Raw genomic sequence first — 72,089 nt, forward strand, 5'->3', positions numbered from 1 at the left:
ATTATTATTTCGCAAATACGAGCGTGAATGGACTGAGTATGCCTCTTTATTATTAAAAACATGTTACTTATGAGGTAGCGTAATTCGGCATGACCAATTTGTGTGGGTCTTGAGCTTTTCATAATTTACTAAAACTGATATATTTTTATTATTATGTTTGTAAAACTGTGTAGTTTCTGCAGCAACATCTGACATGACCGGTTGCTAACAACGCTTCGGCTGAATGAAGTGTCCGATAATTGGCTTGTAAAATTTGCGCATGCCCAATTACGGACACCCTCTGGCCTTCATATATAAACAGTTGCCAGCCAGCCGGTAGCTGGTATGTCAATTAACATGTTGCACTATGTTAGGTGTATTTTAGCTTATTTTAGCTTAGTTGAGAACGCATATAGGGTTTGATGTTAAGTTTAAGTTATATTATAATGTTATGATTAAAATAGTTGATGCGCCTACAATGTATAGGCCTACATTGTACCTAAATGTGGTTTGCGGTGGGGAAAATGCCACCGTGAAGTATCAGACAATGTCCAAATATAACCCACAATCATGAAGGAATAGACACAAACTTAACTGCATTGGGTTGAGTTGAAAAAATAGATGTGTGCCGTTAGTTTTGCGGGTGTCCGGTAACTGGCTGCGTAGTGTCCGATAACTGGCATAGGCGTCCGATAACTGGCAAGATGCCTCAATGTGGTTTTCAATCCATATATCTATAATGGCTTGTCTCATCAATTCAAATTTTATGTTACATTTAGGGCTGTCTTTGGTCATTACGTGGATGTTCTATAGTTGGGAAAATATTCTTCAGTTTTTTAAATATTGAGCAAATTGCTTAAGTGTCCGATAATTGGTAGTCCTACCCTACTTCCAGTGCAATGTACCCAGCAAACACAAAGCGTTTTGTAGAAAACATTTAAATGCTAGATTTATATAAAGGGTATAAACGTTATAATAACATTTACAAAACATTTTGCAAACAGCGGACAGACCTTTCAAGTAGGGTCTGTGGTGTCAGGTGGTGTTGCGTTTTTAGCAAATGACTCTAAAAATCACCAAAATCTGCAAATAGATTTCCCAAAAATAAAAATCCGAGTTGGTAGGGCCTGTAGACATGGTAGAACAAGGTATTTTTGTTGGCAACATATTTGGCAAAAAAAAGTGTTTGTCAAAAATATTTTACAACATGATGACATTTTAAAAATGTTGTTTTATTTTTTTTCATATAAAACAACATTTTGAACCAGTTTTCATGACCTCTAAATTCAAAAACAAGTTTCATTATGTTTTAAATTGTCCCTCCTCCTCTACTGAACTCCTCTTTCTCTGTAATGTCTTTCTGACTTGCTTCTAATCTGGCTCGGACTCTCTGTCTGTACTGTTGACCACTTATTTCTATCTTCTACTCTGATATGCCTTGCAAATTTAGTTGCCCATATTATATCCTCTGCATGTTGTTCTTTGCTCTTCTTCAAGACGGAATCCTTGACATTAACATCAAACGTTTCTTTGTGTTCCATTTTACTTGTCATAGATGGAGCATATTGCAGGCATGAGAATTTTCCTTATATAAAAGGAATTCCTTTTTTTTGGCCCAAATTTCTGTGTTTTTATTTCTTTTTAGCCTGTTTTGAGTATTTTTGCCATATTTTACGCACTTTTTCCTTTTTATCCAGAATTTCCCTTTTTTTTCATTTTCATTGAAATGTATTCTGCTGCCTGGTATTGTGTTTGGCTTTCATCTTCACAAATTTTCTTTCTCCCGAGATATTGCTGCTTAGCTCAAGCATGACTTGGAATCTTGGATTTGGGTTCCAAAAGAGGTCTCCGTGAAGTTGATTATGGAGCTGTCTTTTCATCACATCAAGAATACCCTCAAGTAGCATCTTCATAGTGGCCTCATTGTTGTTCTCTTCGAATTGTGCTCCATTTAGAAAAGAGTGATGAGACAACACCACCAAAACAATCACATTTCTCTTGTCCTGTGAGGCTATCCCATGGATCTGTAATCCATGGTGCCACGTCAACAATAATAATGATATAAATCATAATAATAATGATTAATAATAATAATTAATAATATTAATAATAATAATAATATTATTAATGCAAAACATTTATAGAGCTCAGTATATTTTATAGAGCTCAGTATATCAAAGATTCCAAAGTATTTTACTAAGAATAATAATCTCATACAATGTTAGTGCCATCAGGACACTGCAAAATGGAATTGTTTTGTTATATTTCTCATGGGCTGCTTTGTAAAGGGTGTTCATCTCATCCTGGCAAACCACATTCAATCCAAGGACCTGATATGTAGTTATTAATGAGTCCTAAACAATGTGGTTGTTGCTGGCAATCGCCACCTTGCAGGACATTGAGCACAGCTAGCACTGCTAGATTTGATGATTTGTGGATTTTGTTGAAGAAATGTACAATACATGGCGAGTAGATGTAGGCATATGAAGCAGTTTTGTATAGCTCATTGAATTTGTTGCCTACCCATTGCATATACATAGTTTTTTCCATAGAGATGTCACTTTGAGATGGGAAATCCTTGTAATCTAAAGTAGCTTGATAAGTCCTGTCCTACGTTGATACTCTTGTTTGTCAATGAGCTGCAGCAAGGCTTGAGTTATACTTTCACCATGATGAGTGTATGGCATGTGAGCATACTTTTCTGAGTCTATCTTCATTTTCAACCAGCACCTTGTTACTTGTCTTTTGGAATGAATCCAATGGATTCATTGTCCTTTCAGTTGCTCTAGATAATTGATGGTCCATGACTTTATTAGCAATATGCCTGTCTGACATACATGACATAGACCTTCTTAAACATCTTGCTCTCTCCATCTGCTGTCAATGTATCAATACTTTCTAAACTCTGTGTAATTGTTTCCACATACTGTAGTCTGTTGCTATCCCTAAAGGTTGATTTTTAAACGTAATAAGAAGGTTCCACTGTTAGTTGCCACCTCCACTTCTGTAACATAGCAACCCCTACAGTCTTTAATGGTGCCATCCTATTTTACAGCGAGATTATCGTCCCCTTTTAGTGCATTCAACAACTTTCTTAAGGACAGTGTGGTGCCTCCATTTTACTTGCAGTTGATCTGAAGGGCATTGCACCAGTTAATTCCAAACCTGCCACTGTTTCCACTACCAATTTCTCAACTTCTGAGCATCTGTGTTCAGAAACATTTGCATTCTGCATTTTGCAACAGCATTGATGCTGCCTTGATTCTGGGATTGACACATTTCCTGTCCACTTTTGTTGGCATACCTTCCTTTTGCTCTTAAATAAAAGAGTTTTACTGTAGGGCATCTTTTGCAATGCCAGAGAATCACCTGGTATCTTTGCCTATTTTTTTTACAATGGAGTTGCATGATTTTGTTTTAAAATTTGCATTAATATTTGTAATGCATTGAGGGACAGTTTTGGGACACTTTGCTCTCTTGACCTATTGGAAAATTGTTTTCTGTGTGTACAAAATATTAAAAATGTTTAATTAGAATTAAAAAAATGAAAAAACATGGTTATATCATAAATTATCTGAAATAATTTTAATGATAATAACATTATTACAATAATAAATGAATGAATAACAATTAAAGCAATTTCGTTGACAGGTCATAGTTCAACCCGTACCAAAACTGCCAACCCAGGCGGCGGATGACATGATCGAGCCGGCAACTCGTGAAACCGCCCGGCCGTATGGCATTTTCCATATACTCGGTTAGTTTTGTGGGGTTCATTATCGAACCCCAATGGTTTTAGCTTGTATTTATATTATTTATCAACATAGGCCTATTTGTTTTTGATATTTCAAGCGTTTTAAAATTTCAAAATAATCCCATTCAATTACACGGTTGACGATGAAAATTTACTGAATTTACCTGTGCCAACCCGGTCCCACAATGCTGTAGCAATTTGTCACTTATTGTTGCCACATACATGTAGTCTGTAGCTATCCCTGAAGGTTGATTTTTAAACCTCTGTAGCTATCCCTGAAGGTTGATTTTTAAACCTCTTTAGAATGTTACTCTATTAATTGCCACCTCCACTTCTGTAACATGGCAATCCCTATGGTCTGTGGTGCCAACCTATTTTACAGTGAAAGTATCTTCCCCTTTAGTGCATGCAACCACTTTCTTAAGGGCTAGTACCTTCATTTCACTTGCAATCCTCCCTTGGGTAGATCTGGAGGGCATTTCACCAGTTAATTCTGAGCCTGTCACTCTCCACTACCAGTTTCAGAATCATTTGCATCCTGCAACAGCATTGATGCTGGGATTGACACATTTCTTGTTATATCCACTTTTGTTGGAATATTTTGGGATTCATCCATACCTTCCTGTTTCTCAATCAGTTCATTCTCCAGGGTTGAAATCTGCACAATTCCAGCTTTCAAAGAGTTGACAGTTTGCCGTAGGGCATCTTTTGCAATGCCAGAGATTCCAGAGAATCACCTGGTATCTTTGCCTTTTTTACATCGTAGTTAAAAGATTTTTTTACAAGGATTTGCATGATTTTGTTTCTTACAGGAAGAGGAGATCCCGCCTCGGTCATTTTATCCTTGCATACAATGTAGCACAATGGATGTTGTTGCCTTGAAATCGTCTCTGGATCTGTATGGTTTTCCTTGACATGCTATAATTTGCCCTAAAGAAGCTCACTCGGTTTTTTAATATCTGATTCTCTTTTTCCAAAAAGTAATTCTCCTCTTGAAACCAGATATCTCAATTCGATTAAAATGTTCTGACCAAAACATGTTTAGATTTTGTGTTTGCTGGGTATACATAATAATTGAATGTACATTGTAATGATTTTATAAAGTAAATTTACTGCAGTTGTAAGCCAGGACATAATATTTGTGAGGAAATTTGTGGTAATCTATGATCCATACCAATTTTGGATCATCCAATTTTTGATTTATCTCTCACTCACTCCAACTTGGTAAAACCATATATGTTGGCTTCCTGAATTATGTGGTTGAGAATTAAATTAAATTAAATTTAATTTAAAATCTCATTCATGTACAAAATACTTGTTCAACATCAAACAAAAACTAAATAAATGTGTTTTTAAGATTATATGCTCTATACAGAGAAGATATCTTACACTTCCCACAATGCATTTCTTCCATTTAGATTTTCTGCACAGGTTTGCTATCTAGTGCAACATAGCGGGTTGACAGTGCAAAAAAGTACTTCAATGAACAGAGTCCATCCAAATCTTGCAAAATATGATATTTCTTGACTATCAACCCATGTTTCATGTTTAGCCAGTCTATTCTCAACATGCAAACAAAGGAAACCTGGACAAAGTAATAGGAGTGTCATTTTGCTGTAATGAGCAAAGGATTATGGGAAGGGTAAGATATCTTCTCTGTGCTCTACCTGTAAAAGGAGAATGACAGGCCAAAGTTATATCAAACTATCTATAAGATTATATTATGAAACTTGCATTCACTATGTTATAAAGCAAAATAATAGTTACAATTGAAGATGCCAGTTCTAAAAGGGGGTTAAGTAACAACATCGTGAAAATGGAAAGTCTGTTTGTACTACAAGGGGGTTATATCTACACTCTCTGTGCAAATTTCATAGTGAAATAATATGGTACAGCATTGAAACTGCATGGACAAAACCAGTTCCTTGCATTGAAACGGCCCTAAAAACTTTCGTTGTCATTTATCTTCAAATGCACTCAATGTGACTTAACCCCCTTTTAGAGCTAGCGTCTTCAAGTAGTAGTGAATATGGAAGTTTGCCAGACATTCAAAGTGTGAATTTTAAGTTGAACAATTTCTTTTCACAAAAGACTACTGTTTCAACTGATAAGTACCTTAGTTTCATTTTATTAACCTGTCAAAAAAAGGTAATACCAAGCCAGATGAATAATGCATATTATATGTGACCCCCTCCCAAAAAATAATTGTTAAGTCTCAAGGTGGTAGTTTTGAGACCTCCTGACTACCAAGTTGATGTTTATTTAACACGCATATATCTGCACAAGCCAGTAGTATGACCTTTGTGAATGCCCCATCTTGCCTGTTCATAAAGGACATATACTGCTGGCTTGCAGAATGTATGCTGCATGAACAAAGGCACACTACTGGCTTGAACAGGTGTGCATTAGATAAAGAACAACTCAGCAGCCAGGAGGTCTCAAAACGACCAACTTGCAACTTTACCCTTATTTTGAGTGACATCTATGTGTGGACATTATTGTTCTGAATCTCTATATTCAGTCAAGTTTTCAAAAAAATTATGAAGTGCCTGTATCTTAGTTTCTGAAACCCTTGTCAGATACATTGTAGTTTAGTTTGGGTTAACTAGGCTTTTGGACTGACATTTATGTGAACCCAACAGATTTACAGGCATTTCAAATTGCAATTGTATCATATGCCTTGAGTGAAGAATGCCATGAGGTTTAGCATCATTATTCAATTGGTTAACCTTTTGCATGCATACATGCTCTGTAGTGTTTACTCAGAGGCTGTATTTTGCAGTGAAAAGTAGATTTGAAATACACAAATTGCAGTATATAGTCAATTTGAGGAATTTTGTAGCCAAATTCGGACCAATTTAAGGGGGGGGGGGGGTGCTTCACATGATGCACCCAATTTCTAGAGAGTATACAATGGTGCATGGGTCATTCATGATGACATTGAGTTGGCAATTTTTGAAGAAAAAAAAAGGTTACAAATTACAAAGCAGCCTTTGACTGCTCCTCCATAAACTTAATTTTGTAATTTGATTATGGAAATAAATCTGTAATTTGATATGTAAATAAAGTCTATTGATTGGTTGATTAAAACCTGTAACAACATCATTGTTTGTGTGTGAAAATAAAGAACAAGGAAAATATTAGCCACTCCACACAATCAAGTGAACAATTTTACTGCCAGCCTTTGGGTCAAGAGAAAGGAAATCTCAACTACCACTGCAGCTGGAAGCAGTGTGATTTATTGGTATGATTGGTACTATGTACATGGAATGATCAAATTTGAAAAACTACAATCACCGAAAAAATAGTTGGCACACTTGCTCAAAACAATTGAAATCCACACCACACCATACTATGAAGGCAAGTGAAACAAGTTTGTCATGTATATTTGAAGCACAGCACAGACTCCACCCTGTATCCAGCATCTTTCAATGTTGGAGTGTCTCGCAGACCTGTTAACAACATGGCTGTGTCCAACGTTGAATGGGAGAGCAGGGAAGGGGAGAGATTTACCAAAAGACAGTCAAAGTATGCCAATATTTTTCCATGATTGTAGTAAGATTTTGCAAAGTCCCTAGACGTAGTAAAGGAGTACAAGTTGCATACAATAACCATAACATATGCAGTTGTCTGCATAAATATGGTATTTTGATTCCGTACATCTGAAAAATGGAGATACTGTATGCAAAAAGAATGTGGGGCTTCGGACTGATTTACCCAATATGTGATTGTGCTCAACTGCCTGTTGACATGGTACATTGCATTCACCGTCAATGATATGCTAATCCATTGGGCTATTCCGGTTGAAATCCATACACCCCCTATGGAAGACATGACCTTAATCTCCCACACACTCCCCGGGGATAAGGTCATGTCTTCCATAGGGGGTGAATGGATTTCAACTGGAATAGTCCATTGAGAAAAGGGCCAAACAGGCATAGTGTGTATACATATAGACCACTTGGCATCCGACGTCATTGCCCGGCAGTATGTTCGCGCATTATGGCAATTTCCATTGTTCTTTGCCCTGCAGTGTGCGTACGCATCGTAGTCTGCTAAGGGCACGTGCATTTTAAATCGCCTACATTTCATATAGTACAGGAAAGCCATCGAACAGTGTAGCGCCTCGTTCGAAAGCATATCGATGGACGAGTCCTCGCCTTTGTTTATAAACAGTGATGTCAAGTGGTCTATAGCCACAGTCATTCAGAAACATCACAATTTTAAGAGTAAATAAAAGATTCATGACAACATATTCATCTCTTAAGTTTTTTTTTAAATTACAAAGGATACAAAGTCATGTTAGAATGTTTTCTTTTAAGAATATGCCACTTGTTCCCTGATAAGTATATTTGTTGAAAAAAGTGAGATTACTCAATTCATATTGAAATGGATTTTCACAGTTGAAGTATCCACTATTTTTTAATTTATTTTTCATGATTATGATTTCTCAGAACTTGCCAGGTTGGCTATAATTTTAATTGTTTTTAATAATAGTTCATTCATGCATACAGATTTCTATGAAACCTTCGTAACAATTCTTTATTATAGTAGTAATTAAGTAGTAAAAATTATAGTACTTTACAATATAGTTGTTAAAGCTCAAATTAGCTTTTTAATACTTCTAAGCAATATAGCACCATTAAATGCCACCTCTGCCAGCAATTTTGTTTTGATAAAAAAATATGATTTATCAAACATTGGCACACTATTAAATAGTGATAAAGTGAATTACTTCCTGTGTGCAAACAATAATTTGAATATAGATCCATGCATCATACATGCAGGGGTCGCATTCTTGCGCATCCTGGGACCCTCTACTTTTTGTTTTGGATGGTTTGGACCCCTTAAGGGATCCAAAATGAGCGTTTATTGCGTTTCAACAGTATTTTTTGTGGGACATGAGAGCACCTCAGACCTATCGAATTGCATTTTGAATACGAAGCATGTCTTTCTGATATCAAATAATTTTCATTTTTTTTAAATCACAATATAATACAAATTTTATGACAAATTATAAAAAATTGATATTTTTCAAATTTTTAATATATAACAGTCCTCGAAGTAAATTATATAAATCTAATGATATATTCTTAAAGTGTATGTTGCAGGGAGGAAAAGCCGACGGTCAATTGAAAATTTTTACCTTTCATATTGAAGATATGGATTTTTTTCCCAAAAAGACCTAATTTTTGTTGGTGTTTTGGGAAAAAATCCATATCTTCTATACTGAAAGGTCAAAATTTTCAATTGATCGTCGGCTTTTCATCCCACCTACATACACTTTAAGTATAAATTATCAGATTTATAAAGTTTACTTCAAGTACTGATAAATATCAAAAATATCAATTTTTAATGATTTTTTTATAAAATGTGTATTAAATTGCTAATTTCAAAAAATCAAAATTATTTGATATCAGAATGACATTCTTCGTATTCAGAATGCAATTCGATATGTCTGATGTGCTCTAATGTCCCAAAATAAATACTGTCCAAACGTTCATACCCCAGCCCTTAAGGGCAAGAAAAAAAAATTTGAGCTTGCACTATCGCTGTATATAGGGGTATCAGCCACTAATAAATTATAACCAATGTGACATGATCTAATGCAATCAAACAAAAGTCAGCAATAATTAAATTGAGATAAAGGCAATTAAATAGCAAAAGTACACTAAAAACATAAGAAAATAAACTTCACTTTGAAACATCAGTAACAAAGTACAAGTACTGAGCAAGTTGGAAATGGTAATAACACATGTTATTAACCCATATTTCTTTCTACATTGCTAATTTTATCGAAATTACACAATTTTGTTTGATTCTCTGTAATTTTCGATACTAAAAATTGGGCTACTTAAAAAAAAGACCCATTAAATAGTTACTTGGTGATGATTTTATGGCATCGTGGTACTGAGAAGTTTTTGCAAAACTCTTGGTAATTTGCCATGAAAGTGTTACATGTGGTGTGTGATCAAGCAAAATCAGTCGGATATATTGATTTTCAAATATAGCCAAACAAAGACAATAATTTCTTTTGTTGAATACATGTATTGTTTTGGAAACACTTGGAATTGAATATGCCCAACTTCAGACTGATTTTGCTTGATTACACCGCTATATGACTATATGCCAACTGGACCACAGTTTTAAGTCCTGAACCATAATCAAAATGATCATCACACTAAGTCCACCTCTTTAACAATCATTCTAAAAAGAACAGGTCCAATTACAGAATAGCAACAGCTACATATGAGTAAAATGTCATCGTGGACAAGATGCCTGTCTACCGCCATCTACAGGTAGATGTGTACCAGTTGTAAATGATGCTGCATCAGATGCTAGATATGCTATAGCATTAGCCACTTCTTCTGGTTGTCCTGCTCGTCCCAGGGGGTGTGATGCTCCACAATTATCAATGCGCTATATTTGTAAGAGACAAATTACAGATAAGCTATTTTGATCATTCAGAAGAATGTTGTATTGTGGGTAATACCAGGACATCAAATTAATGAGTTAATATGTATGAATGAATTGCTACTCATCTGTAATTCATGTGATGAGACTCATCCAAATCTCAGTTACAACATTGGCACTACTATAAAATATTAACCAGGTTCAACCAATACTTGCCATTATGCATGTGCTGTGAAGTCATCAACATGATCAATACCAAACAGTATGCAAAACACAAGTACAAACCCTTTTTTAAAAAGTGCAAAGTCCCGTGCAAAGTTCTCCCCATTGAAATAATGTGTGAGTTCCATGATGTTTAGCCCCTATGATATACCCACAATCATAGGCGTAAATCCCGGGGGATGGGGGATAAATTCCCCCAATATTTTGCCAGGGGGAATGGTCCATACAATCATCCCCCTCCAATGTTGATGCCTGTATGTGGGTTTCTGCCCAAAATAACCTCATATTTGGCCATTTTAAACTTATTATGTCGCCAAAAGGTGCTGGATTCACTATACTTCAAGAATTCTTTTCCAACCCCATCCTCCCCCAATGTCAAAAAGAAATCTACGCCACTGCCCACAATGCATAATACAAGTGCTGTAAGAGGAATTATATCTCACCTTTTGGTAATTTTCTTCATCCATACCAGCTCTCATATGAATACCCGTATCTGTTGTACCGGGACTGAAAGTAAAATGAAATAAAAACACACAAACAAATTTTGATTGTCGAAAGTATTGACAGTCGGAAAATTCATAGACATCCGACATGTTGGTACGCTCAATGGTAGTATCGATACACAAACGATATGGAACATATGCTTAGATTATCCCAAATTACCATCTCCCAATTCCAAGCTGAGCCATCATGTCATCTCAACCCCGAAGATGCCCCAAACGACTTTGCACAGTCGTTTTGTTATGTAGGGGCCTATTCTGTTGTACAATAAACATTGAAGAAATGTACATTGCATCTTGAAAATGTGTTGATATATTCGATACTGTATTGACATGTCGCATAATTTGCTTCCGATATATCGACTTAAAAAAACTGTATCGATAACAGGCCTAATAATAATGCTGTGGATCTAGAAATGCCCCTTTAAGTAGAGAAATTACAGATGTGTAGAATTTCTTCTATTGTCTTCATAATATATGGCGTCCAGTTAGCAGGTAATGTTAGCACATCTACATGTATGACAGTAACAATAGACAAATGTGTCAAAACTTGATTTTTTTTAAACGATACTCCCGATGAGCAAATCACTGAATGGTCCTTTAAACCAAATTTGTCACATACATGCAGCCATACTTTTGTTCACAGATCCAGCCATACATACATCCACAGATGGAAAATTGATTACTTATTAATTGCCTACCTTCCATTAAACAATAATATCACGTACATCAACAAACAAAATAAACATATACAGAAAACTTACTTGACTGAATTCACCCTTACACCATGTGGAGCCAATTCTAAAACATACAGAAAGTAGAAAACAAAAATCTCACATCTTACAATTTATGTGTGCATGTTTATTAATATAAAGCAGAGGTCCTCAATTAGATTTTCTGAAGTGCCACATGATTAAATTTTGCAGAGCTGAAGTGCCACTGACAAAATAGAGCGAAGTATTAAAGCATAGCGTCTTACAGCGTGGGGTCCATATGGGCCTGCTTAAGGGCCCAGTGGGGTCCGGGGGGCAGCACGGCCCTGGAAGCTCCTGATTTTTAGGCTTTTACACAGATGTCCCACCTGAACAACTATACAATTTTGTATCAAAAAGGGGTATATTTGTAATGTGTGTTCACTTCAGAATCTATTCAACTTCTTGCAACTTTAGTTCAACTTCATTGAAGTTCACATACTCACCCAAGGCAGCAGTTCTTGTAAAAGAGTCTAGAGCAGCTTTGGACATACAATAAATAGCCACATTGCCAAACTGTATGGAGAAAAATGTAATAGATACATACGTATTGTATGGGTATAGTTTTAAGTTAAAATTTCAAATGTTGATACCTATTGGCAAAATTAAGACTGAGCACCTACATCAAGGAAAATAATGTTGATATACTCTGGCATACTAAATACAAATCACCACCCCTCTCTCTAATTCAATGTTTATGAAAGCACTTGACATTGTGCTCTCCATGCATCCCAACATTGATTGAGGGGAGAGTGAAAGGTTTGAACAGGTTAGATTATATTAATCTCACTGAACTGGCAGATTGGCAATGAAAAGTTCCAAAATATTGTCAAAGTGTACCAATTATTTGACATTAGGGTTAGGAGGGGAGCGTGGCTGAGCGATCCAAGAGTTGGACTGTGAATCCAAGGGTCATGGGTTCGAATCAGAGGTCCACTTGAGCTCGGCTGGCTCTTTGTGTCCTTGAGCAAGGCACTTCACTCTACTTGCTTAGTGCTTCGGAGGGCATTGTAAGCCGTCGGTCCCGTGTACATGTATTTCTGACATTAATGCAGTGTGCACGTTAAAGGCTATTCGAAAAGAGCAGGGGATCATCCCGGTACTGTTGACTGTACTTAAAAAATACACTCATCTACTCTAGGTTCCAGAGTAAAAATAAGTACAGCTTGTCTGTACGCAGTGCGCTAATACTCATACATATGAGGCCAGCACTAATAAGAAAGAAGAAGGAGTTAGGGGGCAATGGGTATATCTATAGCTATTCCTCTTGCCTATTTCTAATTAGACACAAAATGAATATTATTTGATAATTAAATTTCCAACAAATACAATAGTGTTTTTAAAATGGTGTTTGAAAAACTACAATGGATGGATGGAGGGAAATCTAGTGTTTTTCCCTAAATTTAACCAATAAATATTGTTTTTTCAATTTCTGCCACCTGAAGCAAAAGCATCTGGCAGATTTTCTGTACTTAAATACAGCCCTTACACTTAAAGTTATGCAAAATTCAAGGATTCCTCTTTTTCCATGCTTGCATTATGAGGCAAACACACTTTAAATTAGTGGTATATTTTTCTGACACTAGTTAAAATAAGGAATAAAATAAAAAGCAAAATTCCTTTTTAAAAATATATATGCTACTAACCATCCTGTGTGTATTATTTTGTACAAGGTCAGATGGCACACACTTGATGTCACACACATACTATGTGAAGGCTACACCTAAAAGGAATTTTTCATTTTACTCTAGTACTTACCGCTCTTAATCCGGCAACACTGGATACGTTGACAATGCATCCTTTAGTTTTAATGAGATGAGGTATGACAAGGGATGTGATATGAAAAATAGCTCTGTAAACAATGAAAACATTCAATGATTAAATTTACAATAATGCTCAATAAAAAGATCATGATGTTCATCACATTCCTAGCGGAACCTAATACCTATTATAGATTTATATCTTCCGCTCTTCTCCAGTGTGCCTCTGTGGCTCAATTGGCTAGAGCGTCATGCTAGTATTACGAAGGTCTCCGGTTTGAATCTGGACAGATGCACAGGGGTTTTTTTGCAACGTTCATGTGCACTGGCTGCTGTGAGGAAAGATTAAAATTTGTTCATCCGATCAAACCAGAGAACTAAGTATGGTGATTTACAAACAGCCTGGTTGCCTTCCGATGGGTAAAGGGTAAAAGCCTGGATAGTGAGACATTTTGTCCTCAGTGTCAGGGAATGTGGATTTAACAAGGCGATATATAATATTTATTTATTTATTATTTATTTATTATGCTTCATCACTGGCTCATATACAATTACAAAGATAAATATATTATATAAATATTGCACATACTAATAATCAAGACAAAGTAAAGAATAAAATGCCAGCGAAAAGAATGGGACAAACAGGTGCAAAATCACCTCTAGGACCATCCCACCTTTCGATTTTTGAAAACAAATTATTGGGGAAAAAACCCATCACAGCCCCATCCCAAATTAAATAAGCCTGCAATTCGAGCACCTGCAGTAAGAGCTCCAAGAGCATGTTTTCAAAGAACAAACATTTTGAGTAAAATGAGAATTCAAAAATTCAACCACCCTGGATTTGAAGGAAGAAAAGGAACCGGCTGTCCTTTTAGACAAAGGCAGCTGATTCCAAAGCTGCACAATGCGGTTAAAATAAAAAGTCATGTGCGCTTCGGTTTTGCAACGTTGAATTTTGAGTTTAAATGAATCAGAAGATAATCTAGTGGTGGGATGGTCCTTCCCATTCCCTTGGCTGAATTTAACATAATTATTGACATTAATATCATAGTGACCCTCCTCCCTACATCTGTAAAAAAACCAAGAGATCACTTTAATATTAATTTTCATTCATTCCCACCCAATTTCAAATCAATTTTTTTGCCCCCCTAGCTATTATTTGTGCTTACATCTCTCCTAATAAAAATCATGGAATTCCACTGCACCAGCCACTATCAATACACCCCATTCACATTTTGCTAACCTCCTTTCTGATTGGCTACTTATGCTGAATTTGTCTCCACATACCTGACATTTACGTTCATCATTTTGTCATACTCCTCCATGCTTGTCTTGTGGATAGGTGTGCTCAACATATAGATGCCTGCACTAGTTATCTGTGGAAATGGTCATAATAAGGTTTTAATTAAGCTTTCGCCAGTCCATCAATGAGTGAACAAGGAATAGTGTTACATTCCGAAAGCTCTCAGGTGAGCAAATTAAAGCTTTGAGTAATGAGTTAGTTTGCTTATTATCCTCTTTTACATTACATTAACCCTAATGCACATCTGAAAAACCAATAGAAAAACTGGTTTTTAAGCCTCACACCTAACTGCTTTTGTGGGCACAGGTGTTTCTGAGAAGAAAAGAAGATAAAGAGCAAAGCTGTAATCCTATCTGCCTGGTTTTGAACCACCGACCCCTTGAGTGTGGAGCACCCTGCCTGTGATAGCGACCCACATGTGACAAACTTGGCCAGCCAACCTTTTTGTGAATATATATGTCATCGGCTTCTTGCTTACTCTGCTGCTTTTGCTTCTGCTTCATACTGTGTAAACACTCCCGGCTAGAGGTTATCATGCAAAGGTCAATGTGATTTGACAGCCTAAATCTTGAAGTGAGCTCTTTTGACAAGTTCATAAATGTTCAGATCATTCAATTTAGACAGTAGATAGCATCACATTATCCATTGTGCTATCTACAGTAGATAGCATCACATTATCCATTGTGCTATCTACAGTAGATAGCATCACATTATGCATTGTGCTATCTACAGTACATAGCATCACATTATCCATTGTGCTATCTACAGTAGATAGCATCACATTATCCATTGTGCTATCTACAGTAGATAGCATCACATTATGTATTGTGCTATCTACAGTACATAGCATCACATTATCCATTGTGCTATCTACAGTAGATAGCATCACATTATCCATTGTGCTATCTACAGTAGATAGCATCACATTATGCATTGTGCTATCTACAGTAGATAGCATCACATTATGCACTGTGCTATCTACAGTACATAGCATCACATTATGTATTGTGCTATCTTCAGTAGATAGCATCACATTATGCATTGTACTATCTACAGTAGATAGCATCACATTATGCATTGTGAGCACTATCTACAGTAGATAGCATCACATTATGTATTGTGCTATCTACAGTAGATAGCATCACATTAACCATTGTGCTATCTACAGTAGATAGCATCACATTAAGCATTGTTCTATCTACAGTAGATAGCATCACATTATGCATTGTGCTATCTGCAGTAGATAGCATCACATTATGCATTGTGCTATCTACAGTAAATAGCATCACATTATGCATTGTGCTATCTACAGTAGATAGCATCACATTATGCATTGTACTATCTACAGTAGATAGCATCGCATTATGCATTGTGAGCACTATCTACAGTAGATAGCATCACATTATGCACTGTGCTATCTACAGTAGATAGCATCACACTATCCATTGTGCTATCTACAGTAGATAGCATCACATTATGCATTGTGCTATCTGCAGTAGATAGCATCACATTATACATTGTGCTATCTACAGTAGATAGCATCACATTATCCATTGTGCTATCTACAGTAGATAGCATCACATTATGTATTGTGCTATCTACAGTACATAGCATCACATTATCCATTGTGCTATCTACAGTAGATAGCATCAAATTATCCATTGTGCTATCTACAGTAGATAGCATCACATTATGCATTGTGCTATCTACAGTAGATAGCATCACATTATGCACTGTGCTATCTACAGTACATAGCATCACATTATGTATTGTGCTATCTACAGTAGATAGCATCACATTATGCATTGTACTATCTACAGTAGATAGCATCACATTATGCATTGTGAGCACTATCTACAGTAGATAGCATCACATTATGTATTGTGCTATCTACAGTAGATAGCATCACATTAAGCATTGTGCTATCTACAGTAGATAGCATCACATTAAGCATTGTTCTATCTACAGTAGATAGCATCACATTATGCATTGTGCTATCTGCAGTAGATAGCATCACATTATGCATTGTGCTATCTACAGTAAATAGCATCACATTATGCATTGTGCTATCTACAGTAGATAGCATCACATTATGCATTGTACTATCTACAGTAGATAGCATCACATTATGCATTGTGAGCACTATCTACAGTAGATAGCATCACATTATGCACTGTGCTATCTACAGTAGATAGCATCACACTATCCATTGTGCTATCTACAGTAGATAGCATCACATTATGCATTGTGCTATCTGCAGTAGATAGCATCACATTATACATTGTGCTATCTACAGTAAATAGCATCACATTATGCATTGTGCTATCTACAGTAGATAGCATCACATTATGCATTGTACTATCTACAGTAGATAGCATCACATTATGCATTGTGAGCACTATCTACAGTAGATAGCATCACATTATGCACTGTGCTATCTACAGTAGATAGCATCACATTATCCATTGTGCTATCTACAGTAGATAGCATCACATTATGCATTGTGCTATCTGCAGTAGATAGCATCACATTATGCATTGTGCTATCTACAGTAGATAGCATCACATTATGCATTGTGCTATCTACAGTAGATAGCATCACATTATACATTGTGCTATCTACAGTAGATAACATCACATTATACATTGTGCTATCTACAGTAGATAGCATCACATTATGCACTGTGCTATCTACAGTAGATAGCATCACATTATGCATTGTGCTATCTACAGTAAATAGCATCACATTATGCATTGTGCTATCTACAGTAGATAGCATCACATTATACATTGTGATATCTACAGTAGATAGCATCACATTATGCATTGTGCTATCTACAGTAGATAGCATCACATTATGCATTGTGCTATCTACAGTAGATAGCATCACATTATGCATTGTGCTATCTACAGTAGATAGCATCACATTATGCATTGTGCTATCTACAGTAGATAGCATCACATTATGCATTGTGCAATCTACAGTAGATAGCATCACATTATGCATTGTGCTATCTAGAGTAGATAGCATCACATTATGCATTGTGCCATCTACAGTAGATAGTATCACATTAAGCATTGTGCTATCTACAGTAGATAGCATCACATTATGCATTGTGCTATCTACAGTAGATAGCATCACATTATACATTGTGATATCTACAGTAGATAGCATCACATTATGCATTGTGCTATCTACAGTAGATAGCATCACATTATACATTGTGCTATCTACAGTAAATAGCATCACATTATGCATTGTGCTATCTATAGTAGATAGCATCACATTATGCATTGTGAGCACTATCTACAGCAGATAGCATCACATTATGCACTGTACTATCTACAGTAGATAGCATCACATTATGCATTGTGCTATCTACAGTAGATAGCATCACATTATGCATTGTGCTATCTACAGTAGATAGCATCACATTATGCATTGTGCTATCTACAGTAGATAGCATCACATTATCCATTGTGCTATCTACAGTAGATAGCATCACATTATGCATTGTGCTATCTACAGTAGATAGCATCACATTATCCATTGTGCTATCTACAGTAGATAGCATCACATTATGCATTGTGCTATCTACAGTAGATAGCATCACATTATACATTGTGCTATCTACAGTAGATAGCATCACATTATGCATTGTGCTATCTACAGTAGATAGCATCACATTATACATTGTGCTATCTACAGTAGATAGCATCACATTAAGCATTGATCTATCTACAGTAGATAGCATCACATTATGCATTGTGCTATCTACAGTAGATAGCATCACATTATGCATTGCGCTATCTACAGTAGATAGCATCACGTTATGCATTGTGCTATCTACAGTAGATAGCATCACATTATACATTGTGCTATCTACAGTAGATAGCATCACATTATACATTGTGTATCTACAGTAGATAGCATCACATTATGCATTGTGCTATCTACAGTAGATAGCATCACATATGCATTGTGCTATCTACAGTAAATAGCATCACATTATACATTGTGTATCTACAGTAGATAGCATCACATTATACATTGTGCTATCTACAGTAGATAGCATCACATTATACATTGTGTATCTACAGTAGATAGCATCACATTATGCATTGTGCTATCTACAGTAGATAGCATCACATTATGCATTGTGCTATCTACAGTAGATAGCATCACATTATGCATTGTGCTATCTACAGTAGATAGCATCACATTATACATTGTGTATCTACAGTAGACAGCATCACATTATACATTGTGCTATCTACAGTAGATAGCATCACATTATACATTGTGTATCTACAGTAGATAGCATCACATTATGCATTGTGCTATCTACAGTAGATAGCATCACATTATGCATTGCGCTATCTACAGTAGATAGCATCACATTACGCATTGTGTTATCTACAGTAAATAGCATCACATTATGCATTGTGCTATCTACAGTAGATAGCATCACATTATGCATTGTGCTATCTACAGTAGATAGCATCACATTATGCATTGTGTTATCTGCAGTAGATAGCATCACATTATGCATTGTGAGCACTATCTACAGTAGATAGCATCACATTATGCATTGTGCTATCTACAGTAGATAGCACCACATTATGCATTGTGCTATCTACAGTAGATAGCATCACATTATGCATTGCGCTATCTACAGTAGATAGCATCACATTATGCATTGTGCTATCTACAGTAGATAGTATCACATTATGCTATCTACAGTATATAGCATCACATTATGCATTGTGCTATCTACAGTAGATAGCATCACATTACGCATTATGCTATCTACAGTATATAGCATCACATTATGCATTATGCTATCTACAGTATATAGCATCACAGTATGCATTGTGCTATCTACAGTAGATAGCATCACATTATGCATTGTGTTATCTACAGTAGATAGCATCACATTACGCACTATGCATCCTGGCATTTAACAGTCAATACTTTTTTTTAAATGTTGATAAAACAACTGCATTTGTTTTCCTTCAACAATCTTTATCTTTGAAACAAAATGTTGAAAGTAAATCACTCGCATACATTTATAAGCTACAGAAGATGTTTTTAGGGAAGGAAAGGATATTCATGTTCTCTATCAATTTTTCACAAAATTGTAATTCTCTCTTTCATACTGTACATACCAATATATCAATCCTGCTATAATGTTTGATAGTCTTGTCCACAATGGTCTCATTGTCCTCTTCCTTTGTTACATCTCCAGTTATTAGTAGAACCTACGTACAGTTAAGAGGAAGTATCATAAAATAAAATTGTCAAAATATATATGTCACAGTGTAAAAAGAAAGATCAAGGCATACCAACTTGATGTGGGGAAACAAGTAGATGCACTATGCAGGGAACGACAAATGTTAGCAAATGTTGGCACAGAATTTTATTTGTAAAATGTCTGATGGCCATGATCGTTAATATTAATAATAAAGCCCTAAGACTATATCTGTGGGTAAAAAGATTGGTGTGTCTTTCAAAGCTGATTGAAAAGAAGATATGGATTTGGGGATGTCAGAGACAAATAAGAGGGGTCCTGGGTCCTATTAGTCATCTATTAGTAGAGTATCATTTCGTCGGTCGCAACACATAGTGGCGTATGTGAAGGACAAAATACGTCTCTGAGCAAAACATTTTTGAAGGATATGCTACTAGTAACAGAGTCGATACTCCTCCACTGTTATCTCTCAGTGGCCCGATTCCATTTGAAATTGAAGTTTAAGGTTCAAACTATGAAACTGTATCTTTAATAGTTAACAAGGAATAACTATTATAGGATAATAGCTAGCTCTAAAACCTATACGCCACTATGTGAAACGGAAAATTTGGAAAATCGCTCTACAACACTATGTGTTGCGACCGACAATTTGTAAATGTAATATTAATAGAGGCCTGAGTAAAATCTGTTTTGGAGTACATAGCCTACCTTAGCACCATGTTTCTCACATTCATTTCCAACCTTGTTCAAGTTACTTTCATTACGCCCTGTTAAGGCAAGATGAGCTCCCAGTTTGGCAAACAAGACTGCTGTGGCAGCACCTATACCAAGACTAGCTCCTAAAAAATAATTAAATGCATATAATTTTTATCCACATATACAATGTGTGATTTAGTTGGGATGAATTTTCGGACCCTAAAAAAAATCCTGATAAAAATAACTCCATGGTTTTAGTAACTTCCATGAACAACATTTGATCAGTTTTAAGGTCTGATATTTCTTTATACAATTTATTATGACCGTAAGTGCAGTGTCAAGTTCATCATGGAATCATGTGTTAATCTGAACTGTGCTAGGCTTGTCCACATTACTTATTCAAAAAGGCCTCCTCCTGTATAATCCTCAAAGGAAAATACAAAAATGTGAAGTTTGGACACAAAAACTTGAGGATGAAGGCAGAAAGTCTTGGTACTTTATCCTTGATACAAAAGTTATCATATTGGTAGTTAGATTTCATCAAATAAGATCGTTAATCGTTTTGTGTAAAACGGATCGCCAAGGTGAAAAATGATGCATTTAAAATATAAATTTGATTTTTTGCATAGTATTAGTAAGTCATTGTAAGGCTTCAAGTCAATGATGGCCCCGATGATGGCTGCAGACAAGGTTCCCGCTAGCCTTCAAAAACTCTGTGTCCGATCGGATGCACAACTGTAAAACCTGGTCGGGAAATGTGCGTCCCACAAAATTTTTGTGCGTCGTACATGTTAATGTGTTGGGCAACAGGGAATACAATTTTACAAAGCCCCTGATTGCCGGTATTGCATCGCATTACATCGCAGTTTGATGCAAATATTTGACTATTTCCTTTCAGATTCCTGATGAGATTTTAAAGATTTATGTAAATATTATTGTCAATAACAAATTATGTGAATGAAAACTTGCTGACAATGTACGATAGTAATCTGTCGATAGTTTAGAAAGTTGTGTTTTTGCTTTCATGTTTGAGCAAAAGCTTATCACGTCTCGCTGCCGTAAGAATTTTCATTCATTGACTGGTTGACCGGTGACCCGGAAGTGTTGAAAAATGGGAGTGGTTAAATGTGAAAGGTCAATAAGGCGCGTGAAAGTCGATTCCGAGTTTATCGTCCCCCGCCCGCGTCACTTTTTGGACACCAAAAACACCAGCGTCAAATTTTCAAAAATGGCAAAATAATTCATTATTTTCAAAGTATCAGTGTTTTCACCAGTTTTAGCAATTGGAAACATATATTTTTGTTTGTAAAACATATAAATTTATAACTTGGAACCAAAACCAGGCTCTTTTCTAACTTTTCTAGTCCCTACCCCGGGGTACTCAGTACAAATGACCATACGGGGACGTACACGCAAACATGGGTAGCATTTTCAGCCTTCTGGTATATCAATGACCCCTTTTTCAAAGCCTATTTTGGTATATGAATGGGTCCTTTTTCAAAATTTTCTCAATTTTTTCGGAAAACAGCCCAATTTTTCCTTAAGGGCGTACTACACCCATATATTGGTTTGATTGGTCTAAAAATAATTTTTCATATATAGCTAGGCAATATATGCACGAATCATGTGAAATAAAAAAAATATGAAAAAACATCGTGAAAGAGTGTCCTTTTTCACCCATTTGTCTTAAAGTTGACTGGTTGGTAAGGACGCTTATACGATCCACGTAGTCTTCTTCACAACCGGGTTCTGCCGTTTCTAACATTCATCGATATTCACATACAGTGCGTATTAGACTCGCTACGGTCCAAAATACGACCTGCCTACTAGGGCTGACACGTCAATTTGTATTACCAATTGGAAATACACAGGTCAGACATTTGAGAATAATTCTTTAAGATTTGGTAAAAAAATTGGTGGCTGCCTCATTATGCTACCTAATCAAAAATTTTGTTGAAATAAAATTAAGGATCGAATGCGTTTAGTGTCAAAAAGGCAAAATTACCGTCAAACTTTAATGAATTCTGCACCCTTGCGAAGCCCTCGGGCGGGGCACAGTTAAATCGGGAATAAAAATATCCGACCTTTGCGATCAATAACAACAAATTACAACATTGGACCATGTTTGGACATACTGTAGGCAAAAAAACATTATTGCCAAATAATATAGAATAGAACATTTGACATCAACTTGACAAACTAATGAAGAAAATGTGCTCCATAAACATTAAGTAAGTGCGCAAAACAATTCCTATTCAAATGCGTGTATAAAACTAAACAAGGCCGGACGGCTACAAGTTCTCGTGTTGCCAGATTCAAACATGAGCATGTATGCCTAGCACCTTCTCTTGGTAAAATCCCTGATAAAATCAAGAAATGTATGTTGTGCCTCTTCCCTCCCGTGAAGTGGCGTGTGGGTAGAGGTCCGGCGTAGCTAGGAATTTTTAAGGGAGGGGGGGCAAAGGAGTGAAAGGGAAACCCTCATTCAAGGGGGAATTTGTGACTGAAACAAAATAGGCTCAAAAGTACAAAAAGACCCTAGTAAAATTCTTCAGGCGACCGCATCCAAGGGGGGCGGACTTCCCACAGGGGTGGGGGTAGCTTCCCCATTTCCCCTTATGTATGGACCTCACGGCACTGGACGTATGAGAAATTTGCTCAATTCCGCAATTTAAGACATTTTAACAATTCCGCAATTTTAGACATTTTAAATGGTAGGCCCTAATAAAGTGAGTAGAGAAAGTGAACATCTATATAAATAAAAGGAAGGTTTCCCATCTTGTGCGCGAGTGTTCTCCGAATTGCCTAGACTTTCAGCTTTGATTTAGTGGTATATTGATCGGCTACATATTGCCATTTTTCCATCGGACATTCGTTTTTGCAAAAATTGATGGTAACTAAGAGAATAACATAAAAAACTGTCGTGTTGCTATGCAAAATCGCATGCAGTGGCATTGTGGGTAATAAGGACAGTGTGAACCGCGTAATAATATTTCCATTAAAAACCATACGCAGAGCAACATTGCCCTGTTTTCTGCCAACTGCGAGGTGGCCAAGAAATGATTCAGGCTATCTAGATGCGCAACATCGCGTTTTAACAATGATCTTACGAGCTTTTAGCCCCTCACGCAGAGTTACGCACCCCATTTTCCGCCACTGCACTGAAGTTGGCAGCCAAGAGATTAAGGCTACGTCGCGTGAATTTTATTATTTATTCTAGGCCTATGAATCGTCGTTTAGTTTTACAGCCAAATTCATACAGGAGATTGAGGAATATACGGGGAACGCATAGTTGCACTTTATTTGGTTGAAAACTGTCAAGACCAAGAATTGGCCTCAAAATCAGTGAAAATATGGTTAAAACCGGGTTTTTTCCGGGATTTTTGTTGTCAAAACTCAGTGGTAGCGCGTGCCGTAACTAACTGGCAGCAACGCGTTGGCGTTAGTACGTCAGCGTACTGAGCAATGTGACGCGCACGTACGGGGTGCATAATATGTACAGACCAACTTTCCGTGCCAGAGAAATAGAAAAGAAAAGAAAGGAAGACAAAACTGAAAAGGTAGGCCTATGGATGGGTCGGGTTGTGGATTATATGCATGGTACTGGATTCGGTTAAGAGATTACCCGCCAAGATGATAAAAAATCGTGAGGATACGAGAGGAAAGAAGGAAGCTAAAGATAAATAAATAAACAAATAAACAAACAAACAAACAAACAAACAAACAAACAAACAAACAAATAAATAAATAAATAAATAACTCATGTAAAAAAACTAAAATAATGAGAATAGAATTAAATAGATAAAATTCAAACGGGAAATCACAAGCTAAGCAGGAAATATGAAAAATGGGAATAAAATGTAGAAAAAAGCCAAAACTAAAAGGAGAAATGTAAGAAATGGTAGATTTACAAAATAATGCATGGGAACGGGGCTCAATAAATGAATAACATGGAAACGGAAATCACAAGCTAAGCAGCATGGGAACAAAATAGACTATGAAAAAGAAACTGAAGAGAAAGAAAGGAGCTAAATGAATTTAAAAAAAAAAAAAAAAAAAAGAAGGTACGGGTAGGCCTATTATACGGGTTATGGTTACAGTAACTAAATGAAACGGGAGCAAACTAAAGAGGGAAAGAAAGAAACTAATCAGGAAAATTAAGGGGAAAAAAGAAGTTAAAATTAGAAACTAATCAGGAAAAATAAGAAAAATAAATAACAACTGAAGGAAACGGGAAATCACAAGCTAAGCAGCTAATAAAAATGAAGCTATAAAGGGAAACGAATAAGAAAGGATAGATTTAGAAAATAATGGGAATGGGGTTAGGCCTAGATAGATAAATAACATGGAAACGGAAAATCACAAGCTAAATAGCATTTTGTTTTAATGGAAACAAACTAGGCCCGTGCAGGAGAAACTGAAAAGAAAATGGAAATGCAAGAAGGGACAGGTTTAGAAAAATAAAATTTACCTTTCAATGATTCTACCTTTTCAGTAATTCCTCCTGTTTTAGTGATCGCTCCCATTTACTCATCCCGCTAGTATTAAATAATAGTAGACCTATTATACCCCGGGTATATTAATACTTGGCTTTTGCAATAATATACTCGCCTACGTGCCAAAACTTGCGGCTTGCCCCTTCTCGGCCTGCCTAAAACTGAATACCGGCTGCCATGTAGGTGTAGGGGGATAATGTTTTGGTATGTCGATAGAGGGGTTGGCATGTCAAAGTGGGGAGGGCAAAGATTTGTTGGCATGGGGAAAGCAATTCACCGCCCCAGATGGCGAGTTGCGATAATATAAACTGAATCAGCGGTGTAAAGCACGAGTATAGGCCTACAATTCCGCAATTTAATAGGCCTAATAGGCGTACATTTTAACACAGGAAACACGGAAAAATAAAAGTTAGCCCGGGGTCATAACACTACTAAAATATTCAATAAGCATGATAAGGGGCTCACCGTTTCCAAATGGTGTAGGCCTACCAACTGAAATTTCTTACCTCTTGCATTCCCCTTCCCTCGGGCCATATTCGCCTTTGTTGTCCCTGTTTGTTGTTATAGTATTAGTGGTTTAGCCAAACGCCGAGTACTAAAGACATAATCTCATCCCGAGAAAAAAATCATCAGACATTTTACACGAATCTGATTACTAGCTAAGCCTATGATAGGCCACCTACATCAATTGGCCTACTGCTGATAGGATCCTATGCCTAATATTACATTTCAAAAATACCAAATGACAATTAAAATGACTTACCGCAGGGTATCCTTTACTTTTAGACATTATAAACAATTTTAATTTTTCACTGACTTTGCTGGGATTACTGGATAGGCCTTTAAAATTGTATAGATGGGAATGTCTAAATGCGAAGCGTATATGGCCTACGTGGCGTGCGGGATAACGTGCAGGAAATTTTTCATGATTTTGACTGCGTAATACTGTAGGCATAGGCCTACCCGTGACGTGATTTCCAAAAGTGCGTGTTATTCAAAAATCAGTCGTGTCCCATTTAATGTGCACCAAATATCGCTTTCCCCCCTTCGATCTACCCAATTTTCCCAAATTCCTTTCCGCCGGCCCGTCTTGGCTTGTCCATTTTTTTTCCTACTCCATGGCTCCGTATTGGGATTGCCCCATATACGCCGGAATAAGAGCTTTAAAATACCTAAATATATACATGCATAAAACACGGCAACTCATAACGCAATGGATTGTGGGTGATGTAGTCAATCAAAATTCGCGTGTCAAAATTCGGATACCGTGGCGAGTGCAGAATTCTATGGAATATATTTGCTTTTTTTTTGCCTTGGATAGCAACAATGATAGGTAAGACACAACAAATATTAATCCACTTAAAATATTATATCACTGTATCAATTTTGGAGTTCCTAGTTGAAATGGATTAGAAAATAACGACAAAATAGTTACCAAAATCGGCAAATCTAAGCTTACGAGTCTTATTGAATATGAGCTAATATGGTGGGTATAAGTGACGAGAAATGCAATTTTTTTCAACATTGCTGTAGTATGGTTGTGGTAACCTGTTACCTATGGCTTAATTAAGTTTCAGTGAAATAATGTCGCTAGTTACAAATACAAAATATAGCTCAACATTGAAAATAGAAGCATTTTAACCAGTTCGTTTTTGATAGATGTGTGAGTACTGAAAATCACCAAGTTCATGAAGCCATCAGGAACCACTTTACATATCAACATTATTTCTCTAATGTGTTGGCAACACGTATCCAAAATTTTAACGAAATCCGTTGATAGCAAGCTTTCCAAAATGAAGTGAATTTAAAGCATGAGTGATGTACCTCCTTTTGGCTTCTATCTTCAAAAGCATGTAAGCTACATTCATACCGATGTCACCAATATAACGAGAAGATTTGCCCCTTCATTTTGCATACCACTTTGTCCATTTTTTTTTTCTCATTTCTTCACAAAATGCAAAAAAACGCAAAAAAAATGCAATGGGTGTACATGTAGTACCCCCTTAATCTAGCCCAAATTTTCAACATTTTCCCAAAATTTTGGGAAAATTAGTAAAAACTAAGACAATTTTGGGTAAATTCGGCCGAAAATTTTGACTTTTGGTATAGCAATGGGTCCAAATTTCTTGAAAAATTGGTATATTTATGGGTCTACTTCCAAAATCTCAGCGGCACGTTCCTACCAAAACCAAACTTGAGTACCCCCCCCCCCCCCTGGGTCCCTACCCATATAAAAACATGTTTATAAATAACATACATGTATGAGTCGTGTGGCTTTAAATCAACACGCACTTTAGGTCAATAATGAAATCTGATGAAATAATGAAAAATGAAAAAGTCACCTCACCAACCTGGGAAAAAAAAGGGACAACTCGGAATTGACTTTCATGGGCCTAACTTGTGTGCTGATTGGCTGATTGGTCCATTATGCTACTAAAATATTAATTTATACACAATGGAGCATGGGAGGTTTAAAACTTTTCATGTTTTTATGATGATGAAGTTACGAAATAGAATCATTGCAAACACCAATTTGGTAAGCTTATAATCATTCATTTATGGGCTGAATCAACTTGCGTCCGACTCGCAACAGGTTGATGAAATTTGTTGAACATTGCGTCTAGCAATACAAAAATGCATCTGGAAGTAAGAATTCGCGTCCAGCGGGAGCCTTGGCTGCAGATCTAGAAAAAATGCAAAATTTGAAGAGACATTTGCCAATTGTTACGGTAACTTTCTTACCGGTACTTATTAAAAGTTATCACCTTTTTAAACAAAATAATTTCCATGTTTCTACCTAAAATGTTTTGTATAAAAAAATCGCAATTGTCATGGTGTTTTGGCTTTCTTCACTCAAGGGCTTTAATTTGATATATAAAATGATGCAGTTTGATGGCAAATTTGAATTCACCTTTCATGCCTTTCATACCTATTTTAAGCTTACTCATAATGCAAGTCTTTTTTAAGTGTCACACCACAAGTTTCTTGCAGGAACAGTGTGAATTTGCTTATAATTTGAAACTAATTATGCCTACTTTGTGTGTTTCACTAAAACAACAACTTACCAGTGATTAGTGCCACTTTGTCTTTCAGGTTAAAATTGCTCATGGAGGCTGCCATCTTTTTCGTTTTCAATTGAAATTCCTCCTTTTGTATAGGAGCACCTCTTCCTTCGCCCGGGCCGATCCTTGCACCCCGAGCTGGCATGTTTGTTTCATGCAAGATGTATTATTTAAGTTTAAAATTTGGAATTGAAATTAGTCAAGGAATCTAAATAAAAACACCGATTTGGGGTGAAAACGCACATTTTGGAGAAATCACAAAAACCGTTAAAAAACAATTTTGTAAACACATAAAAAAAGTTCAAATTTGGCTTTCTTCATTTTTTGGAATAGGCCTACATGAAAAGAGATGTAGGCCTATTCCACAAGTTAACATGGTTAATGAAGAATGCGGCTGGAAATTTGATTAATTATGGGTATATTACTCAGAAAATAAAAATTGCAAATGAGTAACATTTAGGGCCTAATAATGACTTGGGCAGTTTTGTTATGAGGGTGTCGACACTGACGATAATTTGTATTACGGTATAGGCCCCCTATATATCGCAAATTTAAAAAAATCAAAATTGTTTGATGCAGAAAGCCATTCCTCGTATTAAAAATGCAATTCTACGTGTCTGATGTGCTCTTAGGCATGCAGGTCCCACAACAAATACGTGAAAACGCTATCCGAGTCCTTAAAGATTTCAAAATATTATGAAAACTTGAATCAATTAATAAAAATGGCAAAAAACATGAGTTTTTGCGCAAATGTTGTCTTTTTTAACAGTAAAAGTATATTTGTGACGTGTCATGTCAAAAGGAGACACTTTTGGGCAGGATCGTAAATGGAGAAATAGCCACAAATCTGCCCGGGGTGATTTTTTCACAATTTGGGTTTGTTGCGAATTTGTGATGTTATTAATGTTTAAAATATTGTCTGATATAGTTTCAGACCGGGATATAACTGGCATCTTGTATAGGCCTATTTTCTGAGACATTTTTCAAGGTAATTCATAGGCCTACTTGTCAACTTGTCAACAATATTTCTAAAGGCCGATATCTCAATTTCCAATTTTATAATACCATAATTTCAATATCTTCGCTTAGGAATGGCCCAATTTCATTGGGGAAAACAATGTTGTAGAGCAAAATATCTTTGTATTTAAAATATGTAAAAACCTCATAATTGATAACCTGCCCAAAAGTGTCTCCTTTTGACATGACACGTCACATTTCATAATGAAAAAGCTTACAAATTGGTTGACCTGAACAGTAGGCCTAACATGGCTTTTCTTTTACACCAAAAGACAACTGCATTATGGATAAGTAAATCCATTAGTTGACGAGAATGCCTATGCATTAATTTACGAAATGTCTTTCTATGGAATAGGGGAATTAAACATTCGGGTGGTTGAAGAGGAATTGTTAAACATTGGGTGGATTGTAGCCTATATAGGCTAGTACGAAACGTTTTTAAGTGCCAACCAGAAGCTACCAGATGGTGAGATAATTATGTTTGGCACGAATCATGGGCGTCAATCCCGGGGGGTCCCGCCTTGCGGCAAAATGACCCATTTTTTGTTCTTTTCAGTCATTTTCTGGGCAATTTTGGCCGGTTGCCCCCCCCCCCCCACCCCACACACATGTTATGCCGGATTGGCGCTAAGTAATGGTACGAGTTGGTCTTACATGTGCTATATTACAGGGTGTATCAAAATGATGGGATTGGTACACATCGGCTTTTATTTGTTGTCTAATGAAACTCCTGTTTCTTCCAAATTCAACATTAGATCCTCTTGAAATGACTATACACTTTATTGTTTAATGACCTTTTATGACATAAATATACAAAAAGGTGGATGCTACTGTATGTTGATGTGGCATTCTTGTCCATACTCAGTGGATATTGATGGGTACTAATCTTTTTGATACACCCTGTATTAGGACTATTCTTGAAACGTATTTACAATCATGACAAAAACTGTTCCCCGGCTAATTATCTATTTTTCACTTATAAACAGTACATCTGGAGAAATAATATTTTAAAAACTGGGTAATGTTTTTCTATGCATAATTCTACCGAAATCTTTTCCAACAGTGCGTTGATTTCCTATAGGAGTAATAAGTGAATGATTTAACACAGTAGATCTAAAAGGGAAACTATATCGTATAGGAAATGAGTTCGCATTGGATGTCAGTTTCCTATAAATTAGGGTAAATTTACACGCCAACAGGCGAATATTAAAGGGGCATTTCGTGATCCATAGCCTCATCCCCCACTTTTCTCAAAAAAGTTGAGATTTTTATATCACTGGAAACCTCTGGCTACATAATGTGTATGTACAAAATATTTCTTGCAGATTAATTCGTTTTGCAAAGATATCGTGAAATTTGAATTTCGTTCTGGTGCACCAGAACGAAATTACAACGCATTGTCTATGGAGCAGTGTAATACACATAATCATGCATAACTCGCAAACGCAAAATCGGAATCAACTGAAATTTTGGGAATAGGCTTTTTCGTGGATATGTACTGACAAATGTCATAAAAAGAGGATGCTAGGATCACGAAACACTCCTTTAAAGTGTAATAATGCATAATTGAAAATCCCATCCGAAATACAATATGAATAATGCACGAAACAGACAATATATGAAAACAAATGGGCAGGGAACGATTATGAAGCGGATGTTGGAAATTCATAAATTGAGAGAGTTCAGATGAAGATTATCACTGGAAAAAAAAATGATTGAACCATTTTTAAACACACGCGTCCTCCTGGATTACAAAACTCTTTGTAGACGTAGACGCCCACCCTGCACCCCATTTACATCAACAGCACCATACATAATGCAATGAATACCCAACCCAACCTCAATTTTAAAATATTTAAGGCGAGTCGGAGAATTAAGTCCATAGTTTTTGGTTTGGTTCTTAATACTGCAGGTTACTTCCGCAGTTTAATAAGTGACGTGTCCAGGGGGGGGCTTTGGCTTTGGGGCTGAAGCCCCTGCACTTTGTTAAAAATCATGTGAAATTAACGATTTTAGCCATTAAGCCCCCCGCAAAAACCCTGAGCCCCCCGCAGGAACAAATCCTGGACACGCCGGTGGGACATAATACATTGATCACCTTATAGGAAATGAGTCAAGAAAGCTCAATTGAAACCATTTCGTGCCTTAGCTTTCATGATAGCAGTGTGGCGAAACATTGGGAGCATTTGATATTGTGCCCCTAGAAATGTGGGCCAGGATTGACGTCCATGGCTAATATTGGTCGCTGTCTACTGCGATGATATTAATGTTGTTATGTGCCCCAAAATGTTTCATAATATTGGTTAAAAATTATATATTTTGTCATCAGATATTAGTTTTCACTTGTTTTGATATTTATCTCCATTTGTTTGTGCATGGAATTAGTCTAGAATGCTAATGACTAAAGTGAACCAGAAATTCTTAAATGTAAAAGTTTCTAGACTGAACATTATGTGGTGGCGCTATCACAGTAACCATCTCATACACACTAATGATTGGTTTGTGTTGAGGTAATGTGCTATATTTAGAACTAATGTATACAGAGTAATGCATTAATGAGTCTGATTGGCTTGCTCGCCTGTGATGATCTTATGCACTATTTATAGAAATGATATAATGTGCCATATATGGGATGATTAAATGCTGTAATAATGCCATAAATAGTCAAGATTATTCTTTAATGGTAAGAAATGATATATAGAGCGTGGATAGGAAATGATCTGGGGAGAAGCTGTGTGAAGTTCTAAGAGGGAACTCTGTGAAATTTATGTTAGCCAGTATTGATACAAAAGTTACCGCAATTGAAGTCTTCAAACTTCGGTTCGCGGTTCTTGTGTGTTGGAGAGAATAAAATGTGCCAAAGGCGGTAGTAGAGTCAATAGGCCTAGTGCTCGATTGTGCTGACGACTCAAAGAAGCGACAGACTGAAATATCTCCATAATAATTTTGCTGGACTCATAACATGTGTGTTATCTGACTGTCAAGTGGAGCAGAAAGCTTCAAGAGATCTTCCGAGAGAGGAGTTTACGGTCAACATAGAATACCATTTGGACATGTGGGATAGTGAAAACGCAGTTATCAGGATTTTGGACTGAGACTGTGGTAGACCAGGGGTTTCCCTTGGGTAGACAGGATCTTGAGCATTATCGGATCTTGGATAAAGAACCGAGAGATCATCAAAGGAATCTCATCAGAATTCATCCAATCAAGATCACCAGGTTTAGATAAGTAATCGTAGTAAGAAATCAGTGTAACATTTCTAACTTTAATTATTGTGTGATTTTGTATTGTTATTTGTATGACAGCCATACTGCACTAATTAATAAATAATAAGTTGTTATATAATAAACAGTGTGTTTTGTGTTGAGTGAACGGAAGCAGGTAATTTTGGCCTGTGTCATTTTAGTGACCATAACAATGTAGACAAAGTAGCTGATGAAGCAAGTAGCTACTGCTGATATAATTGTTGACTCATGAATCAGACATCTTCTTCTGATAGGTCCCGATGAAAATGAAAAAAAAAAAAGCAAGCTGTCTACTATATTGCGGATATAAACATCTCAAAAAAAGTAACTAACCCCCCTTAAATAATGGCCATTATTCAAAAAGGGGCTATTGTATTACAAATCTGTAAAATGCGTTGGAAGCAGAATTTATTTCTGCGCATTTTGACACCTCATTTGATACGATAGCCCAGAAAACAATAAAACACGGGTCAATTTAATGTAGTGAGGTCCAGATTTGAAAGTTTTTTACAATACAAAAACACTCAGATATCATTACGCAGATTTCCTTCCAATACCATGAATACAAAATCAATACAATTTACTGCAACTTTCAAATCTTGGGTTACATTGATTTAAATGTACGCTGTGACGTCAATATTTAGTCAATTGCTACATATGAGGAGGTGTCAAAATGTGCAGAAATAAATTCTGCTTCCAACGCATTTTACAGATTGGTAATACAATCACCCGTTTTTGAATAATGGTTATTATTTAAGGGGTGGGTCAACAACCCGTCCAGTTCAAACAATTGTTACGGAAACTGCAAGAATCAAAGAAACTATAAATACAGCTAACGCTGGAAATGGCATTGGTGAGGCGACGGTCCAGATACCAGAAGATGATAATATCACGTGTGTGGACAGCATGACGCTTCTGAATCAAAGCCGAAAGGACGTTCAGCGGCCGACTACGTCGTTAACCGGGCCGAAAGAAATAACTAACATAGGATGTTGGAATGTAACTTCTATACACCATTGGAAAATCTGCTCAGCTTGCAAAGGAGATGGAAAAATATGACATTGATGTCTTGGGAGTAAGTGAGTGTAGATGGACAGGGCATGGAAAGGTCAAGTTGAGCACAGGAGAAAGTGTGATTTTTTCTGGGAGAGAAGATAATTTACATCAACACGGAGTTGCAATAATGATGTCGAAGAAGGCAGAGCAGGCATTGATAGAATGGAAACCAATAAACTATAGGATCATTTATGCAAGATTCTTTTCAAAATTTTTGAAATTCTCAATCCTTCGAGTATATGCACCCACCAATGAAACAAATGAAGAAGATAAAGACAATTTTTATGATCAACTGCAAGCAATTGTAGATAGCATTCACAAACATGACTTACTTATTGTGATACCTTAATGCTAAGGTTGGAGAGGATAATGAAGGCTGTGAAAGCATCATGGGAAAACATGGACTAGGAGTGAGGAATGACAATGGAGAGAGGCTTGTCGACTTTTGTAATCTAAATAACCTTGTGATTACTGGAACAATTTTTCCTCATCGACAGATACACAAGCAAACGTGGGTTTCTCCAGATGGAAGAACTAAGAACCAAATTGATCATGTAATGGTAAGCAGACAGCACAGGACATCTGTACAGGATACAAGGGCCATGCGGGGAGCTGATATATACAGCGATCATCAACTAGTTCGTACCAAACTCAAGATTAAGTTGAAAAGAAAGCAACAACCAAAAGTGACAAGAAGGAAATTTGATACAATTAAACTCCAACAGACTACCATCAGATCAAAATTCAAAATTGAACTTAAAAATAGATTTGATGTACTCCAAGATTATGAGGATGTAGAAGAGAGTGTAAAAAAATGGAAGGTTTTATTTCAAACTCTAATGGTGACCCGCAGGTCAAATAGCAAGAATTGTACAATAAACACACCTAAACAGACACAATGCAATTTGCAGGCAGCAGCTTAATCAGCGCCAATATTGCAACATTGAAACAAACAACTATACAAACATCCAATGCAACCCAACCCCATCCCCCAGTAGAGAAGAAGTGGCAACATTTTGAGAATGCTTACAAAGAAGCTGCACAGAAGGTTCTCGGGTACAAAAAGAAGGGCCAGAAACCATGGATCAGCAAGGACTCATGGGATTTAATAGAGGAGAGGATAAAGCTGAAGAGTGACATTGAACAGACAAAGTCAAGCAGAATCTAACAGAACTTAAAAGACAAATACCGGAGCAAAGACAAGGAAGTCAAGAAAAGTATGAGAAGGGACAAGCGGGAATGGGCTGATGATCTCACAGCTCGGGCAGAACAAGCAACAGGAAATGGGCGAATGGAGGAATTATATGACATTACAAAGACTTTAAGCAATGATAAAGGCAGAACAAGCAAAGCTGTAAAGGACAAATCTGGAAACATTAACAGAACAATCAGCAAGGAGAACAAAATGGCGAGAACATTTTGAAGAAGTTTTAATTAGACCACTACCAACCAATCCAGTATCAGAAGGGTTAGATGATCAAGTAACGGTAATCGAGGACATAAGTGATCAACACATCTCAAAAGCAGAAATTAGAGCAGCAATTAGAAAAATGAAAAACGGAAAATCAGGTGGCAAAGATGAAATTACGGCTGAATTGTTGAAAGTAGACATAGACACAACTGTAGACTGGCTCGCAGGCCTCTTTAACACAATCTGGGATAAAGAAGAAGTACCCAAAACATGGAAGCAGGGGCTAATTGTCAAGTTACCAAAGAAAGGAGATCTCACAGAATGTGGAAATTGGCGAGGCATTACGTTGACTTCTGTCCCAAGTAAAGTATTTGGAAGCGTACTTATTGATAGAATTAGAGATAGACAACAAGTTGAGAGATGAACAGGCTGGATTTAGAAGTGGAAGAAGTACAGTGGAGCAGATTTTTGTTTTGCGGAATATTATTGAGCAAGTCGTAGAGTGGCAGTCAACCTTATACATTACGTTTCTGGACTTTGAAAAAGCGTTTGACTCCGTACACCGAGAAAGCCTGTGGAAAATTATGGCTAGCTATGGAATTCCATCACAGATAATAAGAATGGTCCAGATCTTGTATGAAGATAGCGAGTGCGCAGTATTAGATGAAGGGGAGGAGTCAGAATGGTTTAAGGTGAAAACCGGTGTGAAGCAAGGAGATGTAATGTCTGGCTTTATTTTCCTGATTGTGGTTGATTGGATTATGAAACATGCAACAGAGGGAAATAACACAGGAATCAGATGGAAATTTATGACAAAATTAGAGGATTTGGACTTTGCGGATGATATAGCTCTTCTATCATCTACCATCCAACACATGCAGGATAAGGCAACAAAGCTAAATGAATTTGCAGCAAGAACTGGCATAAAAATGAATACCAAGAAAACTGAAGTGCTTAGAATAAACAGCAAATCCAACACCAGGATAGTCTTTAATAGCAGGCCAGCAACTAAATGAGGTAGAAAAGTATACATACCTAGGTGCAAATGTCAGCAACCAAGGTGGAGGGGGAGAAGACATGAGGAACAGAATTTGCAAGGCAATGGGATCATTCGTGAAGCTCAAACAAATCTGGAATGCAAGCAAGCTCACTTTAGGAACCAAACTGAAGCTGTTCAAATCTCTGGTAATGTCAGTATTATTATACGGCTGTGAAACTTGGAAGATCAATGATAGTAATAACAGGAATTTGGACACTTTTCAATTCAAATGTCTCAGGAGAATACTGAAGATTAGATGTCCATATGTCATATCAAACAATGACTTACTAAAGAAAACCAAAATGAACAGGACAAGTGAAGAAGTAAAATGAAGGAGGTGGAAATGGATTGGCCATGTGCTAAGGATGGAAGATAATAGCCACTGCATGACAGCACTTTCCTGGGCTCCAGAAGGCAGAAGGAAAGTTGGTCGCCCTAAGACAACATGGAGGCGGACAGTGGAAAAAGAAAGGAAGAAATTAGGGTGGAGGTCATGGAGCGAAGCCAAGCCAGTAGCTAGAGAAAGGGACAGCTGGAGGAGGTGACTTGCAGCCTTATGGGCCACAGGGCCCGAAGAGGATAGGTAGGTATTTAAGGGGTTAGTTACCTTTTTTGAGATGTTTATATTCTTATTGTTGATAAAGTAGCTATCGCCAGTACTGCTGATGAAGTAGCTAAACGGTTCCAAAAAAATAAGTCCCCCCTTAAGAATTTTTGGTATAATCCAAAAACGGCTTGATCAATTCTCTTGTTTTAAAGTTTGGAACATAGGCTGATTAGTTATGCATCAAGTGAACGGCGTTTTCTTGTTATCTGTTATCATCTTTACTGAGAAATACAGCCTTTTATAAAATTTTCGGCCCAAAAAAAGCTGCACTTTTCTACATAAACTAAAATTAATCAAAAAGGAATGTTTCTATATTTTTTTTTTTTTTATTAAAATAACTTAAGTTAAGATGTTCATGAATTAATTTTTATACTTTTCAAACATGTTTTATGGTTCAGTGAGTAATCATATAGCAATTTATAAAATTTTATTCGTCACCAAAAGTTGCACTTTTCTAAATTGGCTTTTTTTATGCATTAAAACATGTAAAATGAGTAATTTTAACAAGTTTTTCATTCTAATATAATTTATTAGGAAGGAACAACTGTAACTTCAATGATAATTCTTGTGTTCATGGATTAATTTAACCAATGGACCAACAGATTCCTGGTTAGAACCTTTATGCTGGATCCCTATACACTTGTTTCATTGGTCATTCCTTGAATGGTTAAAAAAACATTTATATGGGTGGCCTTTATCAAGACTCAACTTGTTACAAGCAGACAAGTGAGGGACCACATCACCTTAAATGACTTTGCAGCAAAAGCTGCAGCATTCAATTTAATTTAGTCACTGAACCATAAAAACTGTTTTTGAATGTGTGATACCTAAATCAGGAAAGGCTTAAGGGATCCAAAATGAGCGTTTATTGCGTTTCGACAGTATTTTTTGTGGGACATGAGAGCACCTCAGACCTATCGAATTGCATTCTGAATACGAAGCATCTGATATCAAATAATTTTCATTTGTTTAAAATCACAATATAATACAAATTTTATGACAAATTATAAAAAATTGATATTTTTCAAATTTTTGATATATAACAGTCCTCGAAGTAAATTATATAAATCTAATGATATATTCTTAAGGTGTATGTAGCAGGAGAGGAAAGCCGACGGTCAATTGAAAATTTTGACCTTTCATATTGAAGATATGGATTTTTTCCCAAAAAGACCTAATTTTTTTGGTGTTTTGGGAAAAAAATCCATATCTTCAATACGAAAGGTCAAAATTTTCAATTGATCGTCGGCTTTTCATCCCACCTACATACACTTTAAGTATAAATCATCAGATTTATAAAGTTTACTTCAAGTACTGTTAAATATCAAAAATATAAATTTTTAATGATTTGCCATAAAATGTGTATCAAATTGCGAATTTCAAAAATCAAAATTATTTGATATCAGAATGACATTCTTCGTATTCAGAATGCAATTCGATATGTCTGATGTGCTCTAATGTCCCAAAATAAATACTGTCCAAACGTTCATACCCCAACCCTTAAACTTAATTAAATCCAATTTTGCATCTTTATGATTAAATTACTCACTTAAAGGGAAACATTGTCAAACACAAATTCAAGCATAAAAAGCCTATAGAAAAATGCAACTTTTTTTGGCCGAAAATATCGTAAATGACTCCATTTTGCAATGAAGATGATAAAAAAAGTAGCAACAAAAATCCGCTCACTTGATGCATAACTAATCAGCCTATGTTCTAAACTTTAAAACAAGAGAATTGATTAAGCCGTTTTTGGATTATACCAAATGTCTTAGGGGGGGGGGACTTACTTTTTTGGAACCGTTTATCTGGTGCTAATATTATTGTTGATGAATTGTCTATCTACTGCTAATATTGGTATTGATGAACGCCATCACATGCAGCTGCACTGCAAAAAAAGGGTTCAGCATTCCCTGGGTCAGCATTAGAACACCAGCTGTAATTTCATAATGCTTATCACAACGTAACGTCAGAGCATACTTATTATAATAACACTGTGTTCATAAGATTAACACTATATGTTTAAGGTAAGATTTTTAAAAAGAAAACCAAAAAAAACCCAACAGATTTCTTGTGCTGGGTGCTATTTATTGGGCTGTGAATGTGGTCCAGGAAGCTATTCCATTTTTGGACTTATTGACCAAATAAGACCAAAAATATGACTGATTACCAAATGGCTTTAAAAATAATGTTTTATTTTTTATAGTCAAAAAGTGGCCTTATTTGGTTAATATGATAATGGAATAAAGTGCATATTTGCACTTTTTATAATCTTTTACAAAAATTTGAGGTAAAAAATGTCTTTACGGTTTTTATAATTACTCCTAAATGTGCGTTCAACCCAAATCTGTGTGTTTCTTTAAATAGTAAACTTTCATACATCTTGCATGATAAGAAGTAGGCCTACAGCACTTTTCGTGAGAGGGCATTCACTCACGAAAACGATGGCAGCCTCCATGAGCAATTTTAACCTGCAAGACAAAGTGGCGCTGATCACTGGTAAGTTGTTGTTTTAGTGAAACATACAAAGTAGGCATAATTAGTTTAAAGTTATAAAATTCACAAAACATGGAGGTATGCATGGTATCTAAATCTACATCAGCTATCTGTGGGTATGTGCCTACAGACATTCATACTGCTACGGGAGGTTAGGGGTCGTATTAATTTCTTTAAAAGTCCACTACGGCCAGCTACGAGTTCATTATGTCTAAAAGCGGGCCAGTCTTTATAAGAATGGTTGCGCATTCATGAGATGCTAGTACAATGTCTCTCTAATTAGGTAAATGATATATCACACAAGTAGGAAGTTCATTAAGTATAGGTCTGTCAGACCTAATTAAATACAGGTCTTAGCTTTTAGTGTTTTAGAAGAAGTATTTGAAATAAGTTTAACTTTAGGAAGCTCAGGCCGTAGCAAGCGGGTGGCCGGGGATGCCATGGCCGCCCCACTTTTTGAGAAATTTGTTATGTTTTTCTTTATATCTTTATTTCAATTTGGGCATATATTTGTAATTTGGCCGCCCCACATTTTTCAACCTTGCTACGGCCCTGAATTATAGTAATGCCTATATACGAGTGTCATTCAAAAAGTTCTACCTCCATCGTCACATCTCTGTTATCTTACGTGCCAGGAACTTGCAATTACCCACAATTATGGGTTCAGATCAATTTGAATTCGAATGTAGCCTATAGAGGATAAAAAAATTACAATTTCATACTATTTTAGCCAAAAGTCAAGTTATAAATCAACCGCCTATTGCCTGTATTTTACAGTAAGGATACTTAGACCAAGGAAGTGTTTGCATGTCGACACACGCTATGTCTATCCTTGTTTAGGGACAAATTTCATACTAATTAGTTTTTATATTAATGAAATCTTTGTTTAGGGCTAGTTTGACCAATTTTCAACATCCTAGCTTAGGACCCTTTTTGAAAGTCAAATCACGCTGATGCTTACAACTTTTATACATGAGTGGCGGTCAGTGGCCCACGGAGTGTATAACCTTTTCTAGTTCTTTTGCGTTTTAAGCAGCAAAGTTACGAGGTTAAGCTGCTTACCAAATGCAGGGTGTTTAAAAGTACTTAGCATATGAAGTGTGTATAAACTAAGGCATACAGGGTTAAAAGGTAGAAAACTAATATTGCAACCTAAAAATACTTGTGATTGCTATGATATTTGCCTATAAGTAACCCAAATTTAGGCCATTTCAAACTTGTTACCATTGATTTTTTCAAGGTAGTTGTTAATAGGATTTATACGGTCCACTTGCATCAAAGTTTACAAATATTACTAAATACTAAAACTCAGTTAATCAAGAATTAAAATTGATTATCAGTTATTTCTGACATTTGAGCCAAAATTTCGTTTGTGGAGTTACGAGTTTACATCATGAACATCAGTGTGATTAAATGAGTAAAATGATATGAGATTTGAGAATCGCATTTACTTAAAAGATTCATGTATGAATGATTATTAATGTTCAGAGACAATTATTGTTAAGTATTAACAACAATTCAAGAATGAGATTAGTAAATATATAATTAATGAAGTATAGTTATATGGATTCATAATTACGATTCAATTGTTTTCAACGGAATCAGGTGCATAAGAAAAGAATATATAAATATAATAATGATTAGCACAGAACATGATTTCAAAACACGTAAGCAGATCCTTCAAATAAAGAGAGCTGCCCTGAATCATGCAGCCGCTGTTCATCGCAAGAGTTTTTAAACTTAAAGATTCGTGGACAGATAGGGAAGCCCGGACAGAACGACAAGCTGTCCTACCATAGCCTAATCCAACAAAATTAATAGAAGACAGACTTGTCACGAAATATACCGAGAGGAGGTAGTGTCTGCCGTTACTAATGCTACCAACCTTGGTATATCTGGAAAGCAGAAAATACCTCACATTGCCAAAACTATGACGGTTGCTGAGGGGTCACTACCGTAAACAGCCTACCAAGATCTAACCTCGATCGGCAAACCAACAGCAGAAGGCGTCACCGCAAGAGTTTGTGATGAGGTAATGAATATCAGATAACTGTTGGAGTTTGCTTCCCAGGAAGACCCATCCCCCCTGACATATGATAGCCATATACCATCCGCAGTACATTTCTTCAGACTCTTCAAATCGGATTAAAGGAATCTATCAGCGCAGAGATAAAAGGGATGCTAGAAGATTCAGCAGCATCAGGATATTTTGAAGTATGTGAATTTAGCTGTCAGTCTCGAAGACCAGAGCACCTAAAACAAATCCCCATGCACCCAGAGATACAGCAATTGACGGCGTGTATGGAGAGTGTCATCACTGCAAGATGCATTTAAGCAAACAGCTTCAAACCCATCAAACGTGAGATGATCCGGGAATAGAAGACCGGTTTCTGAAAAGTCTAATCAAACCTGTTGGTCATAAGTGCCTTGTAAATGTGGCCATCGGGAGACTTCGGCTTAAAGCACTTTGGGACACTGGTGCTCAGGTTCCCATTGTTTCTGCAAACTGATGGAAATCGAAACTTTCTGAGTTGCTACTCAGAGATATTACAGAAGCCTCTGTCCCACCAAAATGGACCCCAAACTAGTGTAAAATACCAAAATTTTGTGCGGTACGCGCGCACATTGTCATCATGAAGCCTTTTTTGGAAACTCGAAGACTTAACATAGAGTCGCCCTAAAATACACGCTATGTTAACATTCTCATCTTTTGAAGTGAAGAATAAAGCTATTTTATGCATGGTATGATTGAGGAAATCTGGAGCCTAAAACCTTTGCACCCCTGAGAAAGACAGACATGCTCTTCGAGCCAATCAAAGATCTTCAATGCCCGGATGAAATAGTTCCACACGAGATGCTAGTGAACAGCCCACATGCTTCTTCTTGTCGATTGAGCGTTTTAGTAACAAACACCAATAACTGTGAACATTTTACTACCAGGAAGAACTGAGTACTTTACGTGATATTAAGTCCATATTCAAAGGAAACAAAATGGGCAAACCCTACAAGTAATGAAATACGAAATCCACGAGAAAGTAAAGTAGACACCTGTCCTCCTCAGTAATGGACTCCACCATTTAACCTGGAAGAGTTGAATGATTGTCAGAAACATGCTGCTCTGAAGATGCTGCAAGAACAGACAGGAAGCTTCGCCCAGAATGAACACGACGCTGGATGCATTCCAGATCTACAGATGAAGATCCATCACGATCCTTGTATCATAATATATTACCTGGAAGATCTTCTACAGCTGGGTTGGATTGAAAAATCGCCAGTGGTGGGTGTCCGGAAGAAGGATGGGTCTTTAAGGCTCTGTGTTGATTATCGTGAGCTGAATAAGAAGCCCATTCCTGACCGTTAACCAATCCCTAAGATCCGAGATGTTCTGGACAGCCTGGGTGGAAGTGCTTTTCAAAGCTGGATCAAGGGAAGACATACCATCAAGGTTTTATTACCGAAGAATATAGGCAATTGACAGCCTTTGTTGCACCCTGGGGACTTCACGAATGGGTACGATCCCGTTTGGGCTGAAGAATGCCCAGCTACATACCAATGTTGGATGGAGAGAGCACTAGAGGGATTAAACCATCTGTGATGTGCATCTTGGCGACATTATCGTCTCCAGTGTAACCTCTGCATTTGACGAACATCTCGCCAAACTCAAAACCATTTATATTCAACGTCTAAAACAGAATGATATGAAGCTAAAACCAGCAAAATGCTATGTTCCAACGGGAAATCCACTATACCTTGGACGGATGTTGTCAGAAGCTACATACAGATCCGACCCCAAAGAGACTGCTGCACTGCAAACGAAACATACAATAATAAATTTTGAATTAATAATATAGCGCATTTTTCTAGAGGATTCTGATGAATCATCACAATCAGAGCGCATCAACTAGGCCGGTTGCAGCCGAACCCGGCGCAAACCTATCCGCACTGAGATTATAACATCCACCAATACCGATAATTATTATCTGTGCAGCTCCCCAAATTCCATTGGGTGAAGGAAGATTTTGATAACCAAACAACGATTTTGAAACCAAGAGGAAACCGGAGATATCGGAGAAAACCTGCGAGAGCAACCATGGATCGGGATAAACCAAGTTTACATACAGTCCTTGGGCACGCGGACGGGTCTTGAACCCGGGAACGCAGTGGTATAAGGCGAGGGAACTACCGCTCTCCAATAATGAGCAAGACACCACAAATTGTGGGAGATCTGCGGACGCACTGGGGTTAACTGGCTACTACCGCCGATCCTGCAAATCTATGCAAAACGTGCTAGCCCTAACCTTTAAGAGAAGAGAGGGAAGCCGAAAGAAGGAGGTCATGGACCCTCTAGTACTTCAATATGCTGGAAACCTGAACACCAAGAGATTCTAAACTCCATTTCGACGAGTTGAGTAGTCCTCCTATGATGTCCTATATTCGGATTTTGAACTGCCTTTTGTTCTTCACGCGGATGTCTCCCAAGATGGATTAGGTGCGGTACTATACCAGGATGGAAAACTCCGAGTGATTGCGTACGGATCCCGTACTTTGACGTCTGCAGAAGAGAAGAGAATAACATGTATTCTGGGAAACTAAAATTTCTAGCCCTCAAGTGGTCCATCACAGAGTATTTCCGTGATTACCTCTTCTGTGCAAGCTCTTTCGTTATACAAGTGTAAACTGAACATCTTGATAATGCATAAACGTCATTCTCTACAGTTTGTGATGTGAACATGGCTATCATTGCGGGGTTTTTTATATACAAAAACGTTCAGAATGTAGTGCTTTTTATCAACAATTTCAATTTATCGATAAAATCATAATCAGTCTCACCGGGTTCAAATCAGTCCATGATTTCATGATTAACCTAGCTAACACTATACAAATTATATAAAAAATATTAGACCCTAAAACTTATCAATAATTTGTGGTTATTAAATGGAATTTAATAAAATGTTTGACATATTTAAAAATATTAAGGATTATTCAAATTGACAAATTCATCACAACCAACCATAATTCATTAAATGCATTTAAATTCATACAATTATTTTTTAGGATCCAGTCATGGTATAGGTGCTGCCACAGCCGTCTTGTTTGCCGAACTGGGAGCTCATCTTGCATTAACAGGGCGTAATGAAAGTAACTTGAGCAAGGTTGGAAATGAATGTGAGAAACATGGCGCTAAGGTAGGTATAGGCTCAACCAAAACCAAGGCTCATTATGCTAAACTGAAACAGAACATGATCATTCATACTGGTATGTGGGTGTGCGTGTGGGGGAGGGGGAGGGGAACTCGCATCACGTGTTACCATCATCGAGCAGGCCCTTGATTTAAATTGATCTAAATTCATCTTAATGATCTAAATTCATCAAAATGTATCAAAATTTATCTAAATTCAGCTCAATTTATTATTAATTTTCACTTCCACCATGCACCACTCATTCCAAAAATACCTGTAGCCAATCATTCAATTCACATGTAATTCCACCTTGGCAAATCAAACAAGGGAAATGTACTTTTCATTTTAGAGGTAGTATCTTTTGGAATAAATGTTCAACTCATAAAAGATGAAACTTGTCAATTATGAGAGTACATACTTTGAAATCGATCAAGTAATTGTGTTTCATGTAAGTAGTAAGAGGGCTTTTAGGGACATTCACTTCCGGTTCCGGGTCACGATGTCACATAATGTGGATGAACTAAAGCTTATAGTTGCAGACCGAATTAAATAGACTAGATTGCGTATGACGTTCTGTCAACCAGACCACAAATGCCGTACTGCGCATGTCATCAACCAATCACGTCGCGCCTTTGTACTGACGTCAGATGCAAACTAGTCTTTAATTCGGTCTTCTATTATAGTGTATTTATAGGAGACTTTAATGTGCCAATTCAAACAAAAATGTAATGCGAGTAATATGGAATTGGCTCTTAACTGTATGTAGGTCCTACTAATAACTGGAGATGTAACAAAGGAAGAGGACAATGAGACCATTGTGGACAAGACTATCAAACATTACGGCAGGATTGATATATTGGTATGTATAATCACTTTTAATGTGAAAGAAGGAGTTGCAAAATAATGTTGGAGTATGCAAAGAACACGAAAAGCACTCGGGTAGTATATGGCAAGGTCCTTCAGCAGAGGCTCCGTAAGATGTTAAATATGGGGGTGGTGCCTCCCCCCGTTCCGGAGCCACTGCGTAAAGTTAACAGCGTAAACACAGATTCTGATTGGATAATTGAATCACATCATCATCACATTCGCACCTCCTTCACCATAAAAGCTGCAAAGCATGAGCACGTAACCCAGCATGTGACATAGTTCTTTTACCCGATAATCAGGAGGAGCGATAGGTCAATGCTGAAGGACTTTGTTGAGACTATGCAAAGATGACCAGAAAGTCATGTGGAAATACATCAAAGCCAAAAGAAAAGACAATGTTGGTGTTTAGACACTAAAAGTGGATGGCCAAACAATCTCTGATGACCTGGGTAAAGCCAGCGCTCTTGTGAAACAGTTTAATAGTGTTTTGAATAGAGAGGCAGAAGATCCTCCGGTTTATCTACCAAGTCCATACCCAAGCACCCAAACATCCCAAACAAGCCTCTGAAATTGGCAGCCGAGGAGTTGGCACCTGTTGTTTCACACATCTTTCAACAATATCTTGACGAGGGCTACTTGCCTGAGGACTGGAGACGCGCAAATATAGTTCCGCTCTTTAAAAAAAAAAAAGGAGGGTCAAAGCCGGAGCCATATCTAACTACAGGCCAGTGTCGCTGACCTCAGTGCTGAGTAAGCATCTGGAGCACATAGTTGATATCCAGATGATGGCGCATTTCGACAGCCAAAACATAATGTCTGACTGCCAACATGGCTTCAGAAAACAGAGATCATATGAAACCCAGCTCATCACAACACTTCATGACCTTGTCTCCTACCACAACAAGTCAATCACCACTGATATAGCCATTTTAGACTTTAGTAAGGCCTTCGACGTTGTGCCTCATAAACATCTCCTGTTGAAGCTGAACTACTGCGGCGTCCGTGGTAACGCACTTGAATGAAAAAAAGCTTTCCTGACTCATCGCCAGCAGAGGGTGGTTGTAAACGGCCAGAAGTCTGAGTGGGATACAGTCCTGAGTGGAGTACCACAAGGTACAATTTCCGGGCCACACGACTTCATCGCTTTCATCAACGACATCGTTGACGGTTTATCATCTATTGCAAAAAATGTTTGCCGACGACCTCATTGTTTACAGGGGTATACGTGGAACACAAGACGAATTGGAGTTTCAAGAAGATCTTGATAAGCTAGTTAGCTGGGCTGAACTGTGGGGAGTGAAATTTAACGCCAGAAAGTGCAAGGTTATGCTTATCTCCAGAAAAGGGATCCTGGAAACCCAACCTACAAGATGCTTGGCACTACACTGGAAGAAGTCACCTCCACACCATATTTAGGCATTCGAATCCAGAACAACTTGAAGTGGGATGTCCAGACTCTCTATGCAGTAGGAAAGGCTACTATAGAGTTCTCAACTTCTTGATGAGGAATTTCCACAACTGTACCAAAAAGATCAAAGAGCAGCTTTACAACTCAAAGGTGAAACCCCATCTTCAATACGCTTCTGCTGCTTGGAATCCAGGCATTGTAAAGAATAAGGATCTCCTGGAGAAAGTACAGAGAAGGGCAGCAAGGTTTGTGATGGGTGATTTTCATCGAACATCGAGTGTTACAGAGATGTTACAACAGCTCAGTTAGGAAACAATAGAAGAGGGATGAATCAAGACCAGAACAAGAACCCTTCAGAAGATCATCATGAACCGGTTAGCTATTGATTCGTCAAAATACTTCAAGCCAAAACCAAGCAGGAGCAGAATGTTTTACATGAGACTCCTTACACTGACATCATGAAGCAGTCCTTTTTTTTTTTTTTATTGGAATTTGGAACAGGTTTCCTGTGGTGCCTGTGCCCGACGACGACGACAATAAATGTTTGACCTGCCAGAAGCCCCAACTTAAAGGGGCATTTCGTGATCCACAACCTCATCCCCACTTTTCCCAAAAAAGTTGAGATTTTTACACCACTGGATACCTCTGGCTACATAATGTTTATGTACCAAATATTTCTTGCAGATTAATTCGTTTAGCAAAAATATCGTTAAATTTGAATTTCGTTCTGGTGCACCAGAACGAAATTACAACACATTGTCTATGGAGCAGTGTACATGTAATACACATAATCATGCATAACTCGCAAACGCAAAATCGGAATCAACTGAAATTTTGGAAATAAGCTTTTTTCGTGGATATCTACTGACAAATGTCATAAAAAGAGGATGCTAGGATCACGAAATCCTCCTTTAATTCAACCTCCGGTGATACTCCCGTGTGGATGTACTTAGGAGGAAGTTTCAACGAGGTAACGATAGCATAGCAGCATGACCAGAATGTGTACATATTTCCTATAATATATGCCTATAAAAAATGTACTAATTGCACAAAAAGTACATACGAAATATTCAACGGATAGTCCCGATACTAATGAAACAAACTCATTTTATTTTAAAACCCAATTCTCACTTTCGGCACAGATAACTAGTGCAGGCATCTATATGATGCGCACACCTATCCACAAGATAAGCATGGAGGAGTATGACAAAATGATGAATGTAAATGTCAGGTATGTGGAAATAAATTCAGCATCACGCCATCAGTGGCCAATCAAAAAGGAGGTTAGCAGAATGTGAATGGGGAGTATTGATGGTATTCCACCATGATTTGTACTAAGGATATGTGTATGTAATTACTAAACACATGTCACATAACCAGCCAATTACCCCCCCCACACACACACACCCACACCCACCCCCACACGACCCGTCTATATAGTAAACCACTTTTTTAAATTATTGATTTATTTATACATTAGCTGTAATCTTTTTATTGAGCATTATGTAAATTTTGAATGTTTTCATTGTTTACAGAGCTATTTTTCATATCACTTCCCTTGTCATACCTCATCTCATTAAAACAAAAGGATGCATTGTCAACGTTGCTGGATTAAGAGCGGTAAGTACTAGAGTTAAATGCAAAATTCCTTTTAGGTGTAGCCTTCACATAGTATGTGTGACATCAAGTGTGTGCCATCTGACCTTTTTTCGCTCAGGTACACCTGAGTGAATATATACATTCAGGTTAGACCTTGGAATAAAAATCAAAAAATCGACCTCTGAACCTAAGTAGCTTTAAGTCGAGCTTCTTTTGCAAATGCTTTTGCTTTGTAATCACTAAAAATATTTTGCAGAATAATGCATGGTATCTCAGTAATAGAAATGCACTACATGCAGACTAATGCCAGCTCCAAAATTAACCTCACTCCTCATGACATAGTTCATAAATATATGCAGCAGTGAGATTTTAAACAGAGGTGGGGATGAAATATTAGCCTCATTTCCCATGAAATTATTAATAAAACTATGTTCTGTTGCCCTTAGTGGAGGGTTTTGTTACCTGGGAATGATAATCAGTTTCAATAATTATGAGCGTTGACCATGTTGACAGATTGATAGTGGTGTGGAAGTTAGCAAGTTACATATTGGCCATGAACAGATTTTGTTTTATGGACAATGTCAACAAGCTAGGTCAGCCTGCATGGTATACCAAGTTTACCAAATGTCCGTGAACTTCTTAAATTTGTATTGAGAGGTAAGTAAGTAGACGTGTTCTGACTGTTCTGTTTTTTTGTGAAAATGATGCATTGGTGATAAAGTGGTGGAACATTTTAATTGAATTGTATTATTCAGATCGTTATAACATGTACAACTTAAAATTTACTTTTCATTTTCATGGGTAACATTCAAGTGCATACATGTCTGTTTCGAATCACTAAATGTGACATGTTAAAGGGTATTTCACAATCCTAGCATACACTTTTTATGAGATTTGTCAGTAGATTTATATCCACAAGCAAAAACTTAAATCTCACAACTTCAGTTGATCAGATTCCCAGGATCAGATTGTTTGTTTGCAAATAAATAAATAAATAAATAAGCATGTATGCTAGCTATTGGTAACATTTTGATACAGGCTATGTATATTTATATATGGCCCATATACTTGCTGTGTTATTTTGGGAACAAATTTGACCATAGGCTTGTTAAACGAATTAATCGGCAAGAATTATTTTATACAGAAACTATTTTGCCAGAGGTTTCCAGTGGTATAAAATTCTGAATAGGCTGAAGTGCAAATTCGCAGCAGGATCCGCCCAATACAACAACATTCTTAATTATATTGAATTCCAAAACTACCTGTTTCAATATATTTTAGCTTACTAAGTATCTTCTCCATTATATTGCACACATGCAATACCTGAATAGGTATAGTTCCATAGACCTTCAACTTACTACATGTATCCCTCTCTTGTTGAAATTAACCCCACTGCCAAGGTCCTATTTCCCTTCCCATTTATGCAAAATTTGCCAAATCTGTCAATACTTGTGTTTTTAACTAATTGGTAATACACTTTAACCTGGGAATTATACACAGAACAAGCCGACTAACCAGAACCAAATTTATTGTCTTGTGTGTCAGAGAGAAAAGCCCCAAGACAATTTTGGCTATTTAGCTCAATTACTGATCCATAAAATTACAAGCATCACACACTGGAGACCTTCACTTTTTATAGCGGAACAGTGGCCACTAATGAACTTCCCAGCACTCACTATACCCCAATGGCCTCATCCCAAAGGCATACTTCAATAATCTCAGTTAAACAATATAGTGTCCAATTCAACCTCCAATTGCCAAGTATGAGTTTGGTATCCAAATTTTCAAAGGTCATCCAATGAACGTACAAACATATTGGGGTTGAAGAACAGTGCCCTAATAAATGAGCATGTTGTGGATCGTAATAATTAACCATGGACTGTAGAACAGGCCCAGTTCTATACCTTCAACTTTTACTCACCCACAACTCAGCCCAAATATATATTTTTATCATCTAACAAGAATGACAGCTGCCTCAAGACTCCTTTCCTCAAAGTTCCTTTACCTAAAAATTAATTGACACTGCCTTTCAACATGAAAGGGAGGGTAACAGTTGAAGGTATGCGAAACTATACCTATGCATGATATTATTAATAATATCATATTGTTTCAGTATTCAAAGGAGCTTAGTGCGGAGGCATGCATCACATTAGTAACGCTATTTAAACAAAAATCATATTCTCATTCAAACATGTGAGCACATGAACAACTACAATAAAACACTGCATATGTTCACATCAAAATGCAGTATCACTAGAAAAAAATGATCAGTCATCAAATATATTTAATTTCAAACTTTTTCTTGAACAGTTCACCAGTAAAATAATGTCATGAATAGACTTATAGTACACGCTTATAACAGAATAAAATTGCCTTGAATATTACTCTGTCTCCTGCATTCGCATTTAATATTAGTTTCACTTTAAAGAATATTTACCCTGTCCATTCTTCTAGGTAGGTAATTCATACATATTATTATAACTGTATTCTACTTCACTATTGCCTCATATGATACATTGCCTCTTGCTTTACTCTAAAAGACTATGTTATTGTTACCTTATATAATTAAACATTTTACTGCGTCAATATACATAATATCGCCCTAGTAGATAAAAAAACAATGTCTCCAACTGTTCATTCAATCTATACCCATTCCAGCTCAAATAAATGCGATGCCTGCACATCCATCATAACAGCCACAAGGGTGCATAAATTCCACACTGACCAACTGCCTCCTACCTACAAACGTGAATTACAACCGACCTACATTCCACAACCATGTTTTCCAATCGTGCCTGAGCGCTCCCTTTTAAAGGGTTTTTTATTTGTATAACTTTAAGTGCAAGGGTAGCATTTAAATACGGAATATCTGCCAGATGCTTTTATTTCAGTAAGGCAAAAGTTCGAAAAGCTATATTGTTTGCTATTTTTCCCCATTGTAGTTTTAAATTAAATTAAATTCGCTGTTGTGTTTGTCCAATATGTATCTATTTATGTTTTTCTCAATACAGTTTGGCAATGCGGCTATTTATGGTATGTCCAAAGCTGCTCTAGACTCTTTCACTAGAAGTGCTGCCTTAGGTAAGTACATGAACTTCAATGAAGATGGACTTTGCAAGGGTGAACTTTGCAAAAGGTTGATGTTAGCTAGAGTGAAGGTAGGACCAATGAAGGTAGGACCTTACTGAGGCCATGGGAATGGACGATAAGTGCGGGGTGCCTTAGTGAACGCTCAGATGGGTGAGGTTGTTATGTTTTGAAAACTGTCCGTCAGCCGAATTCACTAAGCATGCTTTAGGGCAAAGGATCGAGTTTGGCGTTTGATAATAAGGATTAACCTGCATAGCCTCTGCATGTTGTACCGTGTGAGTTCCCTTACCATAGACGATTACTTACTAAGCAATCCTTAAGCAATCATGCTAGCAATCACTAATTATAAGCAATTATCTTAGTAATCATTATGCTCAAGACATAATTAACATAACACCCAACAACACACACCAGTAACACCTTTTCCCAGGGTCCAAGTAAAGGGCCCAACTGATGCTGCAGAAGGACCTATGTATATTTCTAATGTAATGCGTGTCAGCTGAAATCAACATCCAAATTGTTTCCTAAAAAAATGAGCACAAAATACAAACTTAAAAACTTATGACAAGCTGAGCTTTCTTCCAGAGATCTATAGCAAAAAGATTGTTTTTGGCAGGTTGAGAGACGGGCAAGTAAGTTTTAGTACGCCCAGCTGGGTAGCTAATTTTTGGCATGCTGTTTGGAAATAAAGACGCACATTGTTAAAAACAGTATCCCAAAATGAAAATACCCCTTCGGCAATGAAACATTCAGAGGAAAAGTTCACAATCGAAAGGGTACAAAAAATTGAATATACACCTTCAGCAAAATGCTTGATGAAAGAAAACCCTGGAACAAGGTATAGGAAAGAAGATTCTGAGAACATAATAATGTAATAAATTTGTTCTTGGTTAATTCTCAATAATATGTAAATAATTTGAAGGTGTGAGATTTATGTTTTGTATATTTCAGAATTGGCTCCACATGGTGTAAGGGTGAATTCAGTCAAGTAAGTTTTTTAATATATTTGTTCCACATTACATTCTGTTGTATGTGATATTATTCTACCTCATAAATAGTCATAAACTAATCATGCCAATTCATTTGTCAATAATTTACAAATCACAAGTGAGGTGTAATAAAACAATATTACATGGTTTATATTGGGGAAATAGGGCAACTATTTCCCCTTGCACTGATTAATATCAGAATTCTTTGCTAATATTACCCCTCACCGTGCCGGCTCGAGTTGATAGGCTCATAGCAAGTACCTGAGTAGGAATAATTTGCCCCCCCGGATTTGCCCTCTTTCCCCTCTAAAACCTTGTAGTAGGCATGTCCACTAAAAATTGAAGTACTTTTAAATTGATTCAGACCTAACTTATTGGATGGGAATTGATGAAAGAAACATTTTGGCGTTTAAATAATCTTAATCGGACGTTTCATTCCAGAGATATGGCCTTTCGAGTGTCACGTTTTTATATAGGGCTGCTAGAACATGTTAAAAAGTTAAAGTCCAAAAAGGAATACTAACAGAAAGTGCAACTTTAAGGTACTTTTTCTTAATGTATTTATTAACTATCTGATCTGGAACATTATATTTGCTTATAACAACATGAAAATAAGATCATCCTGAAAATTTTATCGATTTTGTTGACATACAACAAAAAATATAAGACCTCAAAACCCATGGTTTGTTTGGTGAAACCTCAAGCATGATCATAGATGGCCGCCATGGAAAATATCTCCATAGAGGAGATGAACAATAAGTGCATTATTTCAAATGAAAAGCGGTAGTCTTAAACATTGTTCAATCTTTTAAGGTCAGCACATTTTATCTTCAAAAATTATTATATTTCATCATGGCATAAGTTTGGTAACATTAATCACTACCAATTTTGAGAAATTTGCTCCAACTCAAAGGTTATCTTTACTACATTGAGCAATACTGTGTGTGCATGGAAGACATGATGGTCCCCGGTTTTTATACTCCCTATGAAATGGACATGGTAGTGAGAAGTGCACGGGGAAGTGCATGATTTGAGATGGGCCGCGGTAGGCTTAAACATTCTTAAATTTCTTAACATCCTACACATTTTGTCTTCATAAATAGTTAAATTTTATGAGTATGTAAGTTTGCTTGTCTGATTCACTCCAAATTCGGAGATAATTGCGTTTGAACACCTGATGCAGGGAATGGTGTCACTTCAACATGTTGTAGTTCTCATCTCATTAAATTTTTCATTAAAAAAAGTTGATCTCTTCATGCAGGAAGGTCCTCTCTATTTACTGACCAAACAGGAAAAAGTTTGGTTAATGTTTTCTGGTGGAATCAGGAATTTCTTGAAACACCCTGATATAGGCCTACATTTGGATCAAAACAAGTATGTACGCCATTTAACAGGCCTGGGATTTCTTGTATCGATCAGTTTCTCCATAGACAATACGTGTGTGAGAGCACGCACACAGTAAATGAAAAATCGTTCTAGTGGAAACTGTATTGAGAGTGGGCATCCCTACTTGTAGTATTTGAATACATTTATATGTGACAATTTAGGACCACAAAAACATAATGATGACGACTATTGATTACAAAATACATATAAATCTTTTTATTTGTTTTAATTTACTTTTAGTCCCGGTGCAACAGATACAGGTATTCATATGAGAGTTGGTATGGACGAAGCAAGTTACCAAAAGGTGAGAATGAATTTGTAAGAAATCCATATTATACATCTACAAGTCACTGAATGATCTGTCACCAATCTACCTGTCTGATTGTTTGACGATCTATATCCCAACCAGAGAGGGTTTACGCTCGGCGTTAGACGCAACTCGTCTAGTTGTCCCCAGGAGCAACAGATTAATTGGTGACAGGTCTTTCAGTGTACAGGGACCCAAACTGTGGAACAACATCCCTTTAAACATCCGTGTTTCCCCCACTGTAGAATGTAGATAGTTTCAAGAGTAACCTAAAAACTCACTTGTACTGATTGTTGCTGTTTTTAAGCCTTTTTTCAGGTATAATATGTTTTTGTATATATTTTGTATCTTTGTAAAGTGCTTTGATCAGGTTGGAAAAGCGCTATATTAAGTGCTGTTATTATTATTATTATTATTATTATTATATTGAGATTACGACAGCACTTCAAGTTAAAAGAATATTTAGTTCTGACGAGTCTCGTCATATGAATTCCTCCGACAGTGACGAATCACAATTCATACAAACTGACTCATTAATTTTATCCTCTTTGATGTCCTGGGTATTACCCACAATACACTGTTTATATAAATGATCGAAATGGCAAATTGTATTAATTATAAAGTAATTTCTTCAATTTGTCTTTTGCAAATATAGCACCTTGATAATTGTTCCTCATCGCACCCCTTGGGACGAGCAGCGCAACCAGAAGAAGTGGCTAATGCTATTGCATATCTAGCATCTGATGCAGCATCATTTATAACTGGCACAAATCTACCTGTAGATGGTGGGAGACAGGCAGCTTGTCCACGATCACATTTGAAGAGCGGAGACCACCAAATAAGTTCTCCATTGAAAAGCACGTAAAGCTTTTGACTCTTTAAGTAATCTAAGTTTTAGCATCCAAAGGTAAACAGAATCTAACAGAATTGTGTAATTTCAATACCATTAACTTACAAAGAAATCACACGTATGGGTGAATAACATATACCGATGGCTGTTATAGATATTTCGAGTAATTCTTGGTCTTGGTAGAACACTTAGTGATACGCAGTCGTACATTATAAATTTATCCCAAAAAGAAAGAATCCAGTTTAATTTTGGTCCATAAGTCACAGAAGGGGTGTTAAATCAAGTGTGGCGGGACGGCCGATTGCCAAGAGCGTAAATGTCTCAATGAGTTGGGTTTTTTTAATAGATACCTGGTTAGCTGTAAGTTGGTTATGAAAGTCAGGTGGCCGGGTTGACACCAGTTCCCAAAATGGGAACACGAAAAGTTTTGTATTGAGACGGGGCAAGTCGTGGGGCAGAACCCCACGTTTGATATCTTATCTTTTACAAACAGAAGTGCATCTAAATAATAAAAGTAGGTCGTTCCAATTTCACTTCAACAGTACTTTATTTACTGATTTCCAGTCTACAACATACAGGATTCAGTCACACCCCTATTCAATACTCTGGCACCCCACTCCTACAATGGCTTCTGTAATACTACTCAGCTAGCACCCTCCCTCACCTATGAATTCGAATCCGATGAGTAAAAGAAAGAAATAAGCACGTTAAAAAGGGTTAATATATGATTCCACATTTCAGACGTACGAAAAAGGCCCAAGTTATTTAATCACAAAATGAAAATTTGGGCAGCATGGCTCCGATCAACGCATGCGAATAGTAACGACACTTACGAAACACATGGCAAGCATGTATTGGTAAGGTATCATCATAATAATTATCAAATCCTATAAAACACAACTACTTTTTGCCAAATAAAAATTTGGGCAGCATGGCTCCCCTCTAGGTGCTGACCAGATTTTCAATAATACATAACAAATGTCACACCTGCGGTATGCATCTTTATGTATCATTACCATTTTAAAATTACAACATAATAAACAATATGATTCCAACAGACTGTGCATTACCATCACATAGCATAATAAAGTATATACACATATAAAAATAAATCACCCCATTTCACTTTACTCACAAAAATAAACTCCGCCCTGAAATATAGTTTAGAAAATAAAGGGGTAAATTTTGTATATCAAAATTTGTCACATGCCTCTACTATACAAAATATCCTCACCTCCCTCTGTTATAAATAAAACACGTCTCCTCTACTGTAAATAATTTGGCTCACCAATTTGTCTCCTCCCTTAATCGTAAAAAAATATATAACTCACCAAAATATATCCTCGCATAATTATAAAACGAATAACTCACCAAAAATAATATCCTCACTCAGCTACATATAAATAAAAATCAGTAAGAATTGATATTCTCCTCCGTATCGCTTTATGATGTGCCCCTGGGCTGCGCCACACTACTGTATGGGCCCTCGGACCTTCTCCTCCTCCTTATTTCTCTATAATGTGCCCCTGGGCTGCGCCACACTACTGCATGGGCCCTCGGACCTTCTCCCTCTCCTTATTTCTCTATAATGTGCCCCTGGGCTGCGCCACACTACTGCATGGGCCCTCGGACCTTCTCCCCTCCTTATTTCTCTATGATGTGCCCCTGGGCTGCGCCACACTACTGCATGGGCCCTCGGACCTTCTCCTCCTCCTTATTTCTCTATAATGTGCCCCTGGGCTGCGCCACACTACTGCATGGGCCCTCGGACCTTCTCCTCCTTATTTCTCCATGGTGTGTCCCTGGGCTGCGCCACGCTACTGCATGGGCCCTCGGACCTTCTCCGCCTCCTCCTTATTTCTCTATGATGTCACTGAAAAGGAAACATACGCGTGCACGGAGCCATAACACATGTCTGTCGGAATCAATAAAAATAAAATAAAAGAATAAATAAATAAATAGATACAAATTCCTTGTCACTTACCACATTTATACGTGAGCACTTACCACGAATATAAAATAAATAAACCATAGCAAGTTTAATTAATACACAATGCATAAAATAAAACAATAAACACATCACAATCTATGGTATACTTTCACCAATGCATAAATAAAATCACATGACAATTTAAAGTATCTTTCTCCAAAGCAGAAATAAAATAATAGTGGCTTACATGACAATTAGAATATCTGGTATGGGTGTGACCGATAATAATAATCCTAAATTTATTGCTATTACATGTTTTAGAGAGCGTCAAATAATTTCTTTTGTTTAAACCATGACACAAATTGCAATATTTTAAAAGATTCACGATGCAGGACGTTAAAACATGACTGAAACCGTCTATTTATAATCTCAAAAAGTTTACATAAATATCTGAGAAAAACCAGGGCAAGGCGACACGACATAAATAATTACAGCGCATTCCCATATCAAAAAATGAGACCTTTCCGGATAGGTAGCGGGTGACTACCCGATAAATTTTTGGGAAACCATAGTGGATACCTTTCAGGTAATAGGTACCGGATGACTTTTTTGGGAAACTAGCGGGTAACTAACTACCCGGTGACCTAGCGGATAACTACCCGATAACTTTTCGGGGACCTAGCGGATAACTTTTGGTGACAATATACCTGGTGACCTCTTTGGAGACTTCCTGTTGACCTTTTGGGGAATGCAGAAATACAAATTCATGAGTATGCACACATTTATTAGACAGTTAGTATAGTAATTAGCTTATCGTATTTGAATTGTAGTTTTTGGAGAAATACAACTCTGTAGGCATGGCAGTTGAGCTTATAAAGTGCTATCTTGCAATAAGAAACTTGAAAGTGTACAATGTAATTGTAGTTATTGTACAAAAATATTCTTCTGATGTAATTTGGTTCATGCATATACCTTAATTAACGTACAACCAAATTGTTATGATATAGCATATTTATTACAGTACCTAAATGTGATGACACAACTATAATTTTTATATCAAATATTATAATTTATTTACAACAAATAGCTTAACATAAAGCTTATATCAGTTAATTGACACATTAGCTGATGGTATTAATTTAATTGACATTAATTTACTTTCAAAATCATGTATGATTTACTAGAAAAGATACAAACTAAAACATTCAAATGTGTCATATATATTAGGTACATGTATAAAGACTGCATCAATATACAAATCATTTCATACAAATTTTCCTACCTGCATTATCATATGAAATCAAGCATTCAATGTTTTATAATTCCTACAGCATGTTCCAGATTAATTAGTAAACATCTTCCTACATGTCCTACATGTAAATCCATACATTTGGACCACAAATAACTTGAATATTACTGCACAAATATATTCCAACTGCCAACAGCTAGCTGCTCCATTTTGAATTCGTTCAGTGACCTTTGACCATATACCCACCCACAATGCATTCTTCAGATGCTTTATGCTATTTTCAAGGTCAAATTAAAAGCGGATAACCACCGGGTAACTCCTGCAAAGAATCTATGTTTCTGGGAACCTTCTGGGTAACTCATTTGAAATATTTGAGTTTTTGGGAGACTTCCGGATCTCTACCCGAAAACTTTTGGATAACTTAATTAGGTATCCGCAAGGTATCCGCTAGCGGGCACTTTCGGATAACTCTGAAAAAGGTACCCGAAAGGTTTCTGATGACCACCGAATGGTCATCGGGTGGTCACCGGGAAACTTTTCTTTTTGCTATGGGATTGCAATTAACAAGATAGCGAAAGGGAAGGATCACCTGAAGAAATTAATCTCAGCCATTAAATATCGATATAAACATAGGTATCATCACGCTCCAATAATATAGAAACATAAACATCCACAGGTTAATTAGACTGTACATGCACCACGTACACTCATGCACTCAGAGCGTTGTGATTTGAACTCAAAACATGGCGACTAATTTTACAATGATATAAAACTAGTCAGGAACATTTGCTGATCCGTAAGGTTTGACAATATTCCGTGCACGGGATGACTTTAAAGAGAGAAATGGAAGGCGAAATATTTAGATTTTTGAGAAAACCACGACCTCACACACAGGAACCATGTACGAACTGCACAGAGCAATTCTGACAAAATCTAAACAAAAGATATTCATCAAATTACACATTTTGCAACTAGACCACATCCAAAATAACTCATCTGAAGGATCTATAACATATTCCTGACAGTCTAATATCACTTAAATTCATCCAAAACGCGATTTACGTGAAATATCTGAATTTTTAACAGCGAATCTCAAAAACTTGCCTATGAATTCGAATCCGATGAGTAAAAGAAAGACTTCTACGAGGCGGTACGACAAGGCCCCGGCTAGCTCGAGATACTCTAGCTAAAATACAGGTTTACATTTACTATCTTACATTATCTTGCTGTATTTCAGCTAGAGCTCCAAACGACAAGCTTCCGGGGTTTTTTGGAGAACAATACTGTTACGTAAGATGAAGAAGAAACCCGCCTCGGAGCCCGCCCTACTCATTATTTCATTGTACTTATTGCAATTTGCCTTCACACATTACGTAATCAACACAAAGCTTTTGTGAGGATTAGTGAGTGGATAAGAAATTGACAGTGGAGGATACGAAGGACACGCCGATTGTTAGTTGTCAATCATGAATTGCCGCAACGTATTAATATTTTACTGCATGGCATTCCGCAAACACCAAGACAAATTATGCCGTATTTCCAAAGATCATCTTATATGAAGTAAGCTGAATGCGATCTGTACTTTTGTAACATTCCGATCGCTTTTGATCACCTATTATCGGCGAATTTGCTTGAAAACACGTGAGTTCATGTTGTGTAAACATAATTAGCATAGACACAAATGAAATTACGATGCAATACAATGCAATTTGAATGCGCAGCAGATCTATAGAAATAACGTTGCCCGGTTTTATGCAGAATTAGACCCTGTCTGGCCCCGGCCGTCTTGCGCTCTGATTGGCTGACGGTGATAATTAATTGACTATGATCGAATATGCGCAGAGTGACCATAAATGACGTAATGTAGAAATGAAATTTAAAGGAGTACTACGCGATTTGGGTAGAAAAATGACAAGGCGATTACCCAAATATAATAGTATGTGTTGGCTTGATTTACCAATACCGTTTCACAAGACCTACTAAGTATGTTACAGATAAATTTATTCGGCACAGTTTGATTCCCCATTTGTCCAAATCGATGCAGAATTGATGACACAATGACTTTTTGAATGCAATCACCTCAATTATAAAAGATGCAGTAATTCCTATTGATTTGGTCCTGCTGCTCAATATTCATTTTGTTTCACTGAGGGCGTGCGCCGCAGATGTCTGGCAGTTACTGATGCAGCAGGAGGACATACCAGATATTGACTGTGAAGAGTGAAGGGTAAAACATTGAGGAAGGAGTAAAAGAGTATTCTGTGTTCAATAAAACACATGGAGTGAAGTCAAACAGTCTTAGTCCGTCTCTGTTATGGTGTACCTTTATAAAGAATCTTGAGAAGCAGGAAAACCAGATCAATAAGAATTACTGCAACTTAAGGCCTCGTAGCCATAGGCTGTTCCCTTGTGGCGTGTGCCCTTGTTCCGTGTTTACTTTTCCCCATGTGACCTGCCACACAGACAACGAAACGTAGCGGCCACTAAGCAAAACAAAGGTTCGTTGTCTGTGTGGCAGGTCACATGGGAAAAAGTAAACACGGAACAAGGGCACACGCCACAAGGGAACAGCCTATGGATACAGGGCCTTAAAATCCTGGGTAGGTGCATTCAAAAGGTCATTGTGTCATCAATTCTGCATCGATTTGGACAAATGAGGTATCAAAATGTATGAAATAAGTTTATCTGTAACATGCTTTTGGTAGGTCGTAATTTAAGATCCCATCTTTGACTTATGGAGCAAAATCAAACTGGATAATTTCTTTTTGAGATGGGTTTATTTTTTTATTCTCATGCGTGCACTCTTAGAAAATAAGGGTTCTTGGAACTCTCAAGAGAAAAGGGTTCTTGAAAATTTAAAGAACCCAAAATGGTTCTTTCTGACCTGCCCAGAACCCTTTATAGGCCTATAATGGAACCTTTCCAGAACCCTTTTCTATTCTTTGTTGAACCATTTAAGGTTCCACATACAGGACAGCTCAAGAACCATTTTAGGTTCTACTTAGAACCGTTTCTTCTAAAAGTGTTCAGTGGTCGTAAAGAACCAAGCACAGTCATTTCCTTGTATAAAGATTTTAACCCTGTTATTACCTGCACCCCTGTATTTAGTCAATTTATAATGTAAGGGATACCAAAACTTAAATTGCTCATATCTTACGTAATATATACTCAATTTATAATTATAGTCGATATCTGAATCATTTTGCGTGATAACTTCACTATATAAAAATACAGATTTCTGTTATAAGAAATTACAATAATGTTCATGATCAACAATTCTGAGACTTAGGTAATCAATATGTTCACGAAAATTGGTCATGTCTCAAGCACAGCTTTAATAGTACAGGGCGCTATTGGCTGATTTTTGAGATATCTAGTTTTCCTACATTAGTGGAACCATCAATGTTGATTTTGCATGTTTACACCTTAAGGATAAAACTAAAATTGGTTCCATTTTGTCTGTGCCCCTATACTTCCCACGAGGGGTCGAAGGTCATATATATAATGGGGCCAAAAGATAATATTATGTTCTATCATACTGTTATATACCTCAAATGGTTCCTCTCATTGCTAGGAATAAAAAAGTCAATTGTCAACGTTCCCTACATAATGTCGCTGTTACTTCATAATGTGAGGGCGCCCATGCAAATTCTGGAAATTCAGGCTATGTACGAAAGTATAGACAAAATTGATTTTCGGCCAAAAATTCTACAAAAATGCGATTTTTACCAATTTTTCTCCTCAATATCAAAGAAAATGACTATTTCAACCTAACTGACAAGTAAGAAGTCAGTAACTCTTGGAATAATTTTACTAGAGTGAAATGAAAATCATTGAATTTACTGTAGAAACCAATGGCCTCACCACCCTTTGTGGTAATCTTTGACGCCCGGTTATACGCCGGGTAAGGTGCTGGGGTAAAAATTGTATCACTAAAATGAGCATAAATGATGAATCTACGATTAGCTTAGGTCGTTTGGGCGTAAACGCGTGCGTTTTTTTACGACTAATTAAAATCTTAGGGGGTGGTACCTAAATAGCTACATCCGCCAAAGAAATGTATAATTGTCAATATACATGTAATATAGATTACGTTTATATGGATGTATAACGTACTTTTAAGGGGACTCGATCTTTTTAGGTCAAGGCTGTTTTTTCCAACCATTATGCAGCGAACCATTGTTGAAGCTATTTCACATACATGTACAAAACATACTAGAGAAAGAATGAGGCCATATACTGTTGAAATATCTTTTGTTGATTTCGAATGATAATGTCATGAAGTAGTAAATTTTAAGGTCAAATTCCTAAAACCAAAACAAAACATTGCGACGCAGATATTTCCCGACTTACGCAATTTCATCATCACCTTTCCCAAACGTTCGTGTTCTTTATGCATAAAACGGCTAATCTATCTTTACAAAACGTGTATTTTTTTAGTAAACAGAAGGCTAAAGATGGCATTATGAGATTTATCATTTATCATTACACTCCTCCACTCAACTGCCACCGTAGCCGAGCGGTAAAGCGCTAGACGCGTAATCAATGGAAGTTTCGAATCGCTGGTTCGAATCCCAACGAAGCCTGTGGAAACTTTTTTTCTTCAAAATTCATGATCGCATTCCGAAATGAGTCACTTGTCGGTAAATCATGTATCGCACAGTGTCATCGACCCTATATCTTCATGGCAGGAATCGCCATGGTAGGTTGAATCCACAGCCACGATTAGCCATTTGGTTCAAACCTTTAAAGCTCTTTAGAACTAATAATTAGTCGAGGGACATAACTAAGGCTACTCACAATAGCGGGGTAATTGATCTTGGTTGTGCGTGAATAAGCTTGTATACCCCATTGAGGTCAATGGTCATCGACTTTTATAGCCTACTGCCTACAGTGAGTGCAGCTGTACTACACGCTGTAGTCCATACAGGGTATTACAGGACCAACGCAATATAAAATGGTTAGATTTTGAGTTCAAAGCGCACGGCCAATTTTCAAAGCGCATTCTAGCGACTATCATATCTGTTCAACATGTATTTTCAAGTGTATGAGACCACATCTGGTTTCTTGAGAAAAATTCATTTGCGGGAGATATTCATCAATTTCTAACCCAGTATTCGAAGATTTTCGTCTGATAATCAAAATCGTGCATAGCAATTCACGTGTATCGATCCCGTGTATTCATTTTAGTGTCCCTGCTCCACCAAATAATTATTAGCCAGGCGGTGTCGGTGTGTATCGTATCCTTAAGATAATTGTATCGTTTTGCATAAATCAGGATGTGATAGCCTTTATATTCAAGTTTATGTTACTGATCACACACTGATTGTTTCTTTGTGCGTCAATTCAACCATCTACTCTTGCTTCCCTGATTCAACACAATTCATGCATTGAAATGAATTTTGCCTACAATTGTTACAAAACAGTATCTGCAAAATGAAATTCATAGAGGTACTTCAGTGTTGTTATTCGAGAGGAGGTATTATAGGAAATATAAAAGGAAATAAGTGTTATCCGCCTGTTCATTATTTTATAGTTTAAAGTGAACATGAATTCTATAGATTTGATTTAATGAAATTATCAACTCCTGATAAGCACATTAAACGTTTAACATAAACCTCGCTTATAGCTTAAAATTATTAAAGCTTTCATCATTCACTTTTATACACATGAAACAAGGGAAGGAAAAGAAAAAAGAAAGTAAGAAAGTAAGACTAAGAAAGAGAGAGAGAAAGAATTAAAGAAAGAAAGAAAGAAAGAAAGGAGGAAAGAAAGGAGGAAAGAAGGAAAGAAATAAAGAAAGAAAGAAAGAGACTGGGGGCCCGACCTGGGGGTAGGTGTGGATTTTATGTGGGGATGGGGTGTGTGTTTTCTTCTCTTCTTCTTTTGGTTAAGTCGGTAATTATGGTGCACAATGTGCATATGTTGTTTTACCCGTAAATGAACACTGTTCTCTCCAGAGAGACACTCTTCCTTTCGAGACAGTATACTGTCTCGTGTGTGTGGGTGTCTGTCTGTCTGTCTGTCTGTCTGTCTGTCTGTCTTTATTTACAGCGCTTCACACTTGCATGTAATGGTAATTGAAGTAAAGCGTACATATACAACAAGCTAGGACGGGTAAATGAACTGCATTTTCTAGACATGATAATCATGTCTCGAAGCAAGAATGTCAATGTATGTCAATTGGTATGTCTCTGTATATTTGAAGAGACGAATATTCATTTATGGAGCACATACAACAGGTAAAACAACATTACTTTAAACCCCACCTGTAGCTAGACGCCTGCATTTTACATGTATCGTATATCAACCCTTTGGATTTAAGGCATATTCAGTGATTTGCTCATTCGGAATATCGTAAAATTTCAGTTTGCTTTATTCTTGCACCTTTGTTAAGTAGCATAGATGTACTACCATATTAGCCTTCTAGAGGTTAAGCCGAAAGCCGTGTATTAAAGACAACAAAAAAACAGTTTACGTAAAAATGCATGTAATATCTCTACTTTATCTCTACCTAATGCCATTAAAATGACTTATCCTTCACTTTTAAGCACTTTATACACAATATATGTGTATAGTCGTATTTGAGTGCAGAGTATTTTTTTCATTGAGCACTAAGCCAAGCACTAAGCACTGTTAAATCAACATTGCTTCTATAGACATGATGTATTATCATAATTACTGTCTCAATCTCAAAGCGGTTTTGTAGTTTTGTGTATTGCGTTGCTCCTTGCAGGGTTAACTCTGTGAGATGATCCAAAGGACAGGCCACAAACCCGTTGCTTTCTTTGTCACATAATAATACGTCAAACTTGTGAAGTAATTCAATCTTCAAGGTATGAATATCTGATGGATGGTGTTTCAGAGCTGTAAATCAGACGTCAAATAAATGCCAACAAAATTTGATCCACTAATTTCCACGTCTCGGACTAGTGTAAGCATATCTCGAAATTAAGTTAATCACATCACAAATTAAAGGAAATTTGAACATAAAACGACATTAATGTAATTTATTATAATTAGATTGAGATGCCTGGCAAATTTACTTCCATTATAATACTCAATAGCATACAAGTACTAGTATCAGATTAAGTTTGACATAATGACGGTCACTACATTACGTGTAACGTAACTGCAGCATCCTCTTTTTAGGGTATGGTTCAAATATGGTCTCAGGCTCTGAAGTTTTCCTTTAAGTATTACATGCATAAATGGAACACGTACATAAACATTGTAATGTCAAAATATACATTTCATGATAAAAGTCAGAAGTCAAGAGACAAGAGAAAAACTACACTTTCAAGAAATATTTTCCCTGTTATAAAGTAACAAGCCGGAACACGTCTCGCAGTAAACGAGCTCATGAATACAACGAGGAGAAGGAAAAAACATTGAATTTTCGGAGAGCAGAGGAAAATATATTGAGGGTCGCTAACATCTGATAAGTATTTGAACTGTCTGCAGGATTCTGGGACATGTGGTTGGAAGTATTGACGGTATTGTGATGTACCCTGTATAATCATGATAATCCTGTAACATGGAATAAGGGAATTTACCTTATTTTCATACAAGAGTTTGTGTATTATGACATCATGGGGAAAACCCAGATGAATGCAATAACAATGAATCCTACTTTCGGCAGCGGAAAAACCTGACGTCACACATTATAATCGTAATGCGCATGCCTGCTTCTCTCATCAGTCAACGATGTTTCGCGGGGTTCTTTAAATTCTTTGTTTACATCCGGTTTGATGAAGGAGAAAATTCGAATGATTGCAATGATGGCCCTATTCAGGATTTTTCTACTGTTGGCTATGGTGAGTTTTAGCAAAGTATTCTAGCCAGAATACTTTGGTTTTAGGCCATTTTGGTCCACTGTCAGTGACTGTACCCCGGGACTGCGGTGTACGGCATCATATATATACGGCGCGGCAGGGGCGGATCCAGGAATTTTCAATAGAGGGGGCGCCGAGCCACCACCGCCGCTGCTGCGGCTCGGCGCCCACACAAAGTCAGGCGCCGCAGTGCAAAAATACACAGAGTCAGGCGCCGATCTGCAAAAAATAGAGGGGGCGCGCGCCGGGTGCGCCCCCCTCTAAATCCGCCACTGGCCCGCGGCAGTGTATACGTGTAATGTGTGTAAGCTTACTTATTATTTTTTTTAAAGTTATTAAAACAACATGAACAAAATATTCATTTATACTAACATGATCGTGTTCTGGGTCTAAACTGTTTGCCTTAGAAATCTTGATGGCAAATTGGACAGAAGAAGCACATGGTCCTACTTCACGGGCGCTTTTTAATGCTGCAACAGAACAGCTAGCGCTGCGAGAATCACTCTATGGATGACCATCCTTCTGATACTTGAGTGTTTAGATAACTGGAACAGTTTTGACACGTCTCTTGTCTACATCTCTGTTTGTAAACAGATGAGGGTCCTCACCGAATAGGAAAGTAACAGCGTTAGTGCACTTCTCTGAGGCCCAGTATATGGTGTACTTAAATAAAACAAATAATTATGATTATTTATTTATTTATTCGTTATTTATTCAGGAAAATTCCATCAATACAAAAGTACTGGTCTCCCTGGAAGCCCTGATAACATATACAAATAACATTATAAGAATATGAATAATTAATATACAAACATGTAAATATAGAACAAGTTCAAATTAACATATTAATGAGGAGGGCTACAATAAGTTCCTTATTTATTAAATACATACAAAATTATAAGGCATTCTTGAACTCATTCAAGCTTAGAGAATCCAAATTGGCACAGAGATTATAAGGATGTCTATTCCATGAAGTGGCAGCTCTATAATGAAATGTTCTATGCCCAGAAGATAATTTCCACCTTGGAACGACCAATTTGTTATGTGATTGATCATTCAATCTATGCGTATGGCTACATGGATTGAATCCATGGGTTGTGTTGATGCGAATGTACTATACCATGCTTAGTACTTGTGGTTAATGGACTGATAAACAAGTGTGCTTGACAGTGTGTTTTTAGAGAGCAAAGTCCCGGGGTAAAGTTCTGCTTAAAATTCAAAGTCCATAGTCGGATTTTTGGGGTTCGCTTTCAATGAACTGGTAGATTCCAAAATCAGAATTGTTCAGTATTAAAATGAGCCATTATAATTAGGCAAGATAATGTTGCATTCAATTACTTTTATTGTCACTAATCATCTGATATTTTAAACTCTTTATGACCATTTTACTATTGAATACTTTAATTTTAATAAACATCAGTAATTGCGTAATGTGTATAATCACAATTTTGCAATTTTACGCCCCTAAATCTCTTTGCATACATGTAATGTGTATAGTCCTATCCAAAGAGCAGAGATATTACATGTGGGTATTTTCATTTTGCTGCCAGACTTTTACAGTAACATTCAGTTATTAGTCATTTGATATTACTGATTATACTAATTATGTTTGTGTATAATACATGTTTGATTTGCAGTTGACCCAGTTTATCAACTTGTGGAGATGTTAATGGATTGATTAAATATATGAAGAGTCTGTGAAGAGCACTGAAGATACAATTGATCTGTTGTTGCTACTTGGTAAGTACAGTCAAGACAACAACAAAACTATCATACAGGGACGGGCAGGTTACCGGACACATGAATATTTATTTTATTTTGGCCATATTAGAAATAGACAGATGTTTCTATTTTTTATTGCAAATCCACAGAACAAGCTTTCTTGTTGTATTTGGGATTAATAGTTAAAACATTCAATAATTCATATGTTAAATGTAAACATAATGGACCAGAGAGTACAAATGTCAATATGTCATGCCCCCCCCCCCTCATCCATGCATTACATACAACTTATAACAAATAACATATTGATCATCATGTTTTTAAATATGTTCATGTTATTATTGTCTTTTTTTTCACAGGGGCATGATGATTTGAAAAGGAACCTCAGAACACCAACTTACAATGTACCTTATGACTACAGTTATGGTTACAGGAAAAACATGGAGCTTTCTGCGTTCATATTCTTGTTGTTTATTCAACCTTCACATTTGTCACATAATTCTATGAATTAGTCTATCTAAAGCACCAGCATTCAGCAAAAATCAATTGTGATGAATTGAATCATCTTTGGTAGTATTGACATTTTATCAGACTATCTCCTCTAAAGATGGACTAATTTTTGCGGGAATTTTTGACTCTATATTATTTGACTGACACTGTATGTGTTGCATTGAAAACTGTTGTGGAAGAGGTAGCCCAGTAAAATTAAGGTAAGTAAGGCCTTAACCCACCACTAATTGCCACAGAATCCATATAATCACCTAGTACAGGCTCTGTGCTGGAGTCTTACATACTGTGTCTTGTCTACAGTCAAGGTAACAGCATGTTGGATTTCATAGTAGCCGATTCAAGTCGTATACACATGCATAGAAAGGTGTACACTGGCAACGCAATCGCATAAACTCACCGATTCGAGTCTGCCACTACAAAATCCAACATGGCTTTACTCTCAAACTTGAGATGAGATACAGTTCAGCTGTATGATGATCTAAGATATATGTAATGGATTCTGTTGCATTTAGTGGTGGGTCATTTTAAATTTGACTGGGCTAAAGTTATTACTCTGAAACATGCATGGAATGGAACAGTGGCGTAGCATGGGTCATCACATTGGGGGGGGCACCGACCATGATTGGGGGCACCAGGTCTGATGGGGGGGGGGGGCAAAGGCCATTTTTGGGCAATTTTCCTAGGGGATTTTTCAAATTTCAGATCGATTGGGGGGCGTGCCCCTATGATGCTACGCCATTGGAATGGAACTTAAAATAAACAAAAAGTGACCAACTGACGGCTAAGGCAGGCAAGACAAGTTTTAAAGAGTCTGGTTTAGGATTAGAGCTTATGTTACAGGTTAAGGTGGCTGGTTTGTAACTTAAAGGAGGATTATGTGATCCTAGCATCCTCTTTTTATGACACTTTTCAGTAGATATATAGCTCTATAAACTGTAATCAGTGGATCTGTTATCTTCAGTAGATAGCACTATGCACTGCAAAATCAGTATGTATCTGTTACCTTCAGTAAATAGCACTTTATCAGCAGTGTATTTTATCTATATCAGTTGAACTATGATAATCCCTATTATCATTTATAAAATTAGTATCAATATCTTGAAAAGTAAAATTAGTATTGATGCTATTTAAAGATTATTATCTAATCTGACATTTTTATTCAAATCATGGAATGTCAAAAATGTGACTTGTTCCTAGTTTTTGTCAGATCTGGTCACATATCTGTTATCTTCAGTAACGTTGGTATAGACACTGCATGATCAATGGTGTATCAGCTATCTTGAGTAGATAGCACTTTACATTATGCAGTCAGGTGTGTATGTTCTCTTCAGTAGTTAGTAAGTACACACTGCATGATCATTGATTAGTGGTATGTTTGCTCTCTTCAGTAGATAGCTGATACATTACACAATCAGTCGTGTATGTTCTCTTCTGTACATAGTTCTTTACACTGCATGATCATTGATCAGTGATATGTCTGCCATCTTGTGTAGATAGCACCATACATTATTCAATCAGTTGTGTATGTTCTCTTCAGTAGATAGTACTTTACACTGCATGATTAGCTGTATGTCTGCTATCTTCAGTAGATAGCACTATACAGTTATACACTATGCAATCAGTGGTCCATGTTAATCTGTAATCTTCAATTCAGTAGGCAGCACTTTGCACTGCATGATCATTATTCAGTGGTATATCTGCTATATTCAGTAGATAGCACTATACACTAGTTGTGTATGTTATCTTCACTCAGTAAATAGTACTTTACACTACTTGATCATTGATCAGTGGTATGTCTGCCGTCTTCAGTATTGAGAAAAAACAGGTAAAATCACAAGGCTGTCACCACCTTCCCCTCATCTACCTGGCAGACAATGCATGTCACTTTCACTTATCTTTACTTTACATTGCTCAAACTTAATACTACTGAGTTCATCTGGCTAATCGACCACTGTTGTCTTTCTGATTTAATTTTTGCCTTTAGAAAATACAATCAATAAAGGAGATACTCATTTCCATGGCAGCGAGGTCACATCTATTATTATGGGGTGGTCGAGTAACATCAACATCAGAAGTACATGCATGCATGGGCCATGGGTTTCTGTTTGTGATCATACAATAAATTGACAGCTAAAATGATGCCTTTTTCCCTCCAACATTTCAGAATTATATTTTTGGATTAATGAGACTATTAAATCATATTTCTGTTCTACATGTAGTACAGGAAGGTAAAATATAACACAACATGCAATCTGAGATTTGGAACCAATTTTGACTCTCCAGCGAGAACCTTCAAGAGAACTGGTTCTCAGGTTCTCGTCAGATTTGAATCCATTTTGTCACACCTACCTGTAATATTTTTATACATCAGGACCACTAAAATTAGAATAACTGTGTCTTGCTGTCAATAGTCGTACATTGTAGGTCCAAGTTGAAGATTGATGTCAATATTGTGTATCCAAAGTCAAAATGTTGTGTATGCAATAAATAAAATGATTCATAAAATTTGCTTATATTTTGAAACTTTGCTTTAGTTTGTTGTAAGTGGTTTTTCTTATAAGGGTGTATCAAAATGATTGTTACCCGACAGGTTCCAGTACAATAATATATGCATACAAGATTGCAACACAAAATCACATATGTGTACATCCATATCAAAATGATGCACTTGGCAGATGCTACATGTGTCTCATTTCACATAAGAACTTAATAACCAATCAATTCTTGGTGCTTTATCCACATACTCAATAATACTTGTGAACTATATTCCTTAACCATGTGACTTGGGGATGATTTGAAGTGACAACCTCCACTTGAGAAGAGTCTGGTATTTGTTCCTAGCTATTATGTGAAATGAGACTTGTATAGCAGCCGACAAGTGCATCATTTTGATATGGAAGTACACATATATTAAATTTGTGGATTAATATATAAATTTGTCATTTCAAGAGAATTCTATGTGGCAAATGTCACAACTTATGTGTATCAATCATTTTGATGCAGCCTGTAATATAGCCTTCCATATATTTTTGAAAGCCAGAAATTAATTCTTGCTCAACCCTCCCCAGGACACATGAATACTGTAAAAGTGGATATTTTCATAGAACGTTAATACATGTAGGGTAGCTGCAGGTAATTTGGGACAGCAGGTAATATGGGACACCTGTTTTCATTTTAACAAAAATTAGCTTAGAGAAGGTACACACTTTAAGTTGATTTGTTAAGTGTTTAGAGACATCAATTGTGCTTCTAGAAATGCAGTTTTGGAGTCTGTGTATCAAACTCTTGGAAATCAATGCCAAAAAGAGTGAAATTGCCCAAAAATTTACGTCGTTTTTTGGCCTGATATAAAATCAATGACGCCACATTTTATGATTGTGTATCCAAATACTCTGGTACTGAGGGTGCATTTGTCACTTTTTTATGATCTTTAGATGATGGGTTAAGCTTATCAGCAGGTAAAATTCCACTGAAAAGTGGCACTTTTCTTTATAAATGATTATTTTCTCTGATTTTCAACTGAATGGGTGCAGGTAATATGGGACACATAGGAAATTGTGTGCATTGTCAATGCGAAAAGCAAAACTATTTAGAAAATTGAATTTTCTTGTTGAAATTTGCATTTAACATTCAAAATCATGTAACAAAAATGTTTTTAGAACAAAAGAGTGATTTTCTGAACATTTTGATTTTCACCATAGAGATAACACAGTGTCCCATATTACCTGCACATGCAGGTAATATGGGACACTTGACGATGACGTCATTTTAACGTCATAGCGTCCAAACAAACATAAAAACAAGATAACATTGCCTGTTTTATTAATCTTAAAGGACAGGTTGTTCATCATAACAATCTCTTTTGGGCATATCTTCTATAGTTTTTATGCACATAAGCTAAACGTCCTTAATGGTCCCATATTACCTGCAGGTACCCTACATGTATTTATGCTTTTCCTGCTTAACACAGATACCACGAAAATGATAAATGCCCAATTAAGAATTATATTCTTTCATGTTTAGGACTGTGAGAAAACTCATAAATTTAAAGGTAGGTAACCTGATTGACCACATCATCCCCCACTTTACCCCATCAAAATGCACATT

The 72,089-nt window shown here is 36.8% G+C and overlaps 2 protein-coding genes and 1 long non-coding RNA gene across 3 annotated transcripts; 2 read left to right on the forward strand and 1 right to left on the reverse strand.

Moving 5' to 3' along the window:
* Positions 1-9,132: 9,132 nt before the first annotated feature.
* Positions 9,133-28,263, reverse strand: LOC140156714 (3-oxoacyl-[acyl-carrier-protein] reductase FabG-like). Its single transcript, XM_072179651.1, has 9 exons — positions 28,193-28,263; positions 20,644-20,774; positions 19,853-19,945; positions 14,669-14,757; positions 13,380-13,473; positions 12,068-12,137; positions 11,634-11,670; positions 10,813-10,876; positions 9,133-10,153 (listed from the first exon to the last, which is right to left on the reverse strand). Exons 1-9 carry the CDS (start codon positions 28,245-28,247, stop codon positions 9,995-9,997), a joined length of 792 nt encoding a protein of 263 aa, XP_072035752.1. The 5' UTR covers positions 28,248-28,263; the 3' UTR covers positions 9,133-9,994.
* Positions 28,264-39,008: 10,745 nt separating this feature from the next.
* LOC140156471 (3-oxoacyl-[acyl-carrier-protein] reductase FabG-like) lies at positions 39,009-54,751 on the forward strand. The gene is made up of 9 exons (XM_072179415.1): positions 39,009-39,063; positions 44,116-44,246; positions 45,007-45,099; positions 47,658-47,746; positions 48,051-48,135; positions 51,126-51,195; positions 52,156-52,192; positions 53,820-53,883; positions 54,542-54,751. The coding sequence occupies exons 1-9, from the start codon at positions 39,009-39,011 to the stop codon at positions 54,749-54,751; spliced, it is 834 nt and encodes a 277-aa protein (XP_072035516.1).
* Positions 54,752-65,609: 10,858 nt separating this feature from the next.
* On the forward strand, positions 65,610-68,570 carry LOC140156251 (uncharacterized). The gene is made up of 3 exons (XR_011859497.1): positions 65,610-65,732; positions 67,388-67,490; positions 67,832-68,570. It is a non-coding gene; the product is annotated as an uncharacterized lncRNA (long non-coding RNA).
* The last annotated feature ends 3,519 nt before the right edge of the window (positions 68,571-72,089 follow it).

The sequence above is a fragment of the Amphiura filiformis genome, chromosome 7 (assembly GCF_039555335.1).
Source record: "Amphiura filiformis chromosome 7, Afil_fr2py, whole genome shotgun sequence".
NCBI classification, from domain to species: Eukaryota; Metazoa; Echinodermata; class Ophiuroidea; order Amphilepidida; family Amphiuridae; genus Amphiura; species Amphiura filiformis.

Excerpts from the sequence above, each read along its gene's own strand:
- LOC140156714 (XM_072179651.1), bottom strand. The coding sequence starts at position 28,247 with ATGGCAGCCTCCATGAGCAATTTTAACCTGAAAGACAAAGTGGCACTA. Across the intron at positions 14,758-19,852 it reads ATAGCAGGATTGATATATTG|ATAACTAGTGCAGGCATCTA; the intron begins GTATGTACAGTA and ends CCATTTCCACAG. Across the intron at positions 10,154-10,812 it reads ATGAAGAAAATTACCAAAAG|CGCATTGATAATTGTGGAGC; the intron begins GTGAGATATAAT and ends TTACAAATATAG.
- LOC140156471 (XM_072179415.1), top strand. The coding sequence starts at position 39,009 with ATGGCAGCCTCCATGAGCAATTTTAACCTGCAAGACAAAGTGGCGCTG. Across the intron at positions 39,064-44,115 it reads CAAAGTGGCGCTGATCACTG|GATCCAGTCATGGTATAGGT; the intron begins GTAAGTTGTTGT and ends ATTATTTTTTAG. Across the intron at positions 47,747-48,050 it reads ATGATGAATGTAAATGTCAG|AGCTATTTTTCATATCACTT; the intron begins GTATGTGGAAAT and ends CATTGTTTACAG.